Raw genomic sequence first — 69,591 nt, forward strand, 5'->3', positions numbered from 1 at the left:
TTAACAGATATCTAATCTTCTGTCTGTGAGGATGGAACATTTCAACACCTGGCACAGTCTTCAGCTATAATTAAAATCAGGTGTGGTAGGTAACAAAATGCACAAATGTTGCACGTTACTGTCTAATTAAATTCAGTTTATGTTAATGTTAGCTTTTGGATCATTGCACTTTGGAAATGAATATACAAGCATTTGCCAAACAAGCTCTATACAGATTGAGTTTTAGTTTAAAAAAAGACGTTATAAAGTTTGAATGGTGTAGTCATTCAATGCATTTTGTGTGAAAATGAATCTAAAATAAAGCCTGTTTAAACTCTTGTGTTAAACATGAGTAGTTTTACAAATGTGAACTCATTATGGACAAACAGTAGAACAACTGTGATGTTGACATTACTCCACAGCCACACAGCTGCTTGGGTTTCTCAGAACAGATGGATTACAGGAAAAAGTCATTTTCTTCTCTTCTATGAAGATGAGAAGTTGCAGTGTGCTGTCTTCTGCTGTGTGACGATGTCTCCCTGCTTGCCATGACAGTATAGGTTAGTGACACCACTGAACAAAATGGGTGACTGGACACAACAGCAACCTACTGGGCTCTTTGGGTTTGGGGGAGCCTCAACACACCCGGACTGATGATCCATCCTCTACCCCAGCTGTCAGAAACCACTGGCAGTTACACAAGTCCACAGAACCCACAGATGATGGCATCAGCTCTGGAAGGTAGGGTTGTATGACAACACAATTCTGTCTGTCTCTCTATCTTTCTTGCCCGCCTGTCTGCCAGCCCGCCTGTCTGCCTGTCTGTCTGTCTGCACACATATCTTTCTGCTTGTCCCTACATCCAGTCGTCTGTTAGTCTAAGGTTTCTTTTTCAGAGTGCACTTCCCAGAAACACAGACAGACTTAAGAGTACATTTTTGAGGTAGAGAGAGAAAGGGTGTCGTGAGGGAAATTGAGTGAGCGAGTCAGCAAGAGAATGATTAAAAAAATGTAATCACCTTCAAAGACTAATCAGTTTTGAAGTGTGTTTGAAGTCTTTTTTTTTCAACACCTCTCTGTGTTGCTTTGTAATGTTAGAAGAGAGCTTTCGAAATAAGCAAAATATCCATATTCTCTGTTATTAGACATTCTAAGCATAAAACAGAATTCTGGTGCTGAAGTCAGGTGATTCATCATAAATTTGGCTTTCTGTTGAGCAGATCGGGAGGCTGAGGACTCCCTAGACACCTTTTCAGCCCTGCAAAGGTAGAATCCTCTTCTATTCATGTTTTCTGTGGTGTTTGAATTATCTCTGTTGTCTTGGAAGATGACAAATGAAAACAAATCTTTCTTGCTGCTCGAAGGTGTGTATTACTGTAACTACATACTTCACACGCACATGCACGCACAGGTGTGCACACTCATGTGCACACACATGTGCACACACAGACACAGACAAACATGTACACACAGCTTTGGTCCCGGGCGTGTGTTAACAGCATCGGTAGTTTGAGGTCATGGAAGGTGCTGGTCTCAGGGTTGGACTCTGCACATGCTCTGTTTGGGGGTGGAAGGGTAACATCCCACAGATTCACAACTTAGTCAGAGAGAGGAACTCACCTGGAGGTGTGAACACACACACACGAAGCAACATTATCTCCATCTGCCAGGGGAGACCCAAGCAGAATGCTGCCAGATCAAACACACACACACGCACACATTCAACTTGTTTTTTACATCGTGGGATCCCTTCACAGATGGGTACATTGAAAACCCTCCAAAAAACTCCCACACACATACACACCTGTTCCCTGATACACACAATCTAACACACTATTACAATCTCTCCGATGGAGCTGTAGTTGGGAGTTGTGATTACAGAACCAGGAGATGGGAGATGACTCTCCTGGGCGTCAGGTCTTCACGACTGTCATTGGCTGATTTATTGTGCAATGTCATTGGCTGATTCGTTTCCATACAGGGTAGGTATCTCCGGAGATCCAACTTTCTCTCATTAACGATTGGTCAACCGAGGGATCATATTTCTCCAGCCGAACGATCCACAGGGGGTGTAGTGTCACCTTCAGATCCGAGTTAAACAACAGAACATAGATGTGAAATGGTTGTGGTGTGCTAGGGGCTGGGGCGATGCAGAAGCACACTGTACTGTGCACACAAGAAACATGCACACACCAGTGCTCACGCCACTTACACAAACACACAGACACACAAATATACTCGCACAGCTGCATCTAGACAATGAAACACACACACCATCACATGAACATGTACACACGTTTACACAAAAGCTCAGTTTTTCATCAGCAGTGAGTATGTGCTTGCATTAGCTGTGTATGTGGAGAGACAGTATTCTTTATACAGTTCATACACACACTCATGTGTATGAACTCTCTGTACATAACAGATGTACACTGCAGTACATAGATGATGTTAACTTAGCAGTGCAATAAACAAATGCTGGATTTTATATGTACTACATAATGTATTTGTATGTAGAGTGAATTGTAGCATTAGTATAGCAGTATATTAGGTCGATGCTAGCATACAACTGTCGTTTTTATGGAAAAATGCCAGCCTGGCACTATGCGGGTTCAGTGCAAACATTTAAGTTCGATGCTAGTTTAAAATTACAGTATTATTGGTATTGCACATTAGCATCCTGTAGCACCATAGTATCCAATGTGGATGTTAGCTTAGCACCAAAGCATTCAATATGGATATTAGTGTAGTGCCGTAGCCTAAAGATGATTGCACTACTTGAGTATTCCAAGTGGATGTTAGCATTGCCATACTAGTGTTCATAGTGTATGCTGTATGCTAGTGTGGCGCTGCTAGAGTATTCATGGTGTATGCTGTATGCTAGTGTGGCGCTGCTAGAGTATTCATGGTGTATGCTGTATGCTAGCGTAGCGCTGCTAGAGTATTCATGGTGTGCATCTGCTGTGCCTCTGAGACAGTCATGACGGAGCGAAAGCTAACAGCTAACGTGACGCGAAGGATGCTTCTCCAGGGGCTTACAGGCCTGTTCAATGTCAAACTGCTGCCATGCAATTTACTGAAGGCTGCTCAGTCTTCACTCTTCCTCTCTTTCTCTCTGTTCTCTTTCCCTTTTTCGCTTACTTTCTTTTTTCTTTCTTGCATTGTTATTTTCTTTATCTCTCTGTTTCCTATTCCCTCTCTCTCTCTCCCATTTATTTTCTCCCTCAGTCCAGTGTCTGTTTAAGTGTTAATTAAATCTCAGCCCCGGGTTAGACAGCGGGGTCAGAAGATCATCTGAGATGCCTCCATGCATGTGTGTGTGTGTGTGTGCGTGCGAGTCAGTTTAGGTGTGTCTTTATACTTGTGTATTTGTGCTTGTGTTTATATGTGTGTGCATGTGTGTGTGTGCATGTGTGTGTGTGCATGTGACCCTACTGTCCCCACACTGGGGAGATAATAGTCTTTTCAGAATGCAGCCTGTTTTTAAACAATCTCTTTCACTCCCTTCCCCCTTCCCCCTCTCCATCCCTCTCTCCCTCTCTCCCAGCTTCTCTGTGCACATCTCTCCCATACACCCTCCCTCCTTCCATCCCCCCTCCCTCCCTCCCATACACCTTCCCTACTTCCCTCTCTCCAGCCCTCCCTCCCTCTCTCCCGCCGAGCCGGCCAAGGCCAAGTGAGACGCATGTGGGTGCTGGCCAAGCTTTCTCGGCTTTGCTGAATGAGAGTGGAACACACACACACCAAACACACGCAACACACATAACCCCCCCAAACACATGGCCCACAAACACGCACACCACCCCTACACACACCAAACACATACTCCAGACATACCCCACACATACATACACCCCCCAACACAGTCACCCCCCAACACAGTCACCCCCAAACACAGTCACACCCCAACACAGTCACCCCCAAACACAGTCACCCCCCAAACAAGCACAGCACATACACACATGTTTTCCTGCCACTATCTAGCTGGCTCCACATCTGCCCAGGGGCTCATGGACAATGTTCAGCAGTGTTGCTGGTGCATGGAGGCACATCAGGCTAATTCATGACTAATGGAGGGGGGGGGGTGGGGGGGGGGTTTGCTGTGACTCATTTGTCTGTGAGCCTAGCTCCTCGCTCGCTCCCGGCCCTCCGACAATGCGCTATTTCAGAGCGTCGCCTCGCGCTGCGCGTCGTGTCACACTTCTTTGTCCCTTAATCTCCTCCTGCGTTTCTCTCGGGAGTGTATGTGAGCGTGTGTGTGTGGTGTGTGTGGGTGTGGCGTATGTGTGGTGTGGGTGTGTATGTGGTTTGTGTGTGAGGTGTGTGTGTGGGTGCGTATGTGTATGTGGTGTGCTGTGTGTGGTGTGGATTATGTGTGTGTGTGTGTTTGCAGCATTGAGCTGAGTGTCCCGGTGAGGAGCGTGTTGGTGTGAGTGCTTGTGCTGGTGAGAGGTTATTGAGGTTTCCTGTATGGGCTTGCTTTAGAGGAAGGAAGGAGAAGTGCAGAATTCAATAAAGAGGAGGAAAGAAAGGAGGGAGAGGTGTCGCAGCAGAGCCGTGAAAGAAGAGATGGAAGGATGGAAGGAGGGGATCGAAAGGTTCCTGCTCTACGGGAAGGATGCGTGGGACCTGAAAGATAGGAGGAGAGCAAGTTGAGGATGGTGTGAGTTCTCTTGGTGTCTGGTCCAAGTGAAGTGCGCTGAAGGTGTTTGATGGTGTCTTCATAGAGAACAGGGGCAGGCCTGGGACCCAGATGGACAGGGATGCAGTCTCTGGTTCCAGCTTCTCCCATCTGTCTTCCAGTCGCTACCTCCGGGGTTGGCAGGAGTGCACTAGAACACAAACACACACAAACACATAAACACACATAGACACAAGCATACGTACACACACTAACATCCACACGCACTCACACACAGCGACACACTTACACACAGACAAGTGCACATAGACACCCAATCCACACACACCGACACCAACACAAGTGTACTCGCACACATACAGACACACACGCAGACACACTGACAGGCGCACACACAGACACAACACACCACTGAGAACAACTGGCTGAGACTCACAAAACGTGTAAGGAACAAGTGTTTAGATGAAGATCACAGCCAGCCTGTCTCTACGGGACTGTTATGAAGCACCACTCTCAGGCTGAACGAGCAGCCTTCTAATCCTGCATCACCTTTAACCCTTCAGAGAGAGAGAGGTGGGGGTTTTCAGTTCCAAGCGGCAGAGGGAGGGACTCAAATCGGCCACAGCGTGTGCAATCGCAGGCACGGAGGACCCGACAAATATTCACGCACAGCTGGATGGACAAACACACACACACACAAATTCACACACGCAGGCTCCCTTACTCACACATGTACTCGCACTTGCACACACACAAACACGTACACACACATACACACACACTCTTGTACCAGTACCACATCCCCCTCCACCCCCACCTCTGTGATGGAGCCAGACAGAATCTGAACAATGCAGGTAATTAGAGAGAGAGCAGCATAATGTGCACCTATTATTACTTTCAATTAGTCTGAATGAAGGGAACTGGAAAGAGTCTTGTAATTCAGAAAAGTGTAAAGTTTTAATTCATTCCCGTCCAAGCACACACACACACATTATCTCACACGCACGCAGGCACACATGCTCACACACACACATACACATACACACCAGCCCTCCTTGCTGCTTACACTGTTGATGTGATTTGCATATGTTCTGCTTTTATCTCTCACATGCTCTTTTTGTCTCGGTCTCTCAGACTGTCATTCTCTCTCTCTCTCTCTCTCTCTCTCTCTCTCTCTCTCTCTCTCTCTCTCTCTCTCTCCTCTCTCTCTCTCTCTCTCTCTCTCTCTGTCTCTCTCTGTCTCTCTCTCTATCTCTCTCTCTCTCTCTCTTTCCCTCTCAGATTCTCATTCTCTCTCAAACCAATCTTTTTCTCGTTGACTGTCTCTCCCACTTTGGCCGTCTCAATATTTGTCCGTCTTCTTGTGGCCACCCTCTATCAGACTCTCCAGTGAGCTGTTCTGACACACAGTATCAGATATGATAGCTGCTGAAGACTGCTGGTGCCAATAGTTAAACACAGGCACACACACACATACATACACACACACAAGCTCTCAGTGGATCCTCACAAAAAACTCTCATGCCAAAAGTGTGTGTGTCTGTATGTGTGTGTATGTGTGCGTCTGCAGTTTGAGCCATTACAGAAAGTCACTCCTCAGCAACCTCCAACCTCTCCCTGTTTATGGTATGTGCTCACTGCAAATAAATGTGTTTGTGTGTGCATCTCTGTGTGTGTGCGTGTGTGTGTGTGCGTGCATGTGTGTGTCTATGTGTTAATGTCTGTATGCGTGTGTATGTGCATGATTCCTTATGGAATATGCATGAGGTGATTAGGGAAAGGCTCATTTATTCCAAATAAATTATTAATAAATTGACAACAGAACGACACAGATTCAGCCCAAAGATCTGACATGGTCCAACACTGCCACCTGGTGGTGACAGAGTGACACTGAGTGTTTTTATTTTCTTTATTTTTCATTGTCACTTCTTGATCCTGAATGGAAATTCAAGCAGCACCCTCTCTCATAACCATTGTAGGGTCGCAGGTGAGATTGTCCCTGTTAATTGAGGGCACCTTGAAAATGAGTAACGGGTAGAAAAGTAAACACTACCTAATGAGTTTATTTGTTCATCCTGAATGACGGAATCTGACTGACTCTTTATAATAATAGTGGCATTCCGACTCAAGTATGATGTAATACTGATTGATATTATTTACATTGATTCACATCAGAGAGCACCTTCTTTTTGTGCAGCAAGGGAGATCTCCACAGCTGTACTGCTTGACATGACCTGAAGAGGGTGGCAGAAGCCAGTGTGAGAACTGTTGCCTATAGAAACTGTACCCAAGGAAGAAGATAAGAACAAACACAGTGAGCAATGTCGTTTTATTGATTCAACTGTTTATACAGTATCTGTCAAGCACAGAATGTGTATATTGACTGGCTTACCCATTACTTTCTATCATGATTCTTCTGTCTCGATATCACACCTATCCGGTGTGAGGCGCTGAATGGTTTTATAATGATACAGCAAAAAGCACAGCCTACAGAACATTACAATGGTCAGTTAATGTGTTGGCAGATGATAATGAACCTGTTTAGATAAGGTTTCTCATGTCTAGATGATTAGGAGTTACACTCACAGCGAAGCATGTAAAAGCACACATTGCTCATCGTGTTACTTTGACTGTTATGCATACAAAACAGTTAAACTATCAACTGTCTGACTTTGCTAATGGCTTGCCGAGTACTCTGTAAAACATCTGTGTTTCTGTGTACTCACGAGTAATATTATGGGAGGTTGTCGATGATATGTCTTCCAACTCCATTAGTGCTAAGAGTTTTCTCTCCGGGTTAAACAGGGTTATGTCGTGAGGAGGAAAGATACAAGGAGACGTCAGAGAGCACTTAGGAAGGAGGGGGTAGCAGGAGAGGAGGAAGACCTTTTGTCTGTCTGACTGTCTGTCTGACTGTGTGTCTGTCTGTCTGTCTGACTGTCTGACTGTGTTTGTGTCTGTCTGTCTGTCTGTCTGTCTGTCTGTCTGTGTGTATGTGTGTCTGACTGTCTGTGTGTCTGTGTGTCTGTGTGTCTCTCTGTCTGTCTGTCTGTCTGTCTGACTGTCTGACTGTCTGACTGTCTGTCTGTTGGAGAAATTGAAGATGTAACACATTTATCCTGTATAAGAATGATTCTGTGTTCTCACACGTATCCTCACACACTCGTGACACATATCGCACTGAAAGTCAGTCCCCCCGATCTTTCCCCTCACTGGTACTCGATCACAGGACCTCTGACTTGCAGCATGACTCCTTACCAGCTACATTAACAAACAGCTATAGCACAGGTTGCCTGTAAACATACTTGAGGAGAGTTTACCAATCGACATCGGCTACACACACACACACACACATGATCCTTGTCTCCCACACACAGACACACACAGCTCAACCTCTAGAAGAAACCTTGGGACAAGCAATTTAGTGAGGAAATCTAATTAGTCCTCCATCATCTATATTGTGGCAATCCATCGACATATCCAGGGGCCACAGCACAGTACCACTCACAAACAAGGTTGTCGTACAAAAGGGAAGATTCTTCCTCTGTTGAGGGAACGGTGGTGCCTGGTCCAGCTGGGCTCTCTGGGCCCTCAGCACTTAACATGTTGCAGTCCAGCTCCTACTCACTTCTGTTGACCCCCCCTTCCCCCTCCCCCCTTCCAGACAGGGAAGGCTGGACCGCCTTGTATGGTTTGGCGGCACTCCATTAAGCTCATGAGCTGCACCTGGGCAGCTCGTTGTCTCCCTTGGGAGCGGCACCCGGACATACCTGCCTCTGATCACCTGACCCAGGGCTTACAGGTGCCGCTGCTCAAGGTGCTGACTGGAGGGCTGTCCATGGTGCTGACTGGGATGCTGTCCATGGTGCTGACTGGGATGCCGTCAATGGTGCTACGTACGCTCCTGAGTTGTCACAATTTCCTTTTATTTGCATCACTCACAGCTGGTAAATAACTGTATTTCCTGTTGTCCCCCTCCCTCCTTCTGTGCATCCCGCCTTCCCTGCTCTGCTATTATATCTGAGCACTGAAGAGAGGAGGGGGGCTCGGGAGTTTATTGGTTGAAAGCAACGACCACAGTGTTTTTTCGTGTTGTTGCTTGGAGCTTCACTAGCTAATAGCTTTATCACAAAAAAATTACAAACTACAGCGGTAACAGGAGAGAGTGGTACAGTAGGCTATTCTTATTTATTTTTCCTTGTTAGTGTGTGTTGGTGATTGTTGTACGCGGGTATCTTTGAGTAGCCTAGCCTGGTACAGTATCCTTGTTGAGGTTTGTGCTTCTGCTTCATGGGCTTGTTCTCTGAATGTGAGTCCATGATCCCGCAGTTTCTGTAACAAATCAAAAAGAAACATGCATAATGTAGTTTTAAGCTTCAGAGGCATGCAGAACACAAAATCATAAAAATGAAAACAGGGAGAGAAGACGCCTAGGAGGGAGTAGTCTACGAATCAAATTCGCTCCCGCCTCCATTCGTGAAAACCTCAACCATAAGATAAACTATTCATACGGCTACAGACACTGCCAGCCATACCCTGCCACAGAAAATATGACAAATATGATATATTTTTTAATATAAAGCTAAGGTTAGACGATATTTATATATATTTTTATTAAGGATTATACGTTTTATTTCCAATAGATTAAATGACTTTCACAGCGCAACAAGAACCGAAAAGGGGGATGCCAGCTATCCGCTTGAGCATCGTGGGATTTATGCTTTTTATGATGGGTAAGTAGCCTAGCTAAAACAGCCAGCCAGGCTTTCCAGGATTTTAATTTGGTAGCGGCATGTTTTTTTTATCATCACGGATGAAAAGTGGGTTTCTAGATGTGTGTGTGTGTGTGTGTGTGTGTGTGTGTGTGTGTGTGTGTGTGTGTGTGTGTGTGTGTGTGTGTGTGTGTGTGTGTGTGTGTGTGTGTGTGTGTAGCCTAGCCTTTGTGGCTGTGTTTGTGTGTGTGTGTGTGTGTGTAGCTTATGTGTGTGTGTAAATAGGCTATTCCTAAACTACGTTTTTCTTTTTCAATTTGTTTTCTAACGAGGAGCTGGCCGTCTAAAAGTCTCGGAATTTTTTTATGTTGGTAGCCTAGTCTCAAAACCGTTTCTCGAGACACCGGTTATCTGCGCGGCCTCTTCAAGTCCAAAGCCTGCAAGCTCAATATCTATCACCAATCAATGCAACCACAAGAGACTTGCGCTCGTTGTAACATGGAGATAAACACAGCAGCTTAAATCAAAACAATAAAAGCTTGACCTAGTTCTACTAAACTACAACGGAGACAGCTGAGTAGGCCTAGCCAAAATTGTGTCGATACATCCGTGTCGATACATCCGTGGCACATCCGCGGCACATTCATCTATTTACGACTTTTAGTGATTTATTTGCTTGGATACAGTCTACAGTAGGCCTAATAGTCTTTGAACCATCACCCAGATGGACCGATCGCAGCTCCAGGTTAATAATATGATGTGTGTGTGTATGTGCCAGCAGGTTCGGAAGGTGGATGATGCTGTGATATGAATGGGCTATAATCAGAAAATATCAGATATAGTCCCGCCTAACATGCAACTGGACCGTGAGGAGGCACGCCTCACCGGTAGCGTCATCATTTAGCTCTGACAGTCTAGTCTGTTCGGTTTTCGCCGCGGTCGGTCCTAATCGCCTTCCTCCCCTGACGGAGGAAGTCTCTTGCTCCAGTTTTATTTTTATTGTTTAGGCGCGTCATAAACAACGCTGTTGCACCAACCATTTGCAAACACTAGGAGGGGCACGGACTCTCAAATGACATAGACCTAACAGTTGATGTGATCGCATCTTCCCACGCGATAAAAAAACATGATTTGTTTCCATGACAACGGATGATTGCCTGCATTTTGGAGATGTGACGTTGGTAACCTAGGAGATGTGCTTGAATCTTATGGTGCCTGCAACAGAACCAGATCTGGAAATGGATTCCAACACAGGCCACAAATCCCACCAGTCTACAATAGAACCATCTGAATCATTCAACATAGAACAGTACAGTTTAATCAATAAACTTAAGATTCCCTATAGAGCCCGACAGTGTGAGATTCATTTGTTCCATATAGAATCCCACAGTTTAAGATTGAATCCTGAGATTCAAGATATTGCTCTTTCATATTTATACAGCTGCAGTTTGAAACCCTGGTCCTTTCTGACCTAAAGCTTGTGAGTTTGGAAACGGTAACCAGTGTTCAAATAACCCTAACCAGACTCTATGACTTGAACCATTTAGACAAACCAAGATCGCTTTTGGAAAGTTTCACAGGCTCCCATTTCTTTCCATATCCATACACAAGACAAAACACAGCATCAAACTCATATCATTGATTTTAAACTTGAACTGGTAATAAAAGATGTTTGTGTCTGATGTGAACCAAGGCCCTCAGAGTACAGTGTGTCTTGATGACCACCAGGGGGCAGACTGGGGAAGTAAAAACGGTAGCTGTGTGTGGATGTGCTACCGTATGACAGCAGGTCCCATACTCGACATATGCAGTGATGGTGTCTGATGATGTCTTGTTATGAACTGAGTGAGACTTCCCACCCCTTACACACACACACACGCTCACCCACTTACTTCCACGTGCGTCACACACACTCTAAATGTTTGTATATCAACACAACAAAACACACACACTACCATCTATAATCTATCTTTAATGAGTTATGTTTGTGTGTGTGTGTGTGTTCATGTGTGTGCGTTTTACCTATGTTATACAATGACCTTGAGCATGGCAAATGGAGCCAGGATGCTGGAGAGGATGAGAGGGTGGGAGGGGTGGAGGAAGTGAGTGTGGGGTGAGGAAGAGAAAGAGTGAGGGAGGGGTAGCCATGGAGGAATGGAGTTGGGACAGAGAGGGAGGGGCCAAGGGAGAGACAGAGGGAGGGGTGGAGAGACGAGGCGAGGGAGGGAACGTAACAGGACAGAGAGAGGGAGGGGTGGAGGGACAGAGGCAGAGATTGCTATACTGCAGTATTTCATGTCCTGTGAGAGCAGTTAAGAGTCACAGCAGTGTTTAAGCCTCTTCCTGCTCACATCTTCTGTGTATCTCAATACTCTGCCTCTCTGTCGCTTACAAGTCCCACACATTCATCCTATATATATATATTTATATGTTTTTAAGTCAAGTAGCAGTCTGCTAGATACAACTGTACAGACAGTTGTGTAGCGTTACTAAGATCACTGGCTGTGATAACTGGTTAGCTGTTTGTGTATATGTTAGTTAGTATTAGCAGGCTAATTGTTGTGCTAGTTGATGATCATCACTGCTGTTGGCTACCTTGGCATGAGAAGGGGGAGGCTGGTCTATCAGTAACATAGCATAGCTAGCGCCAGGCATACTGTGTTAACCGCTGACTCTGCATGCACAACTGCTTAGATGTGTGTGTGTGAGGTCTGTGTGTGTGTGGGGGGGGGTTCCCGACGCCCCCCCTCCCTTCCTATGAGCAGCAGCAGCTGTACTGCAGCACGATACGAGGGAGGGAGAGAGAGAGAGAGGCAAGGGGGGAGACTGCAGCAGAAGTGGGAACTTGTCCAGAAACAAACACTGCACACTGCAGAGAGAGAGAGAGAGAGAGAGAGAGAGAGAGAGAGAGAGAGAGAGAGAGAGAGAGAGAGAGAGAGAGAGCTGAAGAGAGAGAGACTGAGAGGGAGGGGAAACAGGACGAAGGGGAGAGAGGGAATGGTGCAGAGCCCAGCTTACAGACCCAGCCCAGCACACACACAGTCCATATACCTCTTAGCAGAGTTTATGCACACTCAGTCCCTCTTAGCAGACTTTATGCACTCTGTGGTGCAGCAGTCCTGAGGGTATGTAGAGAGCAGAGTATTCATCCCAGGGATCTGTTATGTATCATATTACCTCTGTATAAGTGTTACCAATCATGGGATAATAAACAGGTTATGGTCAATGCATCAGTGTTTAGATGACTATTTAACTTTGACTTGAACACACAACTCTCTTTCACACATACACACACAGCATTCACACAACATATATACAGCTCACAACACACACACACACACATAGCTCAGGGCAGATGACTGCATGGCCAGTTTTGCTACAAACAGTTTATAGAACTTCCCCTTGTCTGTGTGTCTAACTCCCCTAGCATCCAAACTGGGGGTTCTGCTCATGGTTCTCATGTTCTGGTCTTCTTGACGTTCTTGCTGTTGTTGCTGATCCAGTCAACAGTGGCGATGCTCTGTTCTTGTGTTCCGTTTTAAGGCTTGGGATCTTAATTATCTGTTCTTAAGCTGTTCTCTATCTTGATGTTTGGTTCCAGCTGTACCTGACCCAAAGTAAAATTGGAGGTTCTATTATTGTGTTCTGGTTGTAGCATTGGCTTCAGTACTTCTGTTCTGATGTCCATGTTTATGGACTTAAAATACACATGTACTTATTATTGTTGGTAAAGGCTCCTTTAGACTTTCTGGTATTCTAATGTTTGTATGTTTTGGTGGTGTGGTTCTAGTCCGTCCTGGATCCAGCATGGACGTTCTGGGTCCTCAGCAGATCAATGCTCTGAACGGAACCAAGGTAAAGATCACTTGCACCTTCAACTCCTGCTACAAGATGGAGAGCAGCAAGTTTGTCATGAACTGGACCTTCCAGGAGACTCGTAATGACACAGAAGAGATGGTAAGGGACCAATTACCCTTTGACCCCGAGAAGTGATTCCTGGCAAGCCTTACCCTGAAACCCTAAATCACACCCACCAATAAATATATCCTGAAGGTCAAATGAAGGTTAGACTTTTTCTCTTTTACTCTGCCTCTCATCTTATCTTCCCCTCTCTCTCTAATCCCTCTTTCCCTCTCTTCCTCTCATTCTGTCTCTCATCTTATCTCCCCCCTCTTTCTCTCTCTCTCTCTCTCTCTCTCTCCCTCTTTCTCTCTCTCTCTCTCTCTCTCTCTCTCTCTCTCTCTCTCTCTCTCTCTCTCTCTCTCTCTCTCTCTCTCTCTCTCTCTTTCTCTCTCTTTCTCTCCTGTAGTTCATGGCCTACAACCATAAGAAAGGAATGCTGCCGTTGCGAACTGAGCGTTTCGGTGACCGGGTGGTGTTTGCCGGTAACCTGGACAAGAACGATTTGTCCATCACGCTGTCCGACGTCCAAATGGAGGACGAGGGAATCTACAACTGCTACGTCCGCAACCCTCCAGATCGTATCCAAGGAAAGGGATCCATCCAGCTGAACGTGGTGACAGAACGTAGGGACACCCCTTCCTTAGTTCATCCCTCTCTCCTTTATGAATCCGTCCTCCATCCATCCATCCTTCCAATGTTTCCTTCATTCTGTCTGCCCCTCTCTCCTCCCCCTCACTGGCTTGCTGGATGTGTGTGCATGTCTGCCCGACCTGGACAGGATGACTCAGTTCTATCCACTCGTTTACTTATTGATGAACCTGCCAACCCCTCTCTCTCTCTCTCTCTCTCTCTCTCTCTCACTCATTTTATCGGTCCAGTTCCACCTCCCCGAGACTCGACTATCGCCGTCGCGATTGGGGCAGCGGTGGGCGGGATCCTGGCGTTGCTCATCCTGTCGATGGTAGTGGTGAAGTGTCTGCGCCACCACAGGAAACAGGAACTGGTGTCAGAGGAGCAGAAGATCGAAGAGGAGGGCAAGCTGGACCCGGAGGGAGGCGCCGAGGAAGGAACCAAGTGAGCCATTCTCAGACTAGACATCGGTCTGACTAACGAGTCGGTCCTCCTTCATAACCACCCCACTGTTTCCCTCTTTCTCCTCCACTTTCTCCTCCTGGTGTCTTTCCTTTTGTAGGATAGCTAGCTCCCAGAGATGTTCCCCCCTCTGCTCCACTGATGTCTTTCCTAGACTAACTCCCAGAGATCTTCCTCACCTTCCTGCTTCTTCTCCTCTGCAGTCTCTTCCTCATCCTTCTTTCAAACCCTCCTCTTCCTTCCTTTCTTCTCTGCTCTGCCTGACGTCTTTTGAGATTTGAGTCATGAGACTCATCTTCCTACGACTGTTTACGCCGCTGTCCACCCTTTCCTGCAGCTCTGACTCCAACACCTGCAGGGCTGTCATGGGGGATAGATACATTTCACCAGATGTGTCCAGATCATTCTAAATACCAAGTCAATCTCAAGCTTTTCTTCTTGTTTTTTATTTTATTTTGTGAACCAGACAGTGATAATCTGATTGGTCCTGAAGTCCCATGCCTCGGCAGAGCTCCGCACCCTTCATGACACTGGTAAACATCGCTGGTGGGCTGTGGTGGTCATGTGATCCCACTAAGCCAACCAGGAGTAACTTTTCATCTATGTTCTCATTAATATTTATTCCCCAATTTGAAGGAGCAAAAGTCTGGATTGAATCAGAGTAGACACAGCTTTACTTGGAATACAGGGACTAGCCCAACTACAGTTGAAAGTGTTTCCTCAACCTTTCTATAGTTTACATAAACTTGATTCAGTAATAATCAGATGTGCACAGGAATCAATACAACAATAGTTTTCGTTCTCAGTATTCCAAGTGTTATCGTAAAACGTTGCTCTAATTTAGTTAAGTTTGCTCCTGCAAATTTGTAGCTGCAGTGTTTCAACTTCCTGTCTGTATCTGTCTTGACTGTGTGTATGTTCCAATTAGCAAATTAGGGCAGAACATGATATCAGTCCCCACCAATCCTAATATTTTAGCATGATAAGACCTGCCCAAATGAAATTAGTTTTGTCCACTGGGGTGCGGTTGGTAAGATGTCTGGGTCCCCCCTGTGCATTTGGAACATGTAACACAAGTCAATATTTACTTCTGACTTCCTTTTTCTCTTACTATTAAGACTGCTTGGTTAGTAGAGCGCTTGTGTGTGTGTTTTTAGGTTCATCTTGCCATGTGAATGTGTTGGTATTTGTGATTTTGCATGTGGCAGTGTTCTCCTGAACCCTGTACAGCCATGAATCCTCTAGTAGTAATCATTTTAGTAGACAGTAGGCATTGTCCCCTTCGTCCTCATACTAGTATTGCAGTTGCTTTTATTGAATGTGAATATTTTGACATGTTCTGTTTTCCTGTTTAGTTTTCTTCTTCCTCCTTTGTCAATATCTAAGCAGACCTGTTTCTTCCTGTTCTTCCTTCCTTCCAACTCATCATCAATCCATCAACCCATCCTTCCCCTGCACCATCCATCCGTTCCTCCCTCCCTCTCTCCATCCATCCATCCATCCTCCCCTCCCTCTCTCCATCCATTAACCCTTCCCTCTTTCCATCCGTCCACCCATCAATCCATCCCTCCCCTGCCTTCAGACATGCATACTCCTTGCCTGAAGATGTATAGTGAACCTTGCTTGACTCATCACCCAATCACCAAGCTCCTGACCTCTCCCACCTCACCCCCGCCCCTCCCCTCCCCCACTCTCCCCTCCCCCTGCCAGATGAGATGACTGCCATGTGAAGCCCCAGCCGCACTGCCGTAGACGCCCAGTCCTCCATCTTGTTTCTACTGTATGTGTGAGAGGAGGAAGATGACAGACTGGTAACCAGGTTCCACCTACAGCCTTCTTCACCATCTTGTTCTCTCTCTGGGTCTAATACAATGGAGAAAGATAGTGGATAGTGTGTGTGTGTGTTTGTGTGTATGTGTGTGTATGTGTGTGGGGGGGAGTTGTGTGTTTGTGTGTGAAACTAGGTGTGTGGGTTTGTCTATCTAGTCTTCTCTGGTGACTCAGATGTTTGAGGTACTTTACATGATGGTCTCATCGCTGCAGCCCATCCTGCATTGCTTGCACACACACGTTGTCATATTTAAACTATCATCACATATACTGTCTACTGTTACGGATGAACTCTAAATGTATTTTATTATGAATGAAGACGGAAACATCCTCGATCAAGTTATACCATGCATTAGCATGATTTACTATATCACCTTGCGACGGACCACAGTCTGGCCAGCATGGAATCAGGCCTCCGTTGTTTTCATGAGCTATGATGTACCGTACTACCAAAGGAACCGTCTGTAAAGTTCATTTGTACTGCCAGGAGCGACTTTTTAACCTCACTTCCTGAAACGTCGAAATCACGCATCATGTTTGCCCAATAAAAGGCAAGGCTAATTATCAGCATAAACCATACATAAATCAAAATATAGAAACTGAAATATTATGACAGCCCTATGTTCACCACAAAGAAAAGTATTAAAATCTACTACACAAACTAGTATTCACCAACAATATAGGCTGCATTTATCACAAATACAAGTTAACATTCAGCACAAATAAAAGTGCTAAACTTCACCTAATATATAACTATAACTTAATAACTTTCACCACAAAAAAGGCTAGCAGTAACTCCAAAAATAGGCTAACATTTATCACAAATACAGGCTAACATTAACCTTAAATACACTGCTTTGGAATCGTCCTAATTTAATTATGACTAACAATATTTGCAATGTGAACGACAATGTTTCGTCCAACAAACACTTTGAGCATGATCCTACTAGCCTAATATAAACGGTGCTTTGAAAATAACTAGCCTTGTTGGGTATCACTTGTTGGGTACCACAGTACATCTGTGCCCAGGAGCTCCTACCTCTGGACAGTCTCTCCTGCTAGGAACAGTCTCTCCCACTATGAACAGTCCCTCCAGCTGCGGACAGTCTCTCCTGCTAGGGACAGTCTCTCCTGCTAGGGACAGTCTCTCCTACTAGGAACATTCTCTCCTGCTATGAAAAGTCTCTCCTGCTAGGAACAGTCTCTCCTCCTAGGAACAGTGTCTCCTGCTAGGAACAGTGTCTCCTGCTAGGAACAGTCTCTCCTCCTAGGAACAGTCTCTCCTGCTAGGAACAGTCTCTCCTCCTAGGAACAGTGTCTCCTGCTAGGAACAGTGTCTCCTGCTAGGAACAGTCTCTCCTCCTAGGAACAGTGTCTCCTGCTAGGAACAGTCTCTCCTCCTAGGAACAGTGTCTCCTGCTAGGAACAGTCTCTCCTGCTAGGAACAGTCTCTCCTGCTATGAAAAGTCTCTCCTGCTAGGAACAGTCTCTCCTGCTAGGGACAGTCTGTCACTTAACATCCAAAGGTTCCTGTTCTTCCACAACATTCCCACTCATGAACCCGTTTCCTTTATATTTTGTTGATTTTAACTGGTATTTACATTTTGATATTGTTGCTTTTTATACTATTGTGAATGTGAATGCTGTTATTTTGTGTTGGAAGTGCAGTAGATGCCATCAGGACGTTGTCGGGCTGGTTTCAGTTTAAGGTCTAGAACTTGAAACAGGGAATCTTGGTTGTAATATGACTGGCATTCATAACAAGACAGCAGTCTGTGGGTCACCACCAAACCAGTCACAATTCAACTTTACAATCCAAAGTTATGATGGTAAAATCATAGATTGTAGTCTATTGTCATGTTGCACAAGACGCACATCCTGATACAAAGCTTTATGGAAGGTGGGTTATTGAGATTTGTAAGTTTAGCAGGGTTAACATGGCTAATTAGCTTCATGGATGGGGTTGTTGAGCTGAAGTGAGTTGTCTGTAGGCCAGTAAGCTGACCCTGGGAGGGTGGGTTCAGCTTGGTGACAGGGTAACTATGGGAAACAGTACCAAGCATATCTGACATGGTTCTGAAACATTGCTCTGACAGTCCAAATACATGCCCTCTTACACTCCACTCAACATCCAATCATGCTTGTGCTGCACTGTGTCTATTTTAGAATATATATAAATATAATCATGTTCGTATTTTGAAATAAAAATTATTCAAGAAAAATGTTTTCCTTGTTTTCGTTTTTGGTAACTGGGCTTAGGACTAAGGTTAGTTACAGTGGCTGTCGTCCCTGTGTACTTGACTGTATTTCCACCAAAACTGTGCATCTTCCTGGATAATGCAAATGCATGCACATAACAGCCAGGCTAGTCATCAGCTATCCTTCAAATAATATTTACATTGTAATCCAAATTCTTCTACAATGACACCGCACATTCTTATGCTATCCCTCTCTCGTGTCCCTTTACCATACAGTGTCTACTGTATTCCTTATCCAAACTTATATTTACTTACACATAACTGCTGCGGACTACTAGATTGAAAGTTACCTAGATTCCAGAGACACTACTCCCATATTAAACAACTTATGTCCCACAACTGCTTGTGGCTTTATGTGGTTATAAATTGCCTATCTACACTCTAAACTGAGAGAATCCTGTCTAATGTTGAAGTACATTATTACAGTACATTATTACACTCACTGTTAACATTGTACCTTATATTCATTTAGTAGACACTTAACTATTTATGTCCCAATAACACACTGCAGTATTGTTGCAATGAGCTGCAACCAGTAAACATACCAATTAACACAGTTGAATACTAGACTACTGTCCCATTAAAATACAACTGCTACATATTCAATACCGCTATCAGTTGTAACAATAATACTATATTAACTACCGTTATAGAAAAATTCAGATTAAGGCCTATGCTTTTGGCATTTGCTGCTTTCTTTGTTAGTGACAGTTGAAGAGAGACAGGAAAGGCAGGGGAGAGAGAGGAGATTACATGAAGTAAAGGACCTGGTCAGGAATCGAACCCATGGCCTTTGCGGCAAGGCCTCAGCCTAAGTGATACGCAGTCTTTCCGGTGACCACAGTCGAGTTAAACTAACAGTCTCTGTGAAAAACTGCAGAACACACTATCAGACTACTGACATCGTAAAGTCCAATCCTAAAAAGAGCAGCTCACTGTAAAGGGGAAGGGGAAAGGACTGCAGTTCTATGTCATATTTAATCAGCACAATAAGGCTCGGGTTGACATTGTCGTGTCAAATTGAAGTTTGACGCAGAAATAAATGACGTTTAACGACAGTACACCACACCTCCTTTAGGCAGAGTGCCAACAAAACATTGAAACACCTAACAATACATTGAACATGCAACTAAACTCATGGATCTCACAGCATGCCCAAGTTAATGTTCACACAGTATGTTGTCATGTAAAACAGAACATTTAGACCAATAATCAACGTACATTATATTTGACATTACATACATCCAAAGCAACGTGCAAATGGAGTGTATAGATAGTGCAAATAGTGCACATAAATAGTGCGACTTAAACTCCTGTCAGAACTCACCAGCTTTGTCGAGGCAGGACAAGGAACCAACCCTGTGACAAACTGAGAAACGGCCGTCCCGACCCGGACAGACAAAGTGAAAGAGGAGGGAGAGACAGTAGCAGGACAGACCGAGGGAGAGAGAGGAAGGAGAGAGACAGAAAGCATGAGAGAGTGAGAGGGAAGAGGTGGAGGAGGCGTAGCAGAGAGCTGCAGAGAGAAAGCATTCACGTCGTCCTCCACTTAAGACTGTCTGGAATGTGTTCATCCACCGGCACGCTGCTGGAGAGAGAAGAGGGGGATGGGGGAGGACGAGATGGAAGTGAGTGAGGAGCCGTGGTTGGTGTCCAGAGGGCATAGAGAGAGGATGGGAGGGAGGGAGGGAGGGAGGGAGGGGCAGTTCTTGCCGTTCCTACTGCATATTCAGGGACTGGTCAGGGTCACTACTGAAGTCGCCAGGCAGAGCTGACTGCTTTACTGCACCATGTGACTGGGACCGATGGGGGGAAGGGAAATACAGAATAAATCTAGTTGGTGGTGAACCCATACGGAAACTTTCTCTCCTGTACTGTACTTCTCCTCTGTACTCTTCCTCTTTCATGTATTCCTTCCTTCCTCTCCTCCTTCTCCTCCTCTCCTTTACACTGCAGGTTATTACGGGAATACCTTTCTTGGCCACCGCCCCTGCCCCGCCCGGCCATTCCTCCCTTCTTCCCTCTCCTCCTCAATCCCTTCCTCTTTCTCCCCCCTCCTCCCACATCTTTACCCCTTTCTCCCTCTCCCCCAACCCTTCCTCTTCTCTCTGTCCTGTGATGCTGCATTATATCCCCCAAGGTCACATTGCCAGGAGAAGAAATAAGGTGTGTGGGTGTCTGCCTTTGGGTACGTAGTATGCATATTCACGCATGCGTGCGTGCTTGTTTACGGGTGTGCGTGCCTGCGTGCCTGCGTGCCTGCGTGGGAGAGTCATTAACAGTGGCTCTGTGGGGAGGGGTGGGACGATAAATCAAGCTGCCCCACCTGCCACCTGGCTTGGGTCCCTCATATTGTTAGACTAGTTCTTCCATACAGCTGCATTCTATGTGTACGTTAGGCTTGTATTTAATACTGATAAAATACATTGTTTAAAGGGGCATCTCACTTGATTTTCAATTGACCAGACTGAGATTCATTCTTCCACGCATAGTGCCTCCAGTAGGACTCTCAACCTCCCCAGCTTGTGAAAACGTCCTCTTAGCTCCAGTAGAGGGACTTCTGACCTTTGACTCAACCCTCAACCCCCATCAACCTGACAACATGGCCTTTCAATCTCCTGCTCCACTCAACTCCTCACCCTTTGTGAGTCTCTTCCTCACCCCTCTCTCTCCTTCCTCACCCCACTCCCTCATAGCTCACCCCCAGGCATCAAACACACCGCCAATGGTATGAGTCATCGGACCCTCTCTCGAGGGTGGACTAGGAGGGGAGGGGGAAAGGGGGGTGGTAAGGGGGCTCAGAGGGTGAAGAAATTGTACCACGCAGAATTGACTTTTGTGTATAATTTTTTCTTTCGCCATTTGCTTTTTTCTATCCATGCTTTCTAAAATAGTTTATCAGGCTGGATCAGTTGTGGGTTAAAACATGATATGTTGCAAAATAAGGTGCTGAGCCTTTTGGTCAAGCTATAATTACACCGTGTGTACCCCCCCACCCCCCACACACTCCATGCCCAAGCCTATCAATAACTGCGTGCTACTATCCATGCCCGAGGGTCAAATATCTGAGCTATCTGATAGTGAGGGGGATCTGACAGGCTCCTCTCTCTCCCCTCCTTTCATCTCTCCTCATTTCCTCTGCTCTCTCCTCTTCACCCCTCCTTTCCTCTGCTCTCTCCTCCTCACCCCTCCTTTCCTCTGCTCTCTCCTCCTCACCCCTCCTTTCCTCTGCTCTCTCCTCTTCACCCCTCCTTTCCTCTGCTCTCTCCTCCTCACCCCTCCTTTCCTCTACTCTCCTAGCTTCTCCTCTCCTTTCCCTTCATCTCCTCTCACTTTATCTCCTCTCCCTTCCCTTCTTCGTCTCCTGGTCTATCCACCCTGCTCCTTCCATGGGCCTGCTCGGCTAGGGGGGAGAACTGAGAGAAGGAGGGGGGGGAGAACATGGGTGAGAGAGAGAAATAGGGATAGAAGAGAGATTGGGAGATCAAATATAGAAGACAGTAGTACTAAAGTGTGTGTAACTTGGGGTTGGGGGGCAGTGTTTGGGGAGAAGCCATAAGGAAAGCTACATTTAGCCAAAGGAAGATTTAGGTGCACAGTCAGGTAGAGAGACTGCAGAAGAAGGGAGAGGTAGCAGGAACAAGGGATGAAGGAACGGAAAAGGAAGTGAGAATGGTCTGTAACCTATATTACCAGTACGCCCAGCCTATAGCTCTGTCCACTTACTCGTGAAACCAGTGACAACCCCCCCTCTCCCCCCCCCCCCACACATACACACACACACCACTCAGCTGAGTCAGCGGAGTCAGTGTGTGTGTGTTTGTTTCTGTGTGTGCGTTTGTGTCTGCATACATGTTTTATAGCTTTTTTAGCTCCTGGGTGCCCCCTCCTTCTGCCTTCCCCGCTCTGGCTCTGGCTCTCTCTCCCCCGTCTCCCTAGCTCTCTCCCTCCCCCTCTCTCTCACTCTTTCCTCTCTCTCTCTCTCTCTTGCTCTCTTTCTCTCTCACTCTTTCCTCTCTCTATCTCACTCTCCGTCTCCTTCTATCTCTCTCTCTCTCCCTGCAGTAGCTCTCCTCGTTCTCTCCTTTTTGCACCGGCAGGAGAGACACACTTACGCATGCACACACACATAACCATTCTCCCTGCCTGCCTGCCTGCCTGCCTGCCTGCCTGCCTGCCTGCCTGCCTGCCTGCCTGCCTGCCTGCCTGCCTGCCTCCCGCCTGTCTGCTGCCTGCATTCTGTGCTGCGCTGTTCGCTGCCTGCCTAAAAAACCCTGGCCCGGCTGGCTGGCTCTGCTCCAGGCTGTTTGTCCCAGCGCACGTCTCTGTCTCTGGGGCTGGGCTGAGAGCTCACCTCCCCGGCTGCCTCCAGTCTGGTTCTCCTGATCTGCAGGCGAGACAGATCTCTGCTTCGCTAGCTGCCGCTCGGGCTGGGACCTCCGCTGGCTTGATAATCACTGCTGTGTCCCTGTTTGGGAGAGAGTGATTGAAGAGCAGAGAGGGAGAGAGAGAAAGCGAGAGAGATTGAAAAATCGGGGACATTCATCCTTTCTTTTTTTTTTTTTTTTTTTATCTGTATGGGAATGTTCCTCACTGGCCAGAACTCCACCACTTCTCTTTAAAAATATATTTTTCCCTCTCTTGTGCTCTACATCCACGGGTCTCAGCACAAGGCAGGGGAGCGTTGGAGGGAGGGACTTAGAGAAGAAGCCTTTCCTTCGTCAGTTTGCTCTTTGCTGGTTCCTTGCGTCCCACCTCGTCTTCTGTCCCACAAACTCCCCAACCGACAAACACGCTCACGCACAGTTTGAGAGTAGCTGTAGCAGACAAACAGACAGAAGTGGACATGAGGAGGACAGGGAGAGAGCGGGCACCCCTGCCCAGGTGTTTACAGACTGGAGATGTCATTCACGCCACGCTGGTCATCTCTCTATTGCTGGGTGAGTCTCTCATCTATACTCACTCAACTCGTTCTCTGTCTTTTTCCCTCTCTCACTGCCCCACTGTGTGTTTGTCTTGTTGCTATTCTCTCTCTCTCTCTCTCTCTCTCTCTCTCTCTCTCTCTCTCTCTCAGCCTCTTTTCCTTCCTTGTATCCTTTTTTTAATCTATTTTCATCTGTCTCTATCTTTTTCTCTATCCCTCATTCTGTCCCCCTCTCTGTCTCCCTCTCTGTCCCCCTCCCTGTCTGTCTGTCTGTCCCCAGCTTGGTATTGTTGTTGGTTGAAAGGGTAGCATGTCTGTTTACAAGTCACCGAACAGGGAGGGGAGAAGTGGACTTTCTATATTGGGACTGTGTGTGTGTGTGTGTACTTGTGTGTGTGTTTGTGTGTTTGTGTTCCTTTGTGAGTGTGCTTGTGTGTGTGTGTGTGTGTGTGTGTGTGTGTGTGTGTGTGTGTGTGTGTGTGTGTATGTGTGTGTGTGTGTGTGTCATCTCCTTAACAGGAAATCAATACCACAGTTTAAATGGAATTGAACATTCCTGGCACCATTGACGCATCATGAACCTCGACAGAAAAGCCTTGACCCCGTCGTTAACTTTGGTGGCGTGGGAGGGGACGGGGGGATAGGGGGATAGGGGGTTCTCTGAAGTACCATTAGGACACTCAGAAACCCATACAACGTGACATCAATGGTAAACAAAGCCAAATCATTGTCTGTGTAGAGACATTTTTGTGGAATAATTTGGCTGTGTCAGTATGCTGTTGACACATCCTTAAAAAAAGTGATTTGCACCATCACTCTAAAAAGCTATCCTCATCCAATTACTATGGACCTTCAGCCCCCCAACAGCCCCCCACCATGCCTGTCTGTGTTACCATGGACAACCAGCCTGACAGTATTCCCCTGGGGTGTGTCATCTCTGTGTTATTATTGTCAAGGTGAAATAGAGGCTGTGCAACTAGGCCAAGTCTGTCCTCACTGCTGGCAGAGCAGGGGTTAATATGTATGGGACCATACAAGGCTCTTGAGTATGGATGAGTTTGATGAGAGAGAGAGAAAGAGAGAGAGAGAGTGTGTGTGTGTCAGTATGTGTGTGAAAGGATGTGTTTGTGTGTGACTGAGGCAGATGAACGGATATATATACAGACAGACAGACAGACAGAGACAGTGTAGTGAATCAAAAAATGTACTGTATTGTAGAAAACAAAATCCCTTTAGTTCCTCCAGCTCAAAGCAGTTGTCAGTACATATCAACATTGGGCTATCTGTATCCATCTCATTCTCATGAAATACTGGCATACTCGTTTGCCTAGTTCATGAGGGTTAGTATTCATTTGTATGAAACTCTGGACTTGATTTTGCTCTCAGATACTGAAGAAGTCTCAGATTGTACCCTATTGCTGTAAAAGTAAGTCATTTGCCAAATACAAGTTCAAGACAAATCAAAGTATTTATTACGTAAATGTAACATAAATGTCAATATAGCCTTTGCAAGCACAGGGAGAAGCTTTGTATTCAAGGTGCTGATAGCTTTTGTTAAGTCTTTCAATAGGGCTCCTATGGCCTTGATGTTTAATATCCTCATGAATTTAATATAACAGGGTATAGATCAAACAATATTTAATATATTCAGAACATTCAAACCAGCACAAAAGTACGGTGGCCCTGAAGTGCAAAACACACCCCCTAATATGAGTACATCCCCCAAATGAAAACACTCTCCCCGAATACGAGTCAACTCCCCCCAAATCGGATGACTTGTTCACCTCCCCCCAATACAAAAACACACTCCCCCAAATGGAAAACGACATTACATTAACTCAAAAACACATTACATTAACTCTGAACGGAAAGGGTAGGTACTACACTTTAGCGCTGATTGGATGCAGTAGGCTAACTAACAAGAAATATGAAATTGATCGACAGAAGTACAAAATGCAGTAGCCTGACAGAGTTAAGTGCACCAGAACATTTGTTTGGCTATCGAAGAATGTAGCAAATAGTAGGCTACTTGCACTTCAGGGCCACTGTATAAAAGTAATATAGAAATCATTATCAGTGGTTAAGGACAGACCTCTTCAATACATAACACCATGTCTACACTGGCAGGTTGGGTATATTTTGAGCGAGAGAATCTGATTATATAAGTATATGGACGGTCAAGAGGTCTCTCTCAGGTTCTAATCCCCCTTCCTCGTATGTCACTTTGGAATAGGGGGTCTGAATGCCAAATTAATATATTGTACATTACCGTACAACCCCAAAGCTAACCTGGCAACCCAAAGCAAACCTTTTCAATTGTAGCCATACACATAATTCCCTCAGTGGTCCTGTTGAATACACCACAGCTGTGATATGCCATGCCAAACTGAGATTACCCTGACCTCAACATCTGTTTTAGTAGTACACACACACACACACACAAACGCACACACACACACCAAGGCACACGCACACACTTTCACACACACACACACACACTCTTAGCTCATCTATGTACTGAAGGCCTGGTTCATCCCATGCACATTCGGAACCAGATTAAAAATCCAGTCCAATCTCATCTAATCTATCACAGCTGTTCCCCACTCTGCGGCATGAAGTGCAGGTGTGTGTGTGCGGAGTATGTATGTGTGTAAATATGTTTGAGTTTGTACTTATGTGTTTGTGTGTGTCTGTGGGCTTTGTGTGTATATGTGTTGCAGTGGATGACTGTGTAAACTGTACATTTGCAAGTTGTATGATTCAAGGTTTTGGTCGAGACATTTACTGCATCTAATCATGACTGTCAGGTGACAAGGCAGTTTTGATATTTGCCATGTCTACACTGGCAACCCAAAACTAACCTGGCAACCCAAAGCTAACCTGGCAACCCAAAGCTACCCTAACGACCAAAGCTAACGTGGCAACAGAAAATTGTAGCCATACCCATAATTCCCTCAGTGGTCCTGATGAATACACCACAGCTGTGATATGCCATGCCAATCTGAGATTACCCTGACCTCAACATTTGTCTTCATACACACACGCGCGCACACACATACGCACACACACAGGCCCACTCACACACTGCCACACACACACCTGTGTTATATGTTCCTAATCGGCTATGGTGGTGAACACCTGGAGTGATTAGATTAGAATTGATTAGACCATTTTTCTATGATGCTCTTCCACCACTTCCCTCTATCCATCCATCCTCTCTTTACCTCTCTTCCACCACGTCCCTCTATCCCTCCCTCCAATCCTTCTCCACTCCAACTTCCCCTTCTCTCTCTCCACTTCTCCTCTACCACCCTTCTCAATCTCGCAGTCCTCTTCTGTGCCCCCATGCCTCATTCTCTCTCTTCCTGTCCTTCTACCCCCCTCCCTGCCTCCCTCTCTTCTCTCCCATCCCTCACATTTTAATTTCTTCCACCCTCTCTCCTCTGCCCATTCCTGGGCCTTTCCCCTCCGCACCATAAACACATTTAATAATTCATCCTTTCTTCTTTGCCTCTCATTCCTCTCAGCTCCCCTGTTTACCACATCTTTACTCCCCTCTCTTTCCTCCTCTCTTCTCTCTGCTCCCCATCTCCACCCCCTCTACCTCCTCTCCTCTTCCCTCTCCCCTTGTTCGTTTTCTCCTCCATTTCCTCTCCCTTTCTTTTCCTCCCATCTTTCTTTTCATCCTCTCTTTCCGCTCCTCCTTTATTTTCTCTCCTCCTCTTTTTCCTTTCCTTTCCTCTCATTTACCATTTCCTCTTTTTCTCCTCCATTTTCTCTCCTTGGTCCAGGGTCAGACAGTGCAGAGTCTGTCCCCCAGGGCTGGTCAGGGTGGACCAGGGCTGGTCAGGGTGGACCAGGGCTGGTCAGGGTGGACCAGGGTTGGTCAGGGTGGACCAGGGCTGGTCAGGGTACACCAGGGCTGGTCAGGGTGGACCAGGGCTGGTCAGGGTGGACCAGGGCTGGTCAGGGTGGACCAGGGTTGGTCAGGGTACACCAGGGCTGGTCAGGGTACACCAGGGTGGTTGCTTTACATTGTAATGAAAGTTGACGCAGCTCTTCCACCTGCATTCCACCAGATGCAGGTGGAAGAACATGTGACCGGAGATCAAGAGGTCTCGGGTGGCGCTGCTAAATGAAGACATTGTCATGGGCTTTAGTTAGGTAGGAAATGCTTAGACGACGGAAGGCAAGTCTAATTGAGGGAGACACCTAGACACAGCGAGTCTGGTCAGAGGAATGTAATGTTGAGCTGGGATGAGTGGGTTATTAATAGCGTGGAGCTGTGCTGTGTGCAGGACACATGATGTGTGTGTGTGTGTTGTGTGTGTGTGTGTGTGTGTAGGACACGTAGTGAGAATACCATTGCCTGCTGTGTCCCTCCAAACATGGCCGCCAAACTGCAGGAAGCAGAGATAGCAGTCTGTCCTCAGTCTCCTCCCCCTCAATGTGCGTGTGCGTCAGTCTGTGTGCCTCTCAGTGTCAATGTGTGTCCGTTTCAGAGGGTAAGTGTGGGTGTGTGTGTCCTTTAAACCAATCCAGTTAAAGTGTGTCCTTGTGGGGGTTGACAGCCACGGCGAGAGAAGCCATAGATTACCCTGCGTGTCTCTGCTCTTGAGCCTGGGGGCCGCTCTCTTCCATCAGGGTGGCGGTGACTCAGGGATCACACCCTGCTTTCATGAAGGACACACATCTCTCCCTGCCTGCTGGGTCAGAGCCTCACATGGCTGTGCTGTGGTTTACAAAGAGGCTTGAGGAAGATTAACTGACACAAGTTAAATTTACCTGTCATGGTCATTATCTGTCAAGTTGGAAATCATTTCCCCCTCTGTGTTTTGTCAGAAGGGAATTGTTTCGTCTGAGCCTCTGGATCAGAATCGGTGGGAATTGTCTCTGTCATTCAAGTTCAAGTTTAAGTCTTTTATTTGTCAGGTACACAGAACAACACAAGGTCAGACTGGGCACTGAAATTCTTAAGACAAGACAACGCAAGCACTTGGCATAACATAACATAAAAGTACACAGAACATAATTTACATCTATGCTGAGCTTAAATAAGTGAAACTTTCTAAATATACATTTAGTCATTTAGTCATTTAGTCATTTAGTCATTTATCAATACAGATAGCAATACAGATAGCAATATTTATCTGTACAGATTGCAAAACATAATTGACTATACTAACCCTAATACTAAAACTTCCTAAATTACAGATAACAATAAATAATACACTACACTAACCCTAAATGCACATAAAACCTATTTCAACCCTATAACCTATTCTAACCTAAGTGGAGTACAGTACAATAGTGCAAAATTGCAGATCAGTGACTATGTCAATGACCATACAGGAGCCTGGTGGCGAGGTACAGTAGTGCAATGTTACTGATAGTGCAACCAGTAGCTGAAAATGACAGTGTATAAGTGACTAGTGTGCAGTTATAAGGGTCAGTCCTGGTGTCTTGTGTCTATACCAGGGTCAGTCCTTGTGTCTTGTATCTATACCAGGGTCAGTTGTTATGTCTTGTGTTTGTACCAGGTGTGTGGTGTGCCCAGGGTCTGGAGGTGTCCACAGGGAAGGTGTCCTTCGTAGAGGCGATGAACGGCAGCACAGTCCTGCTGCCCTGCACCTACGCCAGCTGCATTGGCATCAAGAACCTCTACTTCAACTGGCACTACAACGACAACGGCACCATGAACAGGGTCCGCCACACACAACATGACGACTCCATGACCCCTGACCCCAACACACTGATCTAACCCTGACCCCTGACATTGTTCAATCCTGACTCCAAGCCTGACCCCTTCACTGTCCAACCCTGACCCCCATCTCTCTGTCCAAGCCTGACCTCAACACTGTACAACATTGTCCCCTTCCCAACTGTGGGAGTCAATGTTACCGTTGTAGAAAACGTGTAGCGCTAGGTTGTTTATTCAGACGTAGTACAGATGTGATGAAGTGAAACTTTAAATCATTTGTCCTTTCTTTCTCTCTTCCCTCTCTTCCCTCTCCTCTCACTGACTTCCTTTGTCTTCTATCTTTCTTTCTGTTCCCGCTGCGCTGCCTTCTCATCCCTGCCTTTCCCTCTTCCAACCATCCTCTGTCCTCCCCTTCATCCCTCTCTCCACTCCCCACTAACTCTCTCTCCCCTCCCCACCCTCATTCTCTCCCCCTCCACCATCCCTCCCTGCCCCTCTTCCATACTTCTCACACCTCCCCTCCATACTCTTTTACCTTCTATCCATCCCCCTCTCCCCCCTCCACCATCCCTCTCTCCTCCCCTCCCCTCCCCTCCCTCCTTATCTCTCCCCCTCCATCCCTCTCTCCTCCCCTCCCTCCTTCTCTCTCCCCCTCCATCCATCTTTCCTCCCCCTCCCCTCCCCTCTCTCTCCCCCTCCATCCCTCTTCCCTCCTTCTCTCTCCCCTCCCTCCTTCTCTCTCCCCCCTTCACCATCCCTCTCTCCTCCCTCTCCCCTCTCTCTCCCTCTCTTCCCCTCCATCCCTCTCTCCCCAGCTGTGTGAGGGCATGATCCCGTCGGAGGGGATCGAGCCCAGGGTGTACGTGTATCATGAGAGGGTGGACTTTGTGGGTTCCAGTAAGATCAACAACATCTCCATCCTGCTGTGGAACGTGACCTACGAGGACGAGGGCGAATACGTCTGCTTCGCACGCAACCCCAAGGAGAAGAACCGCAACCACAGTGCCATCTACAGGCTCTACGTGGTCGGAGAGCGTAAGACAGACCACGCTGATATATACTGTTACTAATGCTCCCATACTGTGCACACACTTTCCACATCCCCCCCCCCCCACACACACACTCTCCGTCTCTGTGTTTTTCTCTGCAGTGAAAGAGGTGGACACCACTTTAACCACCATCATTGTGTCTGTGGTGGGCGGAGTCATCGGCTTGATTATAGTTGTCATGGTGGTCAAAGCCCTGGTTCTGAATTTTGTGCTCAAGGACCAGGATAAGAAGTAAGTGTCGTAGCGACTGCTGTGGGAGGAATTTAGCACATCATATGTGCTTATGTTCATCGCAATCAGTAGACTAGCTGATCTCTCTCATTATTCATTTGTATACTTTGGGTTCCTACTGTAATCAATATTGGGTATCCATGACCGTCCTGGAAAGAGCAGGTGCTTATCATATCAGAACTCCTAGAATATAGGCCTGACTACAGGTGGCGAAACAGCACAGAGCAAATCCTCGATTTCTCCCACAACGCACAGCTGAAACTGCTAACCTTTCAAATAGAAAGGCATCAGAACTGGCAAAACTCTTTGGAAATGTCTTCAGTATGTGACAAAACATCTCTCTTTCGTTTGTGCTCTCCCTCTCCTCTATTTCTCTCTTGCCCACTCACTCTCTCTCTGTCTCTCTTCAGCAAAGAGTGCCTTGTGAGCTCTTCAGGAAATGACAACACAGAAAACGGATTATCAGGAGCCAAAGGAGATGACAAAGCAACACCAAAGGCTTGATGACGTCTGTGTGTTTGTAGCCATGTGTGGACGTGCTGGATGGAGGCACTTGCACACGTGTATATGTACACTCGCATATATGACAGAGCTAGAGAACGAAAGATATATATATATATAAAATATGATATAATCCTACTGTAGGTGAAAACCAATGTCATGTAAAATACATATTTTAGATTTTGCTTGGGATTTTGAGGTAAACAAAAGGTGTTCCTGCTGGATCCAACACACACCAATGACCCCTTACAATTTTGCAATCTGAAAATCAGAATGTAAAACATGTACGTGATATGTCATAGAACCAGGCTGTTACCTGGACCATAGTGAGCCAGAACCTCTCTAGAGAACTGTGGAACCTTCTAGAAAACTTTGTGCTGTTCTCTTCCCTTCTGCACTGACCAACTAGACAGTATCACCCACACACTGCCATATACTACTGACTGCCATACTGTGTACAGTAGTTAGATAGCACAAGATATGTATACAAGATATAGAACAATTCCAACCAGACAGTCACTGCTCTGACCACACGGGACCCATGTTCAGTATGACACTGCCCCATGGCTGCCTGAAGCCAAAACACACTATTGACTCATGATATTGGTCCAGGTCCTGGACATGGGACATGGGACATGGACCTGAGTCCTGGGGTCTGTTTCTGGTTTTGGTCCAGGTTCTGAGGAAGCTCTGAAGACTATTATAGGAAGTGGGAGGGTTTCATTAGGGTCAGGGGTCACAGCCTGGGAGTTTAGGTCCAGATTCAGGGTTCCAATCAGTTGCTACGACTGGGCAGAGAGAGGAGAGGTCATTGGATCATGTGTTGGATCTGGCCAAGCACTTTTCTGATCTGACTGATTTATTGATTATTTTTATTATTTTGCTTTAGATGAAACACAGGTGCCTGGTCTTGCTTTTAGCTCCCTTTGTTTTAGGGAGGAATGACACTGCTACAAAATACCCCTTCCAAGTTTTCAAATTCTTACCCCTTCAAAAGACAATCCCTGGAAACAAACCTCCATATAGAGAAGAATTACCTTCCTTTGCTGCTTTAATAATAACTAACAAATGATTTTTCTTAGCATGTGTTCTGTTTTGTATGTGCAGCACATAGCAGCTATGATACCGGGTTTACCTGAGAGAAGTGTCATAGATGGGGGCTGATGACGTTTGAATTTAAGCTGACCTGTGGGAGCAGAATGCCCCCCCCACACACACACACACACCCACCAGCGTGGTCAGGAATCACACGAACATCCTGTTCCTGCTGGGGGTTCTGTCTGTTGTTTACAAAGTGACTCACGCGCATCTCAACCCTTCACGGCACCTTCCCTTTAAGTAGGTTTGTAGAAAGAAACTACAAATAATCCTGTAAAAGTGAACGCTGTCCTGTGACCAGCAGTACAGGGTGAAGACAGAGATGCTGCTGGTTTTAACCTTCGGCTCTGTCGTTGTCTATTAGTTTAGAATCTAAGACGCCATGGAATTTATACATACCCGTCTACAAAGTGTAGTTGGAGTAACCGGAGTATTATCGTAGCTGCAGTATACTGTCAGTATTGTTAAATGTCCATTAGGCAAGCTTTTGATTGTGGTGACATTTATTTGAGCTTAATTTCACCAGACTGCTGACAGTAAGGAATATTGTAATGATTTAGCATAAGCTTCAATCCAAAGTGACATGCGAGGGGGACAACAGGGGAACTGGAACCTGAAACTCTTTGACCTGTCGAATGAGAGCCATACCTTTTGTCCATGTCACAGAAAGCTACAAATGTCAACTGTTTTATAGGTGATGTTGTTTGTGGACGACTTGGGGCGTACAATTGTCTGGGTCAACATTGTATCATTATGTTGCCACATCGCATTGATGTCCCTGTTTGTGCTCTAGCTTTTTGTTGGTAGTTATGGATGTGATGGGGCTCCATATTCAGCTACTTTACTCTTAATCTCTCCGATCACCACTGATGTAGAATGTCTTTGTGGGAGGGGAGGAGCCCGAGGAGAATACAGGAAGTTATGTTGTCCAGGTGAGGTTAGGGGAGGGGCCACGGTGATTCTGAAGGAAGGCTTTGCAGTACCGGTCCTAGTACATTTGGCGCCCTAGGCAAGATTGATCACCACCACCTGGGGTAACTGTGCACCTTGCAGAAGTTGTTGACTTAACATGTGATCAGGAGCTCTGGCCATGGTGTGCCCAGGATAAGCTTTTAGCCTGGGCGTTGCCATAACAACACTCAAATGTCTTGGGTGACAGAATGATGGTATGGCTTGCTTTATGTTGTGCAAATGTGTGGTATGGTGGCGCTCTGCCTGACCTGTGCACGACCTGAAAGGTCATAGTTCATCTTCTTGCCTTGGTTTTACCCTAAACACACCCTGTGAATGTTAAACACGCAAGGAGGCAATTTTTGGCTTGATTGTATTACCAGAAGCAGCACATAAACACACACACATGCTCCCCTCTCTCACTCACACACACACATGGCTATCATCGCTCTCTCTCTTACTTACACACACACTGTCCTCTCTCTGTCTCTCTCTCTTACACACACACACACAAATAGTATATTGCCTCCTTGTTTTGCTAGAAAAGTGTTTCTCTGAGTGAAGGAGGGACATTCAAAGTCTTCCTTTAAGGAAAAGCAATACTGCTGACTCGTTCCTGTCAGTGTCACTGTTGGAACAAACTGCCGTGGTCAGGGATCATTCATTCACCACCAAACCATTCATGTATGTCCCAGTTTTAATTATGTAGCTGTTTGATCCTTGTGTGTGTCTAATAGGACAAATTGTATGCTTTTCACTACAAATTTTAGCCGAGGTGGGATGTTAAGTTATTAAGTTTGCCCCCCCCCCCCTCTATCTCTGCTCCAATCACTGCTCTTCTTTCTACTAGTAATGCCTGCTCCAACCCCTTATATTACGAGCAAATCCACAAGCTCTGAGCTCTGCTGGTCATGCCTGATGACTGCAGCAGAGATGAGCTAGGCCTGTGAGAAGCCAGACGCAGTGGCGCATCATATGCTGCATGTTTTATAATACTGCATGCAGCTCAACACTGCCCTCTGGTGGCAGCTTCTGGTACTCGATCCACAGACCTCACACTTACCAGGGACACTGTTGGACACCACTGTTGCTAGGCTGGTGGGAACCACCATGCTGAAGCTAACAGGGCATCTGCAAAGAAAATAATTTGTATTTGTCATAAAAGAAAATACTTCACAAAAAATGCGAATCTATACATATATTCAAACCAAATTTTGTTAGAAGTTAGGATGGGCTCTACACTACCAGTACAAACTGAAATCTGGCAGCTGCAGGATGGGATTACACTCCAGGTTCCTCCTTTAGATTTGGATTGAAGGTAGATTTGATAGGAACTACCCTTACTGCCGGAGCAACCACTCCACTGCCAAGCCAGGAGTCTACTGGTCAGCTTCTCACTTCCCACATTCCACAGCAGAGCAGACCAACAAGGCTGGTCAGGGGTCAGATCACCTGATCAATCTGCCTCCAGTTCTCAACAGGAACCATGACTTTACGTCTGACCCTGAATCAGTGAGGTGGAGGTGTCTCAACCTCCTGCAGAAATCTTTTTTGCCCAACTGCATTTTAACCAGGCTGAGAAAGCCTAAGGCCCCATGTGGTCTAGATGTATCTCTTCTTACAATTGATGTGCAGGTAAAAACAAGTTGTCAGTCAGACAGGTGGTCAGACAGACAGGTGACCAGACAGACAGGTGGTCAGTCAGACATGTGGTCATACAGACAGGTGATCAGACAGACATGTGGTCAGACAGACAGGTGGTCAGACAGACAGGTGGTCAGACAGACAGGTGGTCAGACATGGAGGTCTGGTCTGAGTACACACCACCCTCTCTGTAACGGGGTCACTGACTGGACTGTCACCACGCTCGCCTGACCACATCTACAATGAAAGTCTAACCTTCCTCTGTACCTGTATTCTGTATGTTCATCCTCCTCGTGGCTATGCACCTCAAAGTATATAAGGGAAATACCAGTTTGAATAAAAATGACAGATAATTGTGAACATAGAATGTCTCATATTTGATTATTTTTTTTTTTTAATTATCATTATTAGTTTTTCATTTTATAAAATGTGTTCCTTCAGTCCTCATCCTTTTTGAACACAAATGAAAGGATGTTATTCTACACTTGAACTCACAGCTGACGAGGCTAGAATAATAACTGGATGATAGTGAGAGTCAGAGAGACAGTCTGACAAGAATTATAATTATTTTATTTATCTGAGTTTATAGATGTTACTGACTGTTTGGGTCATGCTGCTCCCTAGTGGAAAAAAGGACAACCAACCAACCACTTTCCAGACATCTTTCCTCAGACCCACAGTATGTGTGTGTGTATGTATGTATGTATGTATGTATTTGTGTGTAACCTGCTCGCTGACATGTTTTTGTCTGAGCGTGCAAACAAATGCTAGCTTATTTTTGTGTCTGTGTGTGTGTGGGTGTGTGTTTGTGTGTGTGTGTGTGTGTGTGTGTGTGTGTGTGTGTGTGTGTGTGTGTGTGTGTGTGTGTGTGTGTGTGTGTGTGTGTGTGTGTTGGTATGCATACTAGAATCTATGTGTGTGTGTGTGTATGCGAGAACAGGAAAATAGTGAAGGAAGATAGATTTAGATATTTTGACTTGAGTTCACCTGAACGAGCCGGTTGCTGAAATAGAAATGCAATGCCACCAAGATCCATCGGGGCCTTTGCTTCAAGCCAAGGATCTGGCCTCATGTGTAAACGTTGCGTAAACACAAAAAGCTTGCATACGATGGTTTTTACGCACACTTTGTGATGTATAAAGATTTACTTGACGTGAGAATGTGCGGGCCGTCACGGAAACTTTTGAGCAAACGTGAGAATGTGCGGACCGTCCGCAAAGTCTTGTCTGGCTCTGTAACATGGCGAATTCTAACTGAAAAGTGCCAAGACTCACAAAACATTACAAAATAAAGTTTCCACTTGTACGTTTATGACGTTGACTATTCAAAAAACATAAAAATAAACGTTTGATCATTAATGTGGATGATCATATCAAAATGCCAAAACCCAAAACGGGAAATGCTATAGCCTTCTGTTTATACCGCCACCACTTAATAACCTCTGTTAAACTTGAGGCTGTCAAACGAACGACAAAATCATGCTGTTACGTTGCGCCACGTACCACTCGTTTCTTCATTTAAAGTTTTATATTGGACCATTTCTTCTTAATTTCTGCCATGGTCCGGTTTTCTGAACCCACAGCATTAATGGCCCTATAATAATAATGATAATTTAATTTGTAATGCACTTTACATTTAGGTAAATCTCAAAGTGCTGTCTTTTGTCACTAATACCTGATGACAGGCCGCCAAACAGGACACATTTTCTCGCCTCCACCTCTGTTGTCAGAACCTCGATCTCACAGTCACCGTGTTTCTTCAAATAAACGCTGCAGCGTTTAACGTTCATTTTTGGTGCTGCGTTTCTTCGAGGGCGGCGTTTATTCGAATAAATACGGTAGCCTAATTCAGACAACGAAATGACCTCAGGAGGGCATTTATAGGCGCTCCTGAGGCATATTAATAGCATATTAATTTATGGGAGGAGGCAAGGCGGGGTCAGTGGCTCGTTCACGTGCGGTCAATCTCACGTTGATTGTGATTTATAAAGGAAAGGTGCGCAGGACCTGGCGTACGACCGGTTTTATACATGTGAATATTTCTGTGCATAGGGACTTTTTGAGTTTTGGCCGTACGCCATCTTCTGGTATGAAAGCTGCGCAATCCTTTATACATGAGGCCCCTGCTGGAGAAGCTCCTAAACTCCTCATTTACTACGCTAATACCTTGTACACAGGAACTCATTTTAGATTCAGTGGTAGCGGAACACATAGTGACTTCACTCTGACCATCAGTGGAGTCCAGACTGAAGATGCAGAAGATTACTACTGTCAGAGTGTACACTACCATAACAGTGTCTGGGTGTTCACACAGTGATACAGAGCCGTACAAAAATCTCCCTCGGTCAGACTGCACAGTGACTGCACTGCTACAGCTGGGACCTACTGCAGGTGCTGAGGGGGAAGAGACAGTGACGTGGAACACCGGTCAGTAGATGAGGTCACATGAAACATCAAATATCACATACTGAACACACCCTTTGTCTCTCCCTGAAAACCATGACGATGAGGATGATGATCATTGCAGTTATAGTAGTGATAATCATCATAATCAATATGATCTGAATCCTTGGACTACTTTTCCATGATTGAGATTATACATAACAGTTGATCTTTATTCATCTGTAATCTACATAGGTCCTTGTTCATTTAATATCCAGCTGAGAGTGGTAAACATTCACAAATGTCCTAAATGCATACTTTCTAAATTCAGATTAAGGAATATAAACAATGTGCCTTGTCTGTAAAAGTCACAGATCCAGACTCTCTTCAGTTTGTCAAAGTAAAGAATGCTCCTAATGCACATCAGGAGCAATGACTAGTCTAACAGGAGGCACTGCAGGGAGTCAGGTCACTATTATTCACTCACGGTAGCGTCAGACCATCAACCACAACGTTGCAGCACTGATGTTTTCATGAGCGTCTCTGGAACATTTGCATATAGAGCTTGTGTTGTTTGCGTAGTCAGCAGTGTTTATAACCATGCCTGTCCAACACTCATCACTCACTGGATCAGAACCTCAAGACAGCCATGTCTTCAAGCTCCCTGTCCATCGTAGTACTGGCCATGCTCTTCACAGGTAAGTCATTTACAATCAGATCTTACTGAACTCATCCTCCCTCTCTAAAAACACTGCAGTGCTTTAAAGACCTTAAAGATGAGGATGTTTAGAGCTGACGTTGACATGACGACTGCTTCTGTTGATTTGTATTCTTTCTTCTTTCTCAATAACAATCTGATGCTTGCTCATGTCAGGGTGTGCAGGTGACATCCTGATGACCCAGAGTCCTGCAGCTGTGTTGGTACAGCCTGGAGGTTCTGCCACTCTCAGCTGTAAAGCCAGCAGTAACATCGATGATGACCTAGCCTGGTACCATCACAAACCTGGACAAGCTCCTAAATTCATCATCAACTTGGATACTGCGGGAAGGGCTGGTATCAAGGCAGGCAGGTATCATGGCACAGGATATGACATTGATTTCGCACTGACGATCAATAACGTCCAGGCTGAGGATGCAGGAGATTACTACTGTCAACAACATGAAGCTTTCCCGTTCACACAGTGAAAAACAGCCGTACAAAAACCTCCTCAAGCTATGAGGAAGTACTCTCCCTGCTTCACATCTGCTCTCTGGAGTGCAGCTCACAGGTCTAAACAACAACAACTACTCTACCATTATCTTCTAGAACAAACAATGTTACAAGAAGATTGTAGATCTGTTTATGTGTGTTTTACATTAAGGAGACTCCAGTAAAAGTAGAAGGTGAGAATATGTACAGTATTTAATGATGATAACTCATCGGAAACCATCGCTGGTTGCCAAGAAGAAACATACATGCTTACTTAGAATTAATTACAGAATTGTATTAGTACAAATAATTGATCCATCACTGCCTGGGTCTTGGTGGTCAAATGAATGAAGTGCATGTTATAGAGTGACTTGTTTACCCTGAAGTAACAAGTACACATACTATCTATACAATACTTCCTTCTAAGATACGGGATGAGATGTCAAGTTTCTGCATGGAATACTACTGTGTACCTCTATGATAGTTTTATTTCATGAAAGGGTGTACCATGTGTAACAATCACACAGAGACCTGTATGTATAGCACAGCCACAACAGAGGAGTTGGACAGTCATGTTTGCACAGCTGTGCCTTTAATGAATAACGACTAAAGGACTTCTCAGGTCAGCCATCTTTAGTAGAATTATTGCTGTAGAGGTTCTTCTCCTCTGCCTCAGGAGGCCAGGCTTCTTTGGAATGACTCGGTCTGTAGCTGCACAGTAGACATAGAAAAACTGGTTAGTTCACGGTCTTCATTCCTAGGTGCCGCACTCCACTTCTCACCCATCTTTCCACACTGACCACTAGAGGAAGACAGAGACCGTGATCATTGAGACACAGCATCAAGCCTCAGTTCACATATTTCTTCAACTACAATTTCTCTGTGGGTTCAGAAAGTGTGTCTGAACAGAGAGGACACTTTGCATAAGCAGCACATGCTTCAGTGGTCTGGGAGTGTTTATAGTCCTGTGAGTTTAACACCTCATGACTGAGAGCTGTTCTTCATGACAACAGAACCCACAACAACCATGACTCTGATCACCATCTTCATCTGGACTCTAGCTGTCTTCATACAGGGTAAGAGAGTTCTGTTATAAAAGATCAACTTCAGTATTACCTGTAATCTTAACCACTTGTTAACCACTGCAATGCGTATGTTTTGTCATATCCAGACGTATCCTTAACGTTTGTGTCTTTTTTTTTATCTTCTCTCTTCACACCCAGAGTCCAGAGGGCAGTACACTGTGACTCAGACTCCTGCAGTGAAAGCTGTTCTTGCAGGAGATACAGTCTCTATAGGATGTAGAGTTAGCAGTCCTGTGTTAAATGATGACTTCCTAGCCTGGTATCTCCAGAGACCAGGAGAAGCTCCTAAACTCCTCATTTACGGGGCTACAGAACTTGAGTCTGATACTCCATCTAGATTCAGTGGTAGTGGATCTGGGAGTGACTTCACTCTGACCATCAGTGGAGTCCAGGCTGAAGATGCAGGAGATTACTACTGTCAGAGTGGACACAGTGGTCCAGTGTTCACACAGTGATACAGAGCCGTACAAAAACCTCCCTCAGTCAGACTGCACAGTGACTGCACTGCTACAGCTGGGACCTACTGCAGGTGCTGAGGGGGAAGAGACAGTGACGTGGAACACTGACTGGCCTTTGTTACACTGAGATTAATTTATCAGTGATGCTCATATGTTACCTAAACCACCCTCATGTCAAAGCACTCCAACATATAAAGTTGTTTATGATGGAATGTATTTCCGTCTATATTCATTCTTTAGCTATTATGAAATCTGTCCTTATTGACTTTGACTCATACAGACTGATTGAATCTGTTACTGTTTACATTCATCAGGACTCAAAGCAGAACATCACTCTCCACCATCCCCATCTCCCTATTTTGTCTGTATTTATTATCCATCAGGGGGATTATTACTCTATTTGCTCACTGCCTCATATGCTATGTATGTTGCTAGCTAATGATAGAGGCAGGGAGTGCCTCCCCTAGATACATCCACTCCACCAAACCAATTTCCATGTCCATGGTTATCATGTGAATGTCTTGACTGAACTGCTGTTATTGCTGAACAGGTCACTGATACTGAATATCTCTCAGTAGATTGAATGTATTCAGAGTCTGTATTTGTGCTCTGACCAATACAGTTGGTGTGAAGGGTTCATTGTGTATCTGACCCATACATTTAGTGTGAAGGGTTCACAGTGTCTCCAGGAAGGACCTTTGCATACCGGTCCTGTTTCACTGCTCCTCAGGTCAACTGCAGTCTCTCTCTCCTTGTCTCTCTGCCCTCTGAGGTCTTTAAAAGCTGCCTGAGAGTCCTTATCTTCCTCACACCGTCTCTGCTGGTCTCCCCCTTTTCTACCCAGCCCTGATACCTGCATAGTCTTCCTGGAGCTGGTCTCTCTCTTCCTCACTGATTGCTAGATATCGTCTGTTAAGTATAACTGCCCATGTGCGGTTCGGGAAGGGAAGTTTTAAAAGTGAACAATGACTGTGATGCATGTGTACGGAGAGCTCCATTTTTGTTGTCGTCTATTCAAGTTAACATTGGTAGCAGAGGATGGCGTCAAACAATTACAAAGTTATGTCAAATAGACGACAACAAAAAGGTATCAAATATATATGACTTCTATCTTCTATCTTTCACTTTATTGTACCAATAAAGAGAGGCGTCTGCTAGTCCGTAAACACATTTCTTCAGTTTCCACATAATTTCTTGGTTCTGAGCCTCTGGTGGTGGACGAATGTAAATATTTCGAGTCAATTCTTTGCCCTGTAAAAACGTTGCTATAATGTCCATAGAATTCAGTTGGCATTTCCTTTGACAGATGACTGCCATGATCATTCTTAGAGACTCAGAGGCACATGTAGGAGAATCCTTTGGTAGCTCTTCCCTGTTTATTTCCTCGAAGCCTCTGCTGTCGCAGAGAATAGAGGAACATGGACACCTTTTGCAAGGCTCAATTCAGAGATTTGGTGCTTGTTGAATGAGAAGGCTTCAACTCAAACATTGTTTCTTGAAGCCATCAACCCACACTGTAATACATAAGTGACGGACAGTGACATCATGATGATCAAGTGATCACAGTGGAACTGGAAACTCTGTGGGCACCACATTCATTGGGTAGAGTGGGTACCACATGGGCTGAGGCCCTCAAACAGCAGCCTGGGTTCTGATCCGACCTGGGCCCTTGGCTGCATGTCTTCCCCCTTCTCTCCCCCCTGCCTTCCCTGTCTACCTTGAACTGACACCATCCAATAAAGATTTAAAAGGTCCATGATAAAAAAAGAAAAAAAAGAAAAGTATACATTAATTGAGCTGCTTAAGGAATGCCCAAATATGACTGAAGTAACGATGTCTCCCTCAGCCAAGCCCTGTAATACACACAAGCATGCAGAACATACCACTATGATGTGTATCTAGGACTGTTCCTCATGCTAAACACTTATCAGGTTGACAGTGGCCGGGTTTCCCAGATTCGTTAAGAAGCTCTTAACGCTAAGAGCTTCTTAAGAACGTTCGAAAAGCGCTCTAGAACGCTCTTAGAACGTTCTTAAGAAGCTCTTAGAGTTAAGAGCTTCTTAACAAATCTGGGAAACCCGGCCAGTGTCTTTAGTGTTTCTTGTACATTTAGAAATGGGTTATTTAAGAAGTCATTTGAAAACAAAAACATAAACTAACTATTATTCATGAATGCTTCATGTAGTTTATTTATTATAAAGTATTACATAGGTCTCTGACATGAAGACTTGAGAGGAAGTCCCCACTACTATTCCTGTGTCACATTCATGTCAGACAGGAGTTAGATGACTCACTATAGCCCCTCCTCTCCCCCTTCAGTAATGAGACCAGCCCCCCCTCACACCTGGCCCAGTCCAGGGTATTTTAGACTCAACTGTTCAAACTGTACACTGAAAGCTGTGGGAGTGAAACTGAGATTTGCATCTTCAGGGTGGCTGGTTCTGCTACTCCCAGAATAGAGCAGCACTGTCACCAGATGCTCACCTGACCCCAGGGGATTAAGGGGGATTATCATCAGGGTCCCAAAGATTAGGGACCATGTTGTATCACTGCACATTAAACTATTGTCTTTAATGACTGAATTGAAATGTTGTTCAGATTGAACATGAGTGATTTTGGAGTGAGTCTGTCCTTACTGTGTGAGCACAATCCCATGGTATCATGGTGGTAGAAGGTAAACTCTCCTGTAGAGCTGTATGCTGTGTCATGATGACAGATGAATATCAAAGATGAATGGAACCTGACTGGTGTGTGGTCTAGATCTGTTTACCGCCATGTACAGTCATAGTATCAGTGAAACAGTCATTTTTGATTATCTATCATAGTGTTTCTTGTTGATTTCATGATCTAATGATCTGATACAGTAATGCAATGACATATTTCAATGTGCAATTCCATCTCATGATTACTGTAATCAACAAGTTAATGAATCAAGTCAAATTCCTTATTTTAAAATTCAAGAATACTTCTTTATTGTCCAACTAAAACAACAACATTCAAGCATCAAAGCAAAGCCAACGTACAGAGTGAATAGTGACCTCCAGCAGAACACATCAATACTAGCACTGATAACAGCTCAGTGGACAGAGAGCAGCGACACGTGGACTCTAGCAAAGCTCCCTGTTAGTCTGCATGTGAGCCATCAGGAGGACAGAGAACGGCTGAACACAGAACAGAGTCCCAGCAGAGGAAGCAGCCCCTCTCCACAGGGCTGGGTGAGCCTGGGGCTACTCTGAACACTGCTCTCTCTTCAGGGTGTGAGTGACCGTAGGCTGGGAGCCCTGCTGGGCCTCACAGGTCACCTCCTGCACCCTGGTCCACTCCTGGGCAGTGAGAGTCAGGGTGCTGCTCCAGCTGTACTGGCCGTCCTTCTCCAGGAGCCCCCTGCTGGCCTCCTGGCTCTTCTTGCTGCTCCCGTCCACCTTCCAGCTGAGGGTCCAGTCTGAGGGGAAGCCCTGGTTGGCCAGACACATCAGCGTGGCCGTACTCTTACCGGACAGTTCCTCACTGGAGGGGGGCAGCACCGTCAGGGTGGGGGCACGGTTACCTGGAGACAAACACAATACGTCAGATTCCAAACATACTCTGCAGTTTAAGAGATTGTCTTTAAAGACAGAGATGGAATTCTGCTATTTCAACCAAAGACTATTGCAATTACCTCTGCAGTCATTTGAAAATATCAATAAGTTATAATAGTGTTAACAAAGAAAGGACATTAAGTTAATGTATTAATATGAGTGAAAATTACATTATATGAGGCAACAAAATTATAGATTTTTTTCGGGAAGTTGAAATGATCATTAAAATGGTCAGTGTTGGTGTGAAACCTACAGTTTGTATCAAAATAAGTCTGCCACTTTTACAAAATGTAAATGTATTTCATGAATAGACATTGTAGATTTTGATAAATGATCATGCAGGTGCATAAATCAGTAAAAACAACATGTCAAATCTCATCAGACGATCGGTGCATCCACCCATTAACAAACAGCATTAAAATGAAGTAAAAACACAAACTGTAAAATCAAACAGTTGAAATGTTATATTTGATAGTATTCACCAGAAAATGTATCTTTTTTTTTTTTTTTACAATTTTAGATTCTTTAAGGATTTGAAGGTTTAGCCATACTGATTTCAATAAGAAAACTACAGAATAAAGGATTTTTTGGGGAAAGAATTCTTGAAACCGGCTGAAAATGTTTATGCAGAATCAAGCATTCAAAACGTCAAATCCCTTTCAGTAAAGATTGTTACTTACTTCCAACATCCAGTCTGGTACCTCCACCAAAAGTGTACCACAGTGATTCACCCTCTATTACTGCCCGTACAAAAACCTCCCTCCTATTGCTGCTGGATTCACCACAGTTTATTTAGACTTTAGTTTCTTTGTTAAAGCATAAATAATACTTTCTCAATGACTCCTTAAGTAGCACATTTTCTGAATAGTGAAAAAGCTTTAGATTTCTGCATGTATTTTAATTTCAACACTGAAATACAGTTGCTCAGTTTACCAAGTTTTAAGAACTGAAACTCAGTATTGATGTCAAGATATATATAGTTAAACACAGAGAAGATTACATCTTTTTCAGATACGTACTTCCAACATCCAGTCTTGTGCCTCCACCAAAAGTCAACCACAGTGATTGACTCTGGTTAAGTCGTCGTACAAAAACCTCTCTGTGTTGTGATGCTGCATCTCTACCAGAGCACACAGCTGCTGTCTGCTTCAACCTGGAGTCAACCACAACACAACACTGGACTACAGCAGACTACACAATCCTGCTCTACACTCTCTTCCACAGCAGCTGAGGCTCTGTCTCCAACATTATGTGACTTGGGTCTTTATCGTATTCCTCCTCCATGTTTCAGGACCTACTCTGGTGAACCTCTCATGTCGTCCTCATCAGACTCCATGACAACAGCAGAGCCAGTGTCCAGCATTACATCCACTGTTAATGTTCCTCCATATTGTCCACAGGATAGAGAGCAGCTGGGACAGTGATCCATGTTGTATATTTCTTTCTTCTACATGCTGATCCCAGACTTAACAGTGGGGGTGAAGTCACAGTGGACTGACTCCACAAGCAAAGGATCCCAGCAGCTTTAGTTGACACAAGTGTTCACTGACTGATCTGAGGAACTTAGTCCAAGCATGAGTGAACATGCCGATGATAGAATACATGACCACATGAGGAAGACGATCTCTGCTGATGGTCTTGGGATCAAGATCAGAATGACAAGGAGACAGGTCAACAATGTTCATGTAGACAGAAGGTTATTGACATGAATGTCTGACTGTCCCTACATTTCAACACACATTTCTCAATGTGCTGTATATTCCACGTACAATACAATTTACTTGTAGTACACAGGACAAACTTAATTACATTCATTAGTAAATGTGTTGTTGTAGTTATATATAACATCCACATTGACATGGGGAAGGATATTTGTATGTGGATCTCTCTCCAGGGAACATCCCCAGTAACTGAAATAGATGACACATGCTGGATTTATTTGCATGCTCTATGTATGAGCTTCAGTAGTCTGGGAGTGTTTATATGTGAGTTCAACACTTCATGACTGAGAGCTGTTCTTCACACCAACTGAATCTACAACGACCATGACTTTGATTGTCAGCATTGTGTGGATCCTGACTCTGTTCATTCAGGGTAAGTCAGTGACATTCATAACAATGGTGTTTACATATATAGTATATGTGATTCAGATTCATGTGTCTTTTGTCAATCAAAACATAAAATATGTTCAATATTGTGTTTAACAATACTCTATGTTGTCTCTGTTCCAGAGTCCAGAGGGCAGTACACTGTGACTCAGACTCCTGCAGTGGAAGCTGTTCTCCCAGGACAGACAGTCTCTCTGCAGTGTAAAACCAGCAGTGGTGTCGGTACTTGTGGAGGTCATCCTTGTCTAGCCTGGTACCTCCAGAAACCAGGAGAAGCTCCTAAACTCCTCATTTACAGGGCTACAACACTTCAGTCTGGGACTCCATCTAGATTCAGTGGTAGTGGATCTGGGAGTGACTTCACTCTGACTGATCAGTGGAGTCCTGACTGAAGATGCAGGAGATTACTACTGTCAGAGTGGACACAGTGGTCCAGTGTTCACACAGTGATACAGAGCCGTACAAAAACCTCCCTCAGTCAGACTGCACAGTGACTGCACTGCTACAGCTGGGACCTACTGCAGGTGCTGGGGGGGGGGAGAGACAGTGACATGGAACACTGGTCAGTAGATGAGGTCACAATGAAACATCAAATATCACATACCGAACACACCCTCTGTCTCTCCTTGAAAACCATGATGATGATGATGATCATTCCAGTTATAGTAGTGATAGTCATCATAATCAATATGATCTGAATCCTTAGACTACTTTTCCATGATTGAGATTATACATAACAGTTGATCTTTACTGATCTGTAATCTAGATAGGTCCTTCTTAATTTAGTATCCAGCTGAGAGTGGTAAATATTTACAAATATAGTAAATGCATACTTTCTAAATTCAGATAAAGGAATATAAACAATTTGCCTTGTCTGTAAAAGACACAGCTCTAGACTCTAGAAAAAAACTGATGTTTGTTAAAGTAAAGAACGCTCCTTATCAGCACCTCATGCTTTTATTGTTAAGCTAGTTTCCTAATCCTGAGAGGACCTCTGGTGGGGAACATGAACTATTACGCCTTTGCGATGGCAACCCCGGCCTAGACTGTAGAATTAGCTTCAGTTGGCCATGACATCATATCCATCTCTAGTGTCTTCCAGGGATCCTTAAAAACATATTTATTTTCCCTGTAGCTTTGAATTAATTGCATTATATGTTTTACTGTGTACATTTGTCTTATATTGTCCTTGTCTGTTTCAAATGCTTGTTGTATTCTGAGCTGTGTACATTTTTCCTATATTGTCCTTGTCTGTTTCAAATGCTTGTTGTATTCTGAGCTGTATCATGTACCGTATTTCTTCATTACACAATTATCACTGTTGGTGCGGCGTTTATTCGAGGGCGGGTTTAATTAGTAAGATAGTTCGAGAATTGCAGCTACAGTGCGGCCATAGACAAATATAAATATATATATAAACAATATACAAGGAGTTCAAACAGTAGCCTATAAAATTGAAGCCGCGCATATGTCTACATTGTGTTGAAATCAGCAGCAGAAGCAGTAGCCTATGCCGAAACGTTCTTACACTTCAGCTTTCAAATAGAAAGTTGTGCAGAAAGCACTCACCAGCAGCAACAGATCTAGCACGCGAACTTTGGGTTGATGAAAGGCGAATTCGCCAGTGGTGAAGTCAGCTACATCGTAGACTACATGTAGCCTAATTATCGGAATAACATTATTATAATGTGGAATTTGTTTTCAACCAATGTCATAATTTAGAATAATTGCATTCAGTGTATTATTAAGTGACTTTATTTGGTAAGAGTACAGTGCCTTTATTTTGAAGGCCTTTTGCAACGCTTATAAGTGAGAGCTTCGACAAGCTAACAGCAAGCGAAGCACGGACAATTGAATGCTCCGATAAAAGTTTATTATCTTGTTATCGGATGTTAACATCTAAGGAAACCTCTTCTCTTGTGTACAGCATGCAGCCAATGAGGTATGTTGTTTTGTGTCTGTATTTTACTTTGGTGAACGTTATGATGCGCATGTCATTGTATCATATGCTAAATGTGGTTTATATAACGAGAAAATAACTGTGTGTGGGTTAGTTTTCAGGTGGATTTGGAGAAGAAGCTTCAAACCTGTAGCAAGAAAGCCACTTGTGTCTGTGCGTCGAGGAAATTATAATACAGCTGTGATTTCGGCTACTTGTAATAAATACTGTTTTAATTTAACCAATTAAATAACCGTTTTCAGATTTTTTGGGGGTGCGGCGTTTAATCGAGGGCGGCGTTTAATCGAAGAAATACGGTATGTATTTCCATGTCTCCTTCCTCCATGTTTCCTTCCTCCTCCCCCCTCTCCACCCCATCTCTCTGTCCTTCTACCTCTCCCAACCCTGTCTCCTTCCTCCTCCCCCCCTCCACTCTCATCTCTATCCTTCTACCTCTCTCTTCCAACCCCGCCTCCTTTCTCCTCCATCCTCATCTCTCTGTCCTTCTACCCCTCTCTTCCAACCCTGTCTCCTTCCTCCTCCCCCCTCCACTCTCATCTCTCTGTCTGCAAGGATTGTGTTGTATTGCCTCATGTGCCTCTGGGGCCAGGGAGGGGTACGGCACATATGAACCTGCTCATAACCCCACCTAGTGGTGGCAGAGGAGATAGCGTTGCCGTGACGTCACTGCAGGACTCCAATATGTGGTCTGCCCTGGTAACCAGCCTGTTTGTTTTAGCCATGGGACTTACCTTACTGACACTAGAACACACATACACACAAAAAACACACACACACATACATAGGTAGACATATGCACTTACCACACACACACATCAATGCACACATATAAACATACCACACACACAAAACACACAATGTATGCACACACACAAAGCATGTCAACACCCATTACACTGTTACAGTAACATTGTATTAGGTTTATTAGGGTTTTGTGTGTTCTGTATACAAACATGATAGCAACACTGTTTTAGGGTTATTTGGGATTGTGTGGTGTGCTGTGCACATGATCATAACACTGCATTAGGAACATACATGGTAATAAGTGACACAACAAAGTTAAGGGTACAACACAATTGCTTTATTTGGCTGTTGTTTACCTGATCAGTTCCTGACAGTAACATGTATTGAACTCTACGGCCTGAATTTGAACAAATCAGAATTAGATTGTCATGAAGTCACAGACAGTTACTCGACAACAATTTCATTGTCGTGTCAACGGATGATTGTTTGTTCGCAAGTACAGCCAAGATAGAGCGGACGGGGAAAAGCTACTGGACGCCATGTTTGTTCTCCTCCTCGCGTACAAAAACCCAACCTGAGAATGAGAAGGGGTTTAAAGCTCTGTCTGATGTCGGCAGTTGACGAGACTATGTAAGGTCCCTCAAGTATGTGCTCTGTGGGAGGTTGTTAGTTAAGCCATGCAGATAACGGAAGATCGCCTTCATCAAATAACAATCACACATGCTTTTCCAAAATCATACATGCATTAGTTACTTCAGGCTCGTCCTTGTGAGTCGGCACAAACACTATACAGTTTGAGAGAGAAGTTGTAGCATCGGGTTATAATGATAAAGAACATTTGCACAGCATTGAAAATGAAAACATTTCCCTGTCAACCCATTAAACTCGGACTGGGTGAGGCAAAAACGATCAAACTGATCAAATGAAATCAAAATGTCCTACAATATAGCAAGTAGCAGCTTTGACGCCACCCACCACATATCACTATGCAACAAGCAAACCTCTGTTCATTCATTGCTACTTCTACTGTCCAGACAGCTTGTGTAAACGGCCAGACACAGCAAGCTCAGCCTCCATGGTCACAAGGCCGGGAGCTTAGGTCAGGTTATCACAGTGGTAACGGACATGTCCAGGGTTACCCTCCTCGCCCTGGTGAGACTGGATCTGCCCACCCAGGTACACATTCCGAAAAAGGTGTTTGTGTTGATTCGTCCTCCTCTTGGAGCAATAGTAAAGCGGTCGTCATGTCATTCGTTTGAAGAAAAACTACCGAAATCATGCAACTATCGTGTGGCCGGTCGGACAGTGGAACGACCAGGCAGTTCTGGGTCCTAGTGCTGGCGGGGTTCAAGCTGCCGCGGGACGCTCAGGCACTGCCATCCTGTTTGAGGCGCTGGCTGCGGGCCTTGTAGACCTCGATGAGGAGGTCCTTGACGTACTGGATCTCTCTCTCCACTGACTCCGCCTTGTCTCTCAGCTCCCGGTTCTGCCCCTCCAGACCATGTAGCTCCTCCTCCAGAGAGTCGAGCTCCGCCCGTTTACGCACCCGATACCTGGGGAGAAGAGAGGGCAGGGAAATCAGCCAAGTAGGGATGGTGTGTCCTGGGTAGGAAGGTGGGGGTTGTATTTTCTGATGTGAAGGACACATGTCTAAAGCCACAGTCATCAAGTGGTCCTGTCATAATCCTCACATTCTCCTAATATCCTCATTCAAATAGTAAACTTCGGAAACCTATTCCCAAAATGTAGAATCTTGTTTACTTTTAATTGCTCTGGTGCTGCAGTATGATATAAATACATTTAAACATTTATAAATAGAAAGCTGGGTTTTTTAAGAGAAGGGAAGGAAGAAAATCATATGAGATTCAGTGTACAACTGTCTCCATCTGAATCTCCAGGGTCTGACCTGGCTTCCTCTCCGTGCCTCCTTCACCACACAGAGGAGACCCAAGCCTCGGGTCCTCTCTGCTGTCTCACACAGGAAGACCAGGAGAGAGCTGGGAAACACTGAAGGTGTTACCAAGGTAACGAGCCGGACATCCCACACAGCCAAACTTCATTTCAGAGTCCTCAACATCTTGTTCACGTCACAAACATCATGCAAACAGACTGGAACTGCTCGACTGATTTTTACCACGTATTTTGGGGGAACAATTAACAAAATTAAACTGAAAAGAACAGACCTATCAACTTATTTAGAACACATGTATAAGATCACAGACACCATGATATTACTGTACAATAAAACCCCAGTGACAACACTGTAGGAGCCATTGAGCCACTACAAACACAGTATTGAAAGTAACTAAATGTTATATGTTAGTACCTTCTTATGCAGTGAAATATCTGACTGCATTATAGTGACATATTACAGTATTTGATTTAATTGACATTTAGTGAATTAGCAGAATTTGACCCAAAGCATAAGTGACCAACTAGATCATCATTTTTGTGTGTGCATCCCCATGCATGATCCAAGATACTACTAAATACAAAAAACGCTTTCCTCTTACCTGTGAGCAGCGGTCTTGTTCTGGTCTCTCTTCTTTTGCCTGCGTTCTCCAGTCGGGGGCTCCAGAGGAGGCGTGGCCAACAGTACCGAGTCGTCCTTTAGCCTGGGGGGGGCGGGGCGCTGGAGGGGACCCCCCACCATAGGCCCTTCCCCCCCTCCCCCTCTGGACAGACATTCATAGCTTTGGTCTGAAAGGCATTCTGGGTAGAGGTAGTGGGCGTGCACGGGCTCCACAGCATGTGCCTGAGTCGGCTGCTCCAGCTCAGCTATGAAGCTGTGGTAAGGCTCTGCGGTGGCCAGCGATTGGTGGAAGTAGCCCTCGCCGCCAAGCTGATCCTGGGCAGCCGTTCCAGCACCATGGAGTCCGCCATCTTTGTTGCAGTGCAGGACCTCAATTCCCGGGGCATCGTAAGCGGCCCCGACTTTCGTGCTGCCGTGCATCAACTGTCCTTCTCTCTTGTGGCTATCGAAGGAGCCTCCCAGACAAAACCCTCGGGCAATCTCTTCGCTACAAAACATTCCTTCTGAAAAACAGTAACTTTCCTCCTCTTTCAACATTAAAGCACATTCTCTGACCTTCTTCACACTAGCAATGCTCTTCACGCTCGTCTTCAGGGTGGGGTAGTGGCTCTCTGGGCTCCCTGAGTAACTGCCCTTGGAGCTCCACAGCTCATGCCCCACTTCCTGTCCGACTTTCACTGATTCCGGAGCCATTCTCCTGCTGTTGTTGTGGTAACGGTGGTAGCTGTAAGGGGCGGGTCTCTGCATTTTAGGTCTGGCAATTGGACCGCCGCAAAAGCCTGCCAGGTCGAGTTCCCCTGTTGCCAAGGTAACAACCACAGGACTGGTTTCTGATTGGCTGGTGCTGTACGAAGTGTAGGGTAGCTGGTAGTATGACTGGGAACCCATATTTTGGGCGCTTCTGTCACATTTTGAGGATTTTTCCAGTTTGGTGGCCGAGGACTCGGAGCGGAAATAGTCCTCGAGTTGGGCCAGCTCCTCCTGCAGCAGAGAGGTCATGACCTCCAGGTCTGAGGGCACCTTGACATCCTGCTCCAAAGGTGAGGGCGGTAGGGACGAGCTGGGAGAGGATTCAGTCGTCGACACAAACAAAGACAAATCAACTTTTTCAGTCATCCAGTCTGTCTGACCATCACCTGAGAAAAAATACAAATTGCGTTAAAATCATAGAACATCATGATAAACAGAAACCGTGATAAATGTTGAACAAAAAAATATTTTATTGAAGCGACATATGATGACTATGCTGCAAACTGGTAATAACTGTTTTTTTTTCATCCACATGGATGAATGAAAAATCAAAACTGAAAAAAAAAACTAACCGATCACTTGAAAATGATTGAACAACATCGTCTGCACTCGATAAATATCCACTTAGCTGTACTCACTGTACGACATTGGCCCCGTGCTGCACTGCGGCTCCTGCCTGGAATGTGGAAAAATAAAAAAGCGTCTTGGCGAAACTCACCAATTAAATGTTGCCTCTCCGGTGACTCCGCCCCCCTCTCGTCCCCTGATTGGCTAGCCAGTTGGGGAGAGGGAATGATGAGGTCGATCATGGGAACAAGAGGAACCTTCTTGCGAAGGATCGATGCCAGCATCTTGCTTTCTTTTTTGGTCAAAACATTGAAATAAACCAAATTTGTTGGGGCCAAGCGTCACTATGGACAAAATGGAGGAAAAACTTGGAGACCTATAGGACAAATAAATATCAGCATCATTCCTGCACTTCCATATTACCCAACATCCATTTCACCTTTTCACACATCTGAAACCATGGCTAAAACACCTGCTGGAATGGGTTGAAATCACTTTTTTAGGTGGCAACATTTTCTTGAAACATGACATCCATTGACATTGATGTTTAGATTACGATGACTATGATGACAGTCACCGTAAGTCAGAAAATGTCTATTAAATGTGAAGAACATTCCTCATTATGTTCTTAATAAGACTATAAGACTATAACCTAATATAAATAATGTATGTTTAAACTATTTTCATAAACATGTTATTGATTATTCATTATGTAGCCAATTTAATTTGTTAAATTGTCAAAGGGTAAAAGTTTGAGAGATGTTTTTTTTTCTCATGTCAGGACTCAAAAAGGGATTTTAATCCAAAGTGACTGTAACATACATTCCCAATGAATATTACTACTTAATGTCTAAATTTACAATTATGCATGGTCAAAGACATTCAATAAGGTTCACTTACCCCATTTTTCCTGTATAGGTTGGTTGGTCTTGAAGTGCGTTGCTGATGCAAAGCACAACGACTGTAGAGGTAACAAGAACAACAGTTTAAAAAACCATAATTTCCTTGGGACGCAAGGACTTCACATGAAGTGATATTAAGACGGGTTGTGCTGCGGACAGAAAGTTTTTAAATCCTCTACTTCTTCTCGAACTCCTAAAACCGACCTCATCACAATGTACAAATCCCTCCGCACAGTACGTATAGTTCAACTCTACGTCATGAACTGAGGGACTTTCCGGTAAGTTTCCCTGTGTGTTGTTCCTAAGCATACGAGAAATAACTGAAGAATTAAGACACATTTTGGTTCATACCAAACGAATGACGCATTTTTTTCTAATGAACGACAACTACTAAACACACCCAGATCAGTTACTCCAGCAAAGTGTGGTTGCCCATCTTTAAAAGCGTCATCAAGCCAGATAACAATGCAACAACGATACGCTTTCTAGTACTACAAAGATATACATAACGTAGAAACAGTCCCTTGCAACAGGCTGTGTATAACGGCACTAGCTGATGTTTATTACAAGGAACTATTTAATCTCACGCCAGAGAGGAAGGACACAGTCTTGCAGTTGGAAGGTGTAACTTTAGTTGCAGTCCTGTTGCATCAGATCCGCAGGGGATTCGCTGAATGCTGTAACAATGTGGCCGCACCATTGGTTTATAAAGGAAGAACGCTATTGGTCGGTGATCGAGTGTACAATGACTTTCAATTGTCACGGATCGCCTTAAGTGCTGTTTTGTTTTTACTCTAATAAGTGTGTCTTCAAGGTCTTAGAGGATTCAGAGAACATTTGCTCTGCTTAACCTGTAACATGCAGCCCTAATACATGCCTTACATTAAATATTTGAAAAATAACCTGTTATATCACTCAATCACCCCCCCCCCCACCCCAAAAATCGAAATAAAATTACAAACACTCCAGTGTTTTTACTTTTGCGTGTTGAAAGTCTACGAAGCAACACTTATCTGCTGTAATGTCATTTTCAGATGTTTCCGGTTGGACAGTGCCACATTAGGCTACCTAATACAATCTGACAACACAGACTCTTTTAACACTGTAGATTTCAAGCAGACCTCTGATGTTTTGCAGAGGGGGGGGGCTCTCTGCTGGACACCAGCATCCGAGGACGCCAGCGAGGGCAGAGATGACGATGCCTGCGTGAGCCCTCATTAGTATCCGTCAGCATCCCTCTCAGTCTGTGGACTCTTTCCTCCATCCAGTTTTCCCACCCCCACCCCACCCCTTCTTTCTAGATTCCACTACCCCCAGAGCTACTACCCCCATGCTTCCTCCTGTCCTACCCTCTCCCACCCCCACCTCTCCTATCCTCCAAAATTGGATGGGGGTTGCTTCATCTCCCTGTTGCTATAGTAATAAGGAACACTGCCCCTAGTTTATTATTTATTTTTTATATGGCACATCTGTTGCCAGGGATTCACGACTTGTCCATCTGTTTGTTGACATTGATTACTACTATTGCAGTATTCCAAATATTGGTTTCCTCCTATCTCACTCCCTATATGCAAAGTTGGACAGTTAGACTCCTCCTCATTGCGTTCTACATGCATCATTTGTGTAACCTGTTTGACATTAAAACCACACAATGACACATTGGACAAACAGGTTTGGGTTCTGGGTTTCTCATTATTGTAGTGTAAGTCCACCAACAGAGAGATACACAGGAAATATGACATTATGAATCAAGATTAAATTACAGTACATGCATTTGTTTTCTCAAATTACAATGACACTTGATAAGTAACATAAGTAACATAATGCTTTGGCTACAGTTAGATTGCATTACAAAAAAGTGAACAAAATGACAAAATACATTTAAGATTCAAGTGTTCAAGCCATTCCAGTGTGTGAACATACTGTTGCAGCTCTTTCATTGTGTGGATGTCACGATATGATCTGAACCTTCATCTCTTGCTGCAGTGAAATCATTGCCTGTTTTGTGAAGGGTATTGCTTTATAGCTCCTTCGCGCTGCACGCCAGTGGTGGGATGGGAGACAGCTACTGTGTGGAGGAGAGAACCAGGCCTGCGCTGTGGCATGTTGGTAGGAGTTACACCATCATTTCATCACCAGAAGCTCCCTGTGAATTCTGCTTATATTAACTTTTTACATGGATTGGCAACACAAAGACAGAGAGAAAGAAAGGGAAATGTAGTAGACAGAGAGAAATAGAGAGAGAGACAGAGAGAGAAAGAAAGACAGGGGTGAGGCTTGAAGGTTAACTTTAACGGAAACACAATGGCTTAGTTTTTTTCCACAGTCCGCCCACACCTGTTATCACTGTTTACAGAGCCTTTATGGAAGACGCATACACCATGTAAAGAGGTTCTCCTAATGTTGCATCTCAAAAAACAACAAGTGTTGTGAGGAAGCGGCCTTTATCAACAGCCTAACATGTTTGCCTGGGCATGAGAGAACACCCATTGTTTTCTGCCAGCCAGGTGTTCAGTAGCCCTGAGGAAGGGTGGAGGAGAGAGTCAGGTTCCCTCACTCTCACAGAGAGCGGAGGAATATCAAGACTTGTGATCCGATCAACAACAACACTCTTGTTTTACGGTGAGTTGCTGTTGCATCAATTTAAACACAATGATCCGTCAACACACCTTCTCTGTGATTCATAGATGACATGTTTGCTCAAAGGTAGGTTGTGTGGTGTGTTAGGAGGGGACAAACGTTGATAGTACTTGAAGAGAAACTGAATAGAAATAGCTGAGCATAGGATAGGGTACTCCGCACACTTTAGACCGTGTGCAAAGGTTGCTTTGGAAACAGTAGACTGCTTTCTGGAAATACTGGTTTTATTGGCATTGCCTTTTTTTGTTTTATTTCACTTGTGTGTTGGAAATGGATTGTTCTAAATGTACTTTTTTCCCTTTCAACAGTATCTTCCTGTAGTTTGAAAGAATTGTGAGGAAATGCTTTGTATTTTCCTTCAAATCATCGTCATCTTGCTCATTCTGGGGTATTTTAGAGGTGTGTGTGTGGGTAAGGTTTTATACTACCGCATGCAGCATCATGTATGAAATGTTCCACTTTTTTCAAACCTGGCTAGTGAGGTATTCAACTGTTCAAATACACCTTCACTGGACCCCCCCCCCCACACACACACACACACACTCACACACAAACACACACACGCTTGTACTGTATTTAAAAAAAACTATTTAAAAAAGACTATTTATTGGCACTAACCACTGAAATAGTTTTACTGTCTGATATTCTGTACTTACTACTTGCTACATACAAAATTGTGTGTGTCGCCATGGATAAAAGCATCTGCTGAGTGTAACAGCAATATATTCAGTTATCAGACACCTCTATCCAAAGCCTTGTGCAGACAGGGATTTAAACCTGCAGTCAAATGCTCCACCACTGAACCACACCCTTTCCCATGTCAAACATATCCCTAACTCCATCCAGATTCCAGCTGTCTGAAAATCACAACCAGCCATACGTTGACTGAGGCTGTTTTAGGAGAGACTGTCCTCTTGCCCTGCCACTTCTCTCCCACCACCCTCCACCCTTCCCTCGAGCTCATCTGGACAAGACGGACTCCCCAGGTGCAGCACAATGTCTTCCACCTGAAGGGAAGCCAGCCGTTGTTAAAGACCCAGGACCAGGGTTACCGCGGCCGGGTGTCGGTGAAGCAGGGCAGGCTGGGAGAGGGCGATGCCAGCCTCCTGCTCGACAACACCACCCTCTGGGATGAAGGGGACTACGAGTGCTTCCTCTTCTCAGGCTCAGACTATGCTGACGTTACAATTCAGCTCCAACTCACTGGTGAGACTTGCTAAACCAATCCAGAGACACCATTAATACAATATGAATCTATGCACTACAGTAGAACACAAAGTACAATACAGTGTGCAATGCAATCAAGTGTGAAATCATAACAACACACAATACCCAACCAATCTGTTGCAATGTGCTACAAGACGTGATATGTTACTGTAAGATATGGTTAGATATGTTAAAATGAGTAAAGATATGCCAGGATCTATATGACATGATATGGCACAATATGTGACATATGACACACTATGACATGAACATTTGATTTGAAAATACGATTCAATGCTATGATGTGTTTTGATCAACGTCGCCCAACAGCTTCACAGTTTGCTTTACAGTGAGAACAGGATCTCTATCATCCTGCTTCTAGTTCCCCTGTGTTTTCTGCAGAAACAGCTGTAGCAGTAATTCCAAGTCTCTGATGGTGGAGCTGGAGGGGTGTGAGATTGTGTTGTCATAGCAGTTCAAACAATGTGTTCTTCCTGCGTCCCCCAGCCCCATACTCCCAGCCTACCATAGCGTGTGAGCCCCGGCCCAGGGAAGCTCGTCGACGTGACGGCACGCTCATGCGGTGCCAGAGCACCGGGGGTTACCCCGAAGGTGAGATGAGCTGGGTCCTCCACAACCAGATGGTTGTCAACAGCAGCGAGGTTCGGAACCTGTCCCGGGACAGCCGGGGCAGATTCAGCATCCAGATTAGGGCCGTCTGGTTCCCTGGAGATCTCGAGGAACCTGGAGAATGGAGCAGTAACTGGGTCACCTGCTCAGTCCACAACCCCAGAGGGAACCAGACTGTGAGCAGCACAGCTACTTGTGATATCAGCCCCACACATCCAGGTATAGTACAGACACACATGCGTATGTGGGTATGTAGATACTGTATCCCAAAGAGAAATTGCAGCGTTTCAGCAGTCTAATTAAAAATATAGAATATAGCTCGATCTGGTTCTTGATGAGTGGGAACCAGACAATTTCCTCACGGAACTGCACTGTTATATGACACGTGCCCCACATATCCAGGTACATCAGCCCTATTCACATGGCCACATATTCACGCTTATTATTAAAGGGACAAAAAATACAAGAAAGCCGATTCATTACATTTTCCGTATTAATACTGGAAGCTATCTTCTCAATTTAAGAGGCCTATCAGCATATCATGGCAGGACTATCAAAGTCAAATGAGCCCATCCCGAGAATGGAGATTTAAAATCATAGGTTCTGCTTCCTGCTGAGCTTGACTCTGCTGCCTCCTGCTGTCCCAGAGTGAAACAGTCAGGTGGACTGTTGGTATAGGCTTTGTGAAAGACTAGGATATAACACACCTGTTACAGGATAGATAGGATAGGATAACACAGACAGACGGACATGTTTTTTTTCTCCCTCCAGGACATATTACGAGTCCTAAACATGAGAGAAGTCGACTTGGAGTCCTGGCAGCTGCTCTGATGTGGGCTGCTTCAGTGTGTCTCTGCCTGCTGAATGGGGCCTGGAGGTCCTGTCACTAGAATAGCTATGTGCATGTGTGTCGGTGCTTCTGTTTGTGTTCTCATTAGAAACTAAAACCTAAACCTAGGTGCGAAGACTGTATGTCATGCTGTATGTGCGTTGGGGGGGTGCATTCAAATAGAAAAGAAAACCATGGCTCTGAGGGTAGACTAGACTGTAAATATATTTCGCGATGTTTTATGATGTTACATTTAAGAGATAATGTTGTTGTTGTTTCGTTCTTAGAACAGAAAATAAAAACATTGACGTGTGTTACTCATCTCCTGAAATGAATCAAATCAAATCAAATCAAATTTATTTGTATAGCCCTTTTTACACGCAAGCATGTCACAGAGGGCTTCACATCCGCCCATAGAACTGCCCCTCAACCAACCTAAACCCTCAAGGAAGACAAGGAAAAACTCCCAGAAAAACTCCCACCGGGAGAAAAAATGGAAGAAACCTTGGGAGGAGCAATTCAGAGAGGGATCCCCTCCTCCAGAGACGGTTGGTAAGAGAGAGGAGCAGAACACAAGCTAAACATAGTCATACAGTGTCAATGGGTTTTGAAACACCAAAATCCATTGTTCGGCTTTATAGACGTTGGATGGGACCGGGAAACTCGCTGTTGGCCGTCATGGAGACTGGATTCCGGGTGACGACCTGGTTCAGCGTTGGCAGACCGACGACCAAGCAGGTCCTGACAGCTCAAACCCCCCACACCACAGGGAATGTGTGGGGGGGGGACAGAGAGGAGAGCAGGGATTAGAGAATGCCAGGAGCAGCTAACAGTTACAGTCAAAATAGAATGAGATCCCCACCGGTCAAGTGTGGACTAGTGCAGCAATTTAACAGAGCAAAAAGGGTATTTGATGCAGCCCCACACACCAAAACAACGACAGCCCCCCTCAGTTGGAACATGAAATCTGTTCCAGGGGAAAGAACTCTAAAGTAGGTTATACTTATACGAATAAGGATGAAAACAGCCAGTCCCCCGTTGTCTCCAACTAGTAATAAAAACTATAACAGTAACAATATACAGCAACGGAACTATAATAATAATAATACTAACAATATACAGTAACAGGTTTACTTTATTTGTAACATCTAGCTGGGCAATGTGAACATAAGCTATAATTAAAATTTAAAAGTTACATGTGATACACACATAGGCAAGCACACATCCCAGGTTTACATAGAAAGTACACACATACTTCCCTTTAACAATCATAGAATTGACTAAACAAGAACGTTTTTAATCTAGTTTTAAATGTCGAGACAGTATCAGCTTCCTTAATTGAGATGGGTAATTTGTTCCAAAGAAGAGGTGCTCTATATGAGAACGCCCTACCTCCAGCAGTTTTTTTCTTAACTTTGGGTATTACCAGATAGCCGGCATTTTGAGATCTTAGAGACCTTGCGGGGCAATAGGGTGCAAGGAGACCGGAGAGGTACAGTGGTGCCAATCCATGCAGAGATTTGTAAGTTAGTAGTAGAACTTTGAAATCAGCTCTGGCTTGGATAGGGAGCCAGTGTAAAGAGATAAGAGTCGATGTTATATGATCAAACTTTCTAGTTTTAGTCAATAGTCTAGCAGCAGCATTTTGCACCCGCTGTAAGTTTTTTAGGTAGGTAATTGGGAGGCCAGAGAACAACACATTGCAGTAGTCCAATCGGGACGTAACAAAAGCATGTATTAGTTTTTCAGCATCATCCTTTGAGAGGAATTTTCGTATTTTGGCAATATTACGTAGATGGAAAAATGTTGTTCTGGTGATTTGCTTAATATGGTACTCAAATGAAAGGTCTGGGTCCATTGTGACTCCCAGATTTTTTACCAGCTGGCTTTGAGATACTTTGACGCCGTCTAAGTCTAAGGTTAGATGGGATAAATTATTTTGGTGTTTTTTCGGACCAAAAATTTGAACCTCGGTTTTATCCGAATTAAGAAGAAGGAAATTTGCAGTCATCCAAGTTTTCAACCCGGAAACACAGGTTTCCATAGCATGTGGAAATTCTCCCGGCTTTATAGACATGTATAGCTGAGTATCATCTGCATAGCAGTGAAAATCTACCCCAAAACTTCTAATTATGTTTCCTAAAGGCAACATATAGAGTGAAAATAACAGAGGGCCTAAAACTGAACCCTGTGGTACTCCGTATTTTACAATGGAGCTCCTGGATGAGCAACCATCATAGTGGACATATTGTGATCTATCAGATAGATACGATCTGAACCACTGAAGTGAAGTACCAGAAATCCCAACATAGTTCTCCATACGTTCCAGGAGAATCTCATGATCTACAGTGTCAAAAGCTGCACTTAGGTCTAGAAGAACAAGGACAGAGCTAAAGCCCGCGTCAGAGGCTAATAATAGATCATTGACTACCTTGGCTAATGCAGTTTCAGTGCTGTGGTGAAGACGAAATCCAGACTGGAGAGGTTCATAGAGCTGATTTGAGGAGAGGTGCTCAGTGAGCTGTTTTGCCACAGCTTTTTCCAAAATTTTGGAGAGAGATGGCAAATTTGAAATGGGCCTGTAATTGCTAAGACAACCTGGATCCAGGTTTGGTTTTTTAAGAAGGGGCTTGATAATAGCTTGTTTGAAATCGTCAGGGACTTCAGTTACAAGAGATTCATTAATAATACTAAGCATGGGCGGTCCAATAATATGGAGAAGTTCCCTACAAAGTTTGGCAGGGAGGGGATCGAGAAGGCAGCTAGTGGGTTTCGAGGAATCTATCAGCTTGATGAATGCTTCCATAGAAATAGGGTTAAAGTGAGTGAGAGTCTCAACATGCAGAATGCTGGGTACAGAGGGAAAATCAGTGTTGATGGCCACTCCTCCAGGACTAGTCTGTAGTTTGTCCCTTATTGCATAGATTTTTTGGTCAAAGAAATCTAAGAAATCATTGGGAGAGAGATCTGAACTAACACAGAGTGTACTTTTCTTAGTGAGTTTTGCAACAGTATCAAATAGGAACTTAGTGTTGTGTTTGTTCTTACTAATCAACTTAGAGAAATATTCTGATCTGGACCTGATGAGGACTTGCTTGTACTCTATTTGGCTGTCCTTCCAGGCCAGGCGGAAAACCTCCAATTTAGTGGTACGCCACTTACGCTCTAATTTTCTAGTGGACCTCTTGAGAGTGCGGGTTTCCTCTGAATACCATGGAGCCAGTTTCTTGTCTATTCTTTTCCTTGGTTTGAGTGGAGCAACAATGGCTACAATGGCTACAACAATGTTGTAGCCAACCAATGATTCAAAGAATGTACTGTCTTCCTTTCTGACAAACAGCATCATGTTTCCAGTAGCTGAGAGCTATTGAAAACATAGCTGGGGTAGGAAGATATAATGGAAACAAGTCAAAAATGAAAAAATGCATAACATAACAATATTTGGAACACATTACTGTGTCTTGAGGCATTTTGTTTTTATTAAAAACCTGCCTTTGATCCCATTGATCACATAGTGAGATAGCATGTCCATCTGAGGTTTTGATATCCGCTGGAACATTACTGGTAGCCTACATTGACTACAAAGAATGCATGCTCATTCTTTGTGTGCCTAACTATTCGTAGGGCTGGAGCTTTTTTTTTTTTTACAGAGAAAGAGCAGGAGAGAGCAGGAGACAGCAGGAGAGAGCAGAGAAGAGGGAGGAGACTGCTGAGAACCAACCGTTTTAGAAGGGAGTGACAGGGGGGAGTGACTCGCGAGGTATAAACATCACTGTTTCCGAAAGTTTTCTGACCCTCGTGAGTAACCGCAGGGTGGTCAACACATTATTTAAAGTGCGCAGGAAGAGCTTCTCTGCAGCGGACAGAAAAGCACAGTAACCTTAGCGATGTGTCCTGCAGCCAAAATGATCTGCGTCCTTCTTTTGATCGCATCTACGGTGATACAAACTGCGACATCGCGCAACTTCAGTGAGTCGTAAGTATGAAAAACAGTCATGAAAGTAGACTACTTAAAAAATACGACTTTTTTATTGCTTATAATTTGTAAATATTTTCTTTTGCTGACGAAATCATCTTAGTGTACCATACGTGCGGTGTCACAGGTGTTTTGAAGAAAATGTAACGGGGAATTTTTGTTCTGGCCTTTTTAGAGCAACGACACCAACTTGTTGTCACTGCGTGTAGTTCTTATCGTCATTGGATTAACTGACAATGATGAAGAATGGCCTTAAGACACAATACTATTATTCAACAGTGCACCCTTCCCACGACCCCACGACTAATCAACGTCTTACCTCCCTGCCTAAGTTCTGTACAGATTATACTAATTGGTGGAATGAGGAAATGTCTAAATATACAGATGTCCAAAATGCTAGCTCATCATTGTTCCCAACACACCAGCCTGTCTGACGTCAACAACACTGACTAAGCTGAAATATAACTTCAATTAATGTTTATACATGGTCCTTCTGACCGTGGTACATGACAACATCATGACATATAATTATTTCTGTCTCTCCTCCCCTCTCCTCTGCAGTATCTACATGGTGACCATGAGCTCCCAGGTGGTGGGAGGCAGGATGGAGACTGTGTGTGCCCAGGTTCATGGCCCCACAGAGCCCCTCTCCCTCAGGGTGATCCTGCAGCTGGAGCAGGCCAACGCCACCCTGCTGGAGGAGACTGGGGTCTCCCAGGACTTCTACCGCTGCCTGTCCTTCCAGGTATACCTTCATCTACCAATGATCTGAGCTGAGATCAGTTAGACCTGCCTCTTCTCATGATCTGAGCTGCGATCAGTTATACCTGCCACTTCCCATGATCTGACCTGAGATCAGGTATACCTTAATCTACCCATGATCGGACCTGGAAGACAGAGCAAAGTTTTGACCATTTTGTTTTTGTAAAGTATGACGTATGATAATTTACCCAAAAGGCCCAACAACAGGACCCGACCCAGCAGCTGCAGCCGTTGAGTCTCTCTCTCTCCGGCCTATCTCTCTCTCCCCTGCCTCTCTCTCTCCCCTGCCTCTCCCCCTCCTCTGTCTGAGTTATATAACCAGCCACAGATTGATCGTCCTTCAGCCATTGTTTTCAGGTCACAGAGAGGTTCTACGGTTGTATCAGAGCATCAGCATTGGTGCTGGGATCTGATTGATTGTGATACTCGGTCTAAACAAAGATCTCTTTTGACTGGAGCAGACCCTGCATTCCACTGAAAATGTTAACCTCCACCCCTCCTCCCAACCTCCTTATCTCCACTCCTATCGCCCTCCTCCCAACCTCCTTATCTCCTTATCTCCACTCCTATACCCTTCCTCACAACCCACTCATCTTCTTTCCTCACCACCCTCTTTTCCAACCCTTTTATATTTCCACCCCCACCCCTCTCTGCCCAGTTTCCAGTCCCAACCCCCACCCTTGGGTTCTCTGTTACTGTGACTCTTATGTAAGGGAGCAGCAGGAGCTACTGAGAATCCAGAATCCACCACAGGTATTCTTTTGGTTTGGAGGCAACTGCTGCGGAGTACTTTTCACTGCCTAAGATCATAAAGGCATGCAGGAAGGTTGACACCAGAGCATTCTGATAGGGAACTCATTGATTTATTCCGACCGACAAATATATCTGTGTTGTTTCACCAACCATTGGAATGCACAGTTTGATCAGTTCAAGATTTGTAAGAGCTGTAGATCTTGAGAAAGACCCTGAAATCATGTTTACTTTAGACAGCTTTGTGTTGAGGAGATGTAGCAAGTCTTTTGTTCTCCAGCTTTATTGTCCTTCATCTTACTAACTCACTAATCTACCATGTCTCTGTTGTACTGGTACCATAAGTGTCACAACCACAGAGGTCTACATCTGAAGTGTTCATGCGTGTCTTGCAGGTCCCCCCTGTGGTCCGTGAGACTGTGGCCACCCTCCATGTCTCAGTGACTGGAGAGAAGGACTCCATGAGCAAGAAGGCCAAGATCCTCATCAGACCCTCCACCTTCATCACCCTCGTCCAGACAGACAAGCCCATCTACAAACCTGGCCAGAAGGGTAGGTGACTATCAACTGGTGTAACCTTCAATATTCAATGTAGGACGATACATAGTGGAATCAGTAGTTCCTGTTTTTTGAGCATCTGTTTTCTGACCCTTTCAGTTCAGTTTCGAATCGTCTCGCTGGATTCCAGTTTTGTGCCGTACAATCAGATGGTGAGCTGCTTCTTGTGTATGGTGTTTCTGGGTTGACAAGTCTGTGATTTGTTTAATATCCTTATGACCTCTGGAGTTAGTGGAAGAAGGCTGACAGGATGACAGTTCTTGCAGCAGGAGCAGTGTTGTTATCTAGGAAGGTCCAGATTTGGGATCACAGTTATGGATCAAAGTTCAGATGTTCACTGTGTGGTAGAGGTGTGCTGGGGTTAAGGGGGGTGCAGTGACCTGAAGTTCTGTTGATTTAGTCTGACAGAACTCGAACAGAGCGTAGGTGAAGGCAGAGTCTCTGGCTCGACCACACATACAGTATAATCTGACAATGTATAACACTGCTTCTCTCTCATTTACAGTTTCAAACTGTGGAGCTTCAGGTAAGACCAGTTCATTTTGAAGTACAAGCCCAAACAATGAGATGCATCCATAGATAGTCTATAAAGCGATCTAATCACCTTTCTAAGAATAGATTTACCTTTAGAAGAATAGACTTCCTCTAACCTCTTGGAAGGTGGACACCTCACATTACATTTGAAAAAAGAACACCTTGTGACAAATGTATGTATTCATTTAGCAGTCGCTTTCAGCCAAAATGTCAGTACAGGGGGGTATTGAACTTACAACCTACGCAGTCAAATGCAATAACCACTGAGCTATACCCATCCTATGACCCAACAATGTGGAAAAACAACAGTGATATAGACACATTGTATATGTGCAGAAAGCTTGTTCTGTTTCCCTTAGAAAATGCATTGGTTATATTGTGAGGGGCACGTAGGCTGTACAGTTTCTTATGCAGATGTTTCTCGTATGGAAGTCCAAATAATAAGTACTCACCATTAGAAAACTTGTTTGACATATTTACCCATGGTTCCAGTAATAACATGTAGTATGAAAAACCATACTTTTTGTCAGAGATTTAGTTAACTACTTTTATTGACCATTTTCACAAACTTCCTAATTCTTTCTTTCAAACAGAATCAAACATTACCAATGATGTACATTTTAATTTGAGAATGAAATACGAATTGTAAATTCACATTTTAGCCCCCATCCAAGAGGTTTAGATTCACCTTCAGTGTGCAGTTGAGGTTTACACGTTCTCTCTCTTGACACCAAACGGACTTTCAACATTTATGATTGGTGTAAAGGACCCCAACTCCAACCGCATTGCTCAGTGGCTAAACCAATCAACAGTGAGCGGCATCCTGGACTTGTCCCACCCCACAACACCAGAGGCCACCCAGGGTGCCTACACCATCACCGCCTGGACTGAGAAGGGCAAACAGATTAAACATTTCTTCGACATCAAGGAATATGGTCAGCCATCTAGCTATGCCTGTGTCTGTGATGGGGTTTTAATGTTATATCCCTGTTTGTGTCTGTTTTATTGCCTGTATCACTCTCTATCACTGTCTATCAGAGTCTGTAACAGTGTATGTGTCTGGATATGGTTCTGTGCTCATTCCCTGCCCTCCTCTCAGTCCTTCCTAAGTACGAGGTGAAGGTCCAGCTACCCAGCGTCATCACCATCCTGGACACAGAGGCCACTCTCAGGGTTTGTGGAAAGTAAGTTCTCATGGAGATGGTGATGCCATCACGAGTCAACCAGGACGCAGTCAATGGCCATCAAGCCAGGCAGTTTGACAGGTGTGTTGCTTCTATTCAGGTACACGTATGGAAAGCCTGTCCTGGGCTCTGTGAAGGCCGAGGTCTGCAGGAAGAAGGGATACAGATACTACTGGCTATTGGACAGGGAAATCACCTCTGACATATGCATAAAGTATGAGATGACTGTGAGTAAGTTAGACCTGACCGCAGCCCTGGGCCACCCTGTGGGGTCTGTGAGGAACTGTTCCCTGCCTGGGTCTCTCTGTAGAACTGCATTGCATCTTCATTTGATCTAATTACCTCATGAGGAATTCATAGTATTCATGAAATGATGGTATCTCTTGTAATATTAGCACACTGTTCCTCTTTTGTTTGGTTGATTGTGAAGACGGACAAAAGCGGCTGTTCAACACAAGTGGTGGATGTGACGCAGTTCAACCTGAACATGTCCGGCTTCCAGGACAGCTTCCAGGTGCAGGCAGAGATGGAGGAGTATGGGACAGGTAAGTTAGAAAGAGAGGAGGCAAAGGAGCAGTAGAGGAGGAGTAGATGGAAGTTTACTGGACAAGTACGAGCTAAGAGAGCTATTGAAACCATGGGGGAGGGAGGGAGGTGGTTGGACAGGTACGAGAGGGGAAGGTGTGAAGGAGGAGGTGGAGAGAGAAGGAGCAGTAGAGGAGGGGAAGGAGGGATCAGAAAGAGGAGCAGCATAACATCATGTTTTCCCTGTGACCCTTGACCCCCCATTCCATGTTCTTCCTATAGGGGTAGTCCTGAAGGGCAGCGGCAGCACAACATTCTCCAGCGCGATCAGAAAGGTCACATTTGAGGACGCCCCTTCGGCCTACAAGCCAGGCATCCCCTACCAGGGCAAGGTGACCAATGAGAAGCAAAAACTTATCTTATAGAGATCTTATTGACCACATCATCAACTTTTATTATTATCAGTGCCGATGCTGATTACATCTGTTTTTGGGTTAGGGTTAGGATGCTGTCCTTTTTTCAATGTGTACTCTGGGAGCTGCATGAATGATGGCAGACATCTTGAGCTTGTATGGATCCAGAGGTCACTGATCCCACTTGCCCTGGTGTTCATCTGTAGTCCAGTCATCCCAGTATGTCCTGTGGGTTTCCAGATCAAGGTGGTGGGCCCAGACTCCTCCCCTGCAGCCAACGAGCTGGTCTACCTGTTCCTGCAGACTGGTGCCCCTGTGAATAACTGGACCCTGACCACAGACAGCAAGGGCATGGTCCCCTTCTCTCTGGACACCTCGCTATGGAGTGAACATGTATCCCTACAGGTCTGCTCTCTCTCTCCCCACTGTTTCTCTTTTTTACTTTATTTCTCTTTCTTTTTTTAACCCACTAACTTTCTTCTTCTCTTTTTCTGTATTTCCATCCTGGAGTTCAAAGTCCCTTCAACCCGGCTGTCTCTCCTCCACGTTTCTCTCCTTATAGGCTCGCACCAGGTTTAAAGAGGACAGGCATCCGTATGTTAGAGACCAACGCCTTCCAGAGTACGGCTCAGCCCACCACAGTCTCACAGCCTTCTACTCCAAGAGCAAGAGCTTTGTGAGGATCCAGCAGGCCAGCCAGACCTTGTCCTGTGAGACAGACGCCACAGTGGGCGCCACCTACATCATCAGTGGGGAGGAGCTTAAGGAGGGCCAGAAGACTCTGGACTTCTTCTACATGGTGAGATAGTACAGACATGGGCATCAAAGTGTGTGTTTGTGTGTGGGACTGAATATCCAGGGTCCCAATAGGGGGGAGGCCCATCAAAAAGTTTTGAATGAATAACGGACATAACCAAAATGGGGGGGGGGGGAATTTCAATCTGTTGTGGTACTACAGTCAGTTGTGTTGTGGTTGCAGGTGATGTCAAGAGGCAGCGTGGTGCATTATGGACGCATACCTGTGACTGTGACGGAGCAGACAGGTACAGTTAATATCTGTCACTAAATTACCAGACAGTCTGACGTTGTACTGGGAGACTGGGAGCGAGAAGTAATTTCCATTTGCTTCTTGTGTGTTCCTCTGTCTCCAGTCAATAGAGGGGAGTTGAGTGTTCCCCTTCAGAAGATGGTAGACCTTGCACCCTTTGCCCAGGTGGTTGTGTACACAGTCATGCCCAGCGGAGAGGCTGTGGCAGACAGCCAGGACTTCCCCATACGGCTCTGCCTGAAGAACAAGGTAGGCTCCGGGTTACAGTAATAGTCATTCCATACAGTAAGTCATCTTCTCCACATCCACTGTGTGCAGGTGCATACTGTACATAATGATGTGTGTTTGTGTGCAGGTTTCTCTGAGCTTCTCGTTGCCTCAGGAGCTCCCTGGGGAGAAGACGTCCCTGAGCCTGCAGGCTGCGCCTGGCTCTCTCTGCTCCATCAGGGCCATCGACCAGTCTGTCCTGCTGGTGGAGCCTGAAAAGGAGCTCAGTGTTAAATCGGTATGTTCTAACTGCACAGTCTAACCACACAGCGAGACCACACGCTGACCACATACTGACAACTGTTCTGACCTCACACACTGACCTAACACACTGACCACAAAATAACATGTTTCCTATGAATCATTCTATCTGTGCAGGTGTACAAGCTGTTACCAGTCGATAAGCTGACTGGTTACCATTACTCCATAGACGACCATGAACCATACCCCTGCCTGCCAATGCCACAATTGCCTTTCATGCCAGAACCAGAACCAGAAGTAGAGCCTACTATCATACCAGCTGAAGACCTATCCAGCCGCAAGAAACGTTCCTTCTATGAACCTGCTCAAGACATGAACGATGTCTACAGCATCTTTAAAGTGAGAGGGCATATTTTAAAATGAGTGTTGACCTTCTATGCCTATGAGAAGGATTTGTCTCTTGAGAATTTCTGCAGTTCATTACATGATGGAGCCCATTGTGTGTAGAATGACGTTGTTGCACTGGGTTTCTCTCATGAAAGTTAACCAACTCTGTCACCAGATAGACGTTCCTGATGTAGCTCCTCTGTTTTCTTTCTTCCAGGATGTGGGAATTAAGATAATCACTAACTCCGAGGTGAAAAGACCTTATGACTGTATTGGTTATGCAGTTCAGATGTCATATAATAGCGAGGCCGATGGTGGTAAGTTATCTATGCACTACTAACAAACTTCACTCTGGTTGGGCAGTTCCTTCCTCTGTTCTCAACGAATGCCATGTTTTGTGTGAAAATAATCTATTGAAATGATGTAAAAATAAATTGTGGAGAACCTATAGGCAGATCATTTGAATTTAGAACATGATTAAAATGTTAGACGATGCAGATCATATGCCAATGGCCAAAATGGTTCCAAAAGGTGGTAGAGGAAGAGCAGAAGAATCGCAGGAGACCGTGAGAACCTACTTCCCTGAGACCTGGATCTGGGATCTGGTGCCTGTTGGGTAGGCTCACTCAGATTACTTCCCATTACTGGTGTTGATGAAAGAAGAATGTATTAAGTTTAATGTAACTTGTCATCAGAATGACTTTAAAACTCTCAAAAGAAGAATCACGTACACAAAGCACACATGATTCAGCATGTTCAAGCCACTATCCTCTAGTAACCCTAGAGACCAGCTCATAGACTAACCTGGCTGGTTCTGTCTGTGCTGCAGAGACTCTGGCTCTGTGACGCTAGAGAAGACGGTTCCTGACACCATCACTAAGTGGGCTGCTGGGGCCTTCTGTACGTCCTCT

The 69,591-nt window shown here is 44.9% G+C and overlaps 5 protein-coding genes and 3 gene segments (V, D, J or C); 6 read left to right on the forward strand and 2 right to left on the reverse strand.

Annotated features, from left to right (window-relative positions):
• Nucleotides 1-8,702: 8,702 nt before the first annotated feature.
• Nucleotides 8,703-17,542, forward strand: scn2b (sodium channel, voltage-gated, type II, beta). 3 transcript variants are annotated; one of them, XR_006957204.1, is made up of 7 exons: nt 8,703-8,789; nt 9,265-9,354; nt 13,124-13,290; nt 13,643-13,859; nt 14,115-14,310; nt 14,795-14,861; nt 16,039-17,542. XR_006957204.1 is itself a non-coding variant. In XM_047036172.1 (6 exons), exons 2-6 carry the CDS (start codon nt 9,270-9,272, stop codon nt 16,040-16,042), a joined length of 669 nt encoding a protein of 222 aa, XP_046892128.1. In that variant the 5' UTR covers nt 8,703-8,789; nt 9,265-9,269; the 3' UTR covers nt 16,043-17,542. The 3 variants fall into 3 exon arrangements, 1 of the variants encoding a protein (XP_046892128.1); XR_006957205.1 differs by lacking the exon at nt 16,039-17,542 and adding an exon at nt 15,911-15,969; XM_047036172.1 differs by lacking the exon at nt 14,795-14,861.
• Nucleotides 17,543-22,616: 5,074 nt separating this feature from the next.
• scn4ba (sodium channel, voltage-gated, type IV, beta a) lies at nt 22,617-34,879 on the forward strand. Its single transcript, XM_047036171.1, has 5 exons — nt 22,617-23,356; nt 28,881-29,044; nt 29,857-30,076; nt 30,192-30,321; nt 30,732-34,879. Exons 1-5 carry the CDS (start codon nt 23,263-23,265, stop codon nt 30,823-30,825), a joined length of 702 nt encoding a protein of 233 aa, XP_046892127.1. The 5' UTR covers nt 22,617-23,262; the 3' UTR covers nt 30,826-34,879.
• A 2,631-nt stretch (nt 34,880-37,510) lies between these two features.
• Nucleotides 37,511-38,341, forward strand: LOC124478160. The segment is given in 2 exon segments: nt 37,511-37,594; nt 37,771-38,341. Coding segments are annotated over 2 exon segments (360 nt in total).
• Nucleotides 38,342-42,586: 4,245 nt separating this feature from the next.
• On the reverse strand, nt 42,587-45,245 carry LOC124478338. The segment is given in 3 exon segments: nt 42,587-43,175; nt 44,226-44,359; nt 44,505-45,245. Coding segments are annotated over 3 exon segments (585 nt in total).
• LOC124478339 lies at nt 45,216-47,505 on the forward strand. The segment is given in 2 exon segments: nt 45,216-45,300; nt 45,438-47,505. Coding segments are annotated over 2 exon segments (376 nt in total).
• Nucleotides 47,506-48,333: 828 nt separating this feature from the next.
• LOC124477513 lies at nt 48,334-53,439 on the reverse strand. Of its 3 annotated transcripts, XM_047035349.1 has the most exons (5): nt 52,769-53,439; nt 52,020-52,244; nt 50,532-51,687; nt 49,925-50,015; nt 49,500-49,571 (listed from the first exon to the last, which is right to left on the reverse strand). In XM_047035349.1, exons 2-5 carry the CDS (start codon nt 52,150-52,152, stop codon nt 49,557-49,559), a joined length of 1,395 nt encoding a protein of 464 aa, XP_046891305.1. In that variant the 5' UTR covers nt 52,153-52,244; nt 52,769-53,439; the 3' UTR covers nt 49,500-49,556. The 3 variants fall into 3 exon arrangements, with proteins under 3 accessions (XP_046891304.1, XP_046891305.1, XP_046891307.1); XM_047035348.1 differs by lacking the exon at nt 49,925-50,015 and having other exon boundaries at nt 48,334-49,571; nt 52,769-53,436; XM_047035351.1 differs by lacking the exon at nt 49,500-49,571 and having other exon boundaries at nt 49,925-50,141; nt 52,769-53,438.
• Nucleotides 52,426-58,406, forward strand: LOC124477889 (CD276 antigen-like). Its single transcript, XM_047035960.1, has 6 exons — nt 52,426-52,446; nt 54,797-54,879; nt 55,274-55,392; nt 56,257-56,616; nt 57,124-57,465; nt 58,018-58,406. The coding sequence occupies exons 1-6, from the start codon at nt 52,426-52,428 to the stop codon at nt 58,134-58,136; spliced, it is 1,044 nt and encodes a 347-aa protein (XP_046891916.1). The 3' UTR covers nt 58,137-58,406.
• A 3,001-nt stretch (nt 58,407-61,407) lies between these two features.
• LOC124477510 (alpha-2-macroglobulin-like) overlaps nt 61,408-69,591 on the forward strand; it is a 13,998-nt gene continuing 5,814 nt past the window's right edge. Inside the window, exons 1-19 of one of the 2 annotated variants that reach the window (XM_047035342.1) lie at nt 61,408-62,051; nt 62,613-62,796; nt 63,959-64,115; nt 64,221-64,273; nt 64,627-64,647; nt 65,422-65,590; nt 65,755-65,839; nt 65,940-66,066; nt 66,270-66,384; nt 66,647-66,756; nt 67,018-67,182; nt 67,340-67,576; nt 67,757-67,820; nt 67,929-68,074; nt 68,181-68,330; nt 68,471-68,692; nt 68,898-68,997; nt 69,170-69,296; nt 69,510-69,591. The exon at nt 69,510-69,591 is cut by the window's right edge and continues 144 nt beyond it. In XM_047035342.1, the coding sequence (XP_046891298.1) occupies nt 61,963-62,051; nt 62,613-62,796; nt 63,959-64,115; nt 64,221-64,273; nt 64,627-64,647; nt 65,422-65,590; nt 65,755-65,839; nt 65,940-66,066; nt 66,270-66,384; nt 66,647-66,756; nt 67,018-67,182; nt 67,340-67,576; nt 67,757-67,820; nt 67,929-68,074; nt 68,181-68,330; nt 68,471-68,692; nt 68,898-68,997; nt 69,170-69,296; nt 69,510-69,591 (2,403 nt within the window). In that variant the 5' untranslated portion in view covers nt 61,408-61,962. The remainder of the gene's footprint in view (nt 62,052-62,612; nt 62,797-63,958; nt 64,116-64,220; nt 64,274-64,626; nt 64,648-65,421; nt 65,591-65,754; nt 65,840-65,939; nt 66,067-66,269; nt 66,385-66,646; nt 66,757-67,017; nt 67,183-67,339; nt 67,577-67,756; nt 67,821-67,928; nt 68,075-68,180; nt 68,331-68,470; nt 68,693-68,897; nt 68,998-69,169; nt 69,297-69,509) is intronic. The other variant, XM_047035343.1, reaches the window with a different exon arrangement.

The sequence above is a fragment of the Hypomesus transpacificus genome, chromosome 15 (assembly GCF_021917145.1).
Source record: "Hypomesus transpacificus isolate Combined female chromosome 15, fHypTra1, whole genome shotgun sequence".
Taxonomy (NCBI): Eukaryota; Metazoa; Chordata; class Actinopteri; order Osmeriformes; family Osmeridae; genus Hypomesus; species Hypomesus transpacificus.

Excerpts from the sequence above, each read along its gene's own strand:
- scn2b (XM_047036172.1), top strand. The coding sequence starts at position 9,270 with ATGACTTTCACAGCGCAACAAGAACCGAAAAGGGGGATGCCAGCTATC. Across the intron at positions 9,355-13,123 it reads ATTTATGCTTTTTATGATGG|TCCGTCCTGGATCCAGCATG; the intron begins GTAAGTAGCCTA and ends GTGTGGTTCTAG. Across the intron at positions 13,291-13,642 it reads GTAATGACACAGAAGAGATG|TTCATGGCCTACAACCATAA; the intron begins GTAAGGGACCAA and ends TCTCTCCTGTAG.
- scn4ba (XM_047036171.1), top strand. The coding sequence starts at position 23,263 with ATGAGGAGGACAGGGAGAGAGCGGGCACCCCTGCCCAGGTGTTTACAG. Across the intron at positions 23,357-28,880 it reads GGTCATCTCTCTATTGCTGG|GTGTGTGGTGTGCCCAGGGT; the intron begins GTGAGTCTCTCA and ends TGTTTGTACCAG. Across the intron at positions 29,045-29,856 it reads ACAACGGCACCATGAACAGG|CTGTGTGAGGGCATGATCCC; the intron begins GTCCGCCACACA and ends CTCTCTCCCCAG.
- LOC124477513 (XM_047035348.1), bottom strand. The coding sequence starts at position 52,152 with ATGCTGGCATCGATCCTTCGCAAGAAGGTTCCTCTTGTTCCCATGATC. Across the intron at positions 51,688-52,019 it reads GGAGAGGCAACATTTAATTG|GTGATGGTCAGACAGACTGG; the intron begins GTGAGTTTCGCC and ends ATTTTTTCTCAG. Across the intron at positions 49,572-50,531 it reads AACAAGACCGCTGCTCACAG|GTATCGGGTGCGTAAACGGG; the intron begins GTAAGAGGAAAG and ends TCTTCTCCCCAG.
- LOC124477889 (XM_047035960.1), top strand. The coding sequence starts at position 52,426 with ATGACTATGATGACAGTCACC. Across the intron at positions 52,447-54,796 it reads TGACTATGATGACAGTCACC|CTCCTTCGCGCTGCACGCCA; the intron begins GTAAGTCAGAAA and ends ATTGCTTTATAG. Across the intron at positions 55,393-56,256 it reads AACAACACTCTTGTTTTACG|ATTCCAGCTGTCTGAAAATC; the intron begins GTGAGTTGCTGT and ends AACTCCATCCAG.